The 72,089-nt window shown below is 30.5% G+C and overlaps 1 protein-coding gene across 1 annotated transcript; it reads left to right on the forward strand.

Moving 5' to 3' along the window:
• Positions 1-2,574: 2,574 nt before the first annotated feature.
• Positions 2,575-18,641, forward strand: LOC148306145 (uncharacterized; the record flags this gene model as incomplete). The annotated part of the gene is made up of 3 exons (XM_088265551.1): positions 2,575-2,752; positions 13,666-13,744; positions 17,147-18,641. Coding segments are annotated over 3 exons (328 nt in total), but the record flags the coding sequence as incomplete, so codon positions are not given.
• Between the last annotated feature and the right edge of the window lie 53,448 nt (positions 18,642-72,089).

Consider the following 72,089-nt stretch of genomic DNA (forward strand, 5'->3'; position numbering starts at 1 on the left):
GACGTAAAATGAATCGTAGTACAGACTATCAAACTGTGTGTCGCGATTTATTTCAATTAATAAACAAGATTTTTTTCCATTATTTGATGACATCCCAACATAGGTGAAGAAGAATATGGAAGTCTGGACATTTACAGGGCTTACGGCCGCCTTGGAGCGCTTGTGCACTACAAGGAATTTTACTGTCCGGCAGTCCGGTTAGCATGAAAAAACGGATGATTGGCTTGTGCACTTGTTCGTCTTTCTCCGGATTTTAAAAAGAGTTTACGCCATTATTTTGGCGATTTTCTTGATGAATGTATATTTATTGTTTATGTCGCCACTGCGGCGCCATCGGAGTTAGAACATTTTCTGTGACGGCGACAACGGAGTACAAAGGGTTAAGGGTTAACAAGTATTCTTAATTTTTGAAAATACTTTTAAGGACAAGCGCTATTAAATTAAATGCAGGTTTGATACCACTGGCGCTTCGGCTTAGAAAACCTGTATAATATCTGGCCACTGCGCAAAAGGGAATAGTAGGTACTTGGTACCTACATTTATATACTTTATATTGTATTGTGGTTTCTGGGAAAAATCAAGTTGAAGTAAATAATTATTTTTAATTAATACCACAAGATATGACCAAAGTTTTGATGGTTTAATTATAACTTTTGCGTTCTTTTTAAAAACCTAAAACAGAATTTTGATTGCATTAGAAAAAATACTTTAATTGTAACTTGCGTAAACGTTAAGAGCATTCTTTCTTTACTTACACAAAATATAAAGACACACGAAAGACATTCAATAAATTCTCGGTATGGGTATAAAGGAGAAGTCTAACAATATATTTTGAGGAAACTCATGGGGATGACAGAGCTAGCAGAAAATGATAAAAAGCTTCATAAATGAATACTAAGAGCATCCATAATAAGAGATATTAAAAGATAATTAATTTAATATTTTTTTAGAATAAAAAACGAAAAAAAGCGAAGAAAAAGAATAGCGTGCGGATAGTGGTATAATGCACTCTGCATACAAAGGCCCAACATTCGTTAAGTCGCATTCATTCCACCGGAGACCACCAGAGAGGTCACATGTCTGTACACGACCGATTTTTTTGATCTACATTGTTTTTTTTTGTTTTACAAAAATATACATAAAAAATGTATTTTTCAATTCCTCAACTTTCAATAACTCTCTTTTCTTTTCAAAACCATAAAATTAATTCGCAGAAAAACTTCAATCACTTAAAATGTTACCTGGATTCAGAGAAAATTAAGTTGCGACTTAAAGAATGCTCGGCCTTAATAAATCAACATTTACTAATTGTACCAACTAACTTTTAAAATAAAAATGTGAACGCAATGAAGTATTTTTATTAGTATGACGCATTTCTCGTCGGTTTTCTGTCAAAGGCAAAAAAGTGTGTCGAAATTGCCTTTTAATCAATGGGTGGTTGAACCTAAGTTGACTTAGGGTCAAAGTAGACGCCGTTTTTCAGAATTTTACTTTTGCTTATTAAAGTATGATTAAAGCATTAGCTTCAATCATGCTGAACTGATAAAATTCTTTATAGGTTTGTACATATATATAGGACTGCTGAAAAAGGTCGAGGTAAGACGCCTTATGAAGAAAAATACTGATTTTATTAAGAGTTTAAACTTATGATTGCCTCACAATATTTGTGATTTTCTCATTTTAGAAAAATGAGTTTCTTTATCCGTACTTATTGGTCCCATCAGTTATAAGCATTTTAAGGTAGTGAGTATGTTATAAAAATATATTCTACTAGGAGAACCTACTTACGCGCAATTCGTATGGAATTTTGTATGGTATAACCAAAAGCCGCCTCAAGCGGAGCTGATAAAACCAATAAACTTAGTTATAAAACCGACTTATATAACTTGTTTCATGATATTTATTGAAATTGTTGGGCGTATTAATTCCTCGTATCTTGTGTTGAGAATTTTTTTATTTTATTGTATTTATGTTTTGTATTTTCGTAGAAAAATAATTGGCTTATTTGGAACTACATATCGCTCACTCCTTTCAAGAACGTCATTTATCAAAAATCGTCAGTTTTAAGTTGTGCATGTTTTCGGAATGCCCAGATAATTTACTGTATCTAAGCAAAAGCGGCATATTTTTAACTAAATATTTACCCGCTACAGGGCAGAAAGTGTTGTTTTTGCATTTTGAAGAAAATGTATTGTTTAATGATTTTTTTTAAATATACTAAATATTTTTCAAATGGAGAAAAAACCTTCAGGTTTTATCTAAAAAGATCTGTTACACAGTAAATAGTTCAATAAGTGGCTTAGTATTTATTTTCATTACATTTTATTATATTTTTAAACTTTAAAAACGATCTCCCGAAAATCAAGTTTTTTGATATATGACGCTGATGAAAGGATTAAGTGATATGTGCACTGATTCAGGTACCACAAATTATTATTCATGTTAGAAAAGCAACAATCCGTCAGCTGGCATCCTTTTTGCGAAGCTAGTACCGAAACTAGTCGTCATAATAATATAAACTCAAGTGGTAAAAAGCAAGTGTTTTCTTTTACAAAAATAAATGTGTTATTGCAGCGAGAGATTTCCGTACTTCAAGCCGCAGGATGATCGATGGAAGAACTCGGTGCGGCACAATCTGTCCATCAACCCTCACTTCAGGAAGGGGGCCAAGGCGGCGCGGGGGGCGGGGCACCTCTGGACCATCGCAGCCTCCAGCGCCACCCTGGACAGAGTATTAGCCTCTTGCGAAGCGGTGAGAATGACAAATTTTAATTTAAAATTTTAACATTTTGGGTGTCCAAATACTTGTTCATAAATCTGGATTATCTCCAATTAGGAATAATTTTTTACATTATTTTGACATCTCAACATAGTTGAAAAGAATACGAAATTTGTAAATCATTATTGGAGATAATCCAGATTAGTGAACAAGTGTTTGGACCCACTCAAAATGTTGTTAACAACACAATTTTTATTATTATTTTTTATTATTTATATATATTTTTTTAAATTAAGAGAATATGTGGACACGTTTTGAAATCAACGATTTTTATAACAAATTAAATCGTTTAGCTATTTTCTTCTTCTGTGTAAATTTTAAGTTACCCTCTGATTAAACGTTAATTAAGCATGACTTTTGACAAACTAGTGACTATTTTTTTAAATTTTATTACGTATAAATATATTTTGAAATATGTCTTCGTTACGGGAAATCTCAGAAAAGAAACGTTCTTGCAAATTTGAATTCTGAATACAAGTATGATTGCCATAAATAAATATAATAACGGAGCAATTTGTCATTTTTTTTAAAATTGCTAATTCACTAAACTCTCTATAATATCGTCGTTCGGCATGCAACACCGCGTATGTGACAAAAAACAAAATTTTCAGGGAAGCGAAAAAAGTTATTGACATACCATATTTGCAGTGCGGACGACATACGCAGTGTTACATTTTGCCCTTAAACATGACGATTCATACAAAATTAGGATATTCTGAGTATACACAATTACGGAGAAAAGGATAACAAATCGAACGGCATTAAAAGGTCACTTTTGAAAAAAAATTAGAATTCGCGGTATAGCATGCCGAACGACGATATGATTTGTAAAGATTTCGTAAGAAGTTATTGTAGTTACAGGTATTTGTTAATTAACAAAATAATAAGAAATATTTGAACTTCGACCGCAAACATTCATCCAACAAGAGAAAAGTTATCAGAAGCTGTGTAAAAATATTAATATATTTGGAGAGATGCGATAAAGCTCCCAAAGCTCATTGCTCCGAGGCAACCCGACTGTGATGTATATGTACCGTATAAGTCATGCACATAATATTGTATATTTTAGTTTGTTTACGTCGCAGTATTCTCAGAACCTCTGATAAACATTCCACAGACATTTACCAACTTATGCGAGTTCGTTGCAGATAAGATACTTACCGACGGTTACACTGTTTATTTTATTTTACGAAAATTTGGTCTCTAAGGCAGTGTTCCGCAAACTTTTTTTGTTCAAGGTACACCTGCCAAATCAATACATTTTAGAGGTACACCAAAGATAAAAACAAAGTTTATTTAATATTGATTAATTATTAAAATTAATAATATGCGAAAACATATCGTAGTCGTACAGGAGAAAGTTACCAACTAACAAAACATAAAATGTTCAGGAGGGTCATTTAAGTCACTTTTATTTATTGTTTCGGCATTAACTTTGTGGTAAGACATGTTATAATGATTAAAGAAAACACTTGTTTTTTACCACTTGAGTTTCATTAAAGACTATATGTTTCAGAAGTTAAACTTCCATCATTCAGGTCTAATATAACTAAAATATAAAATATAAAATTGTTCTATAAATAAGGAAAGGGGAAAGTAATATGAAAAATATACTTTCCCCTCTCCTTATTTATAGAACAATTTTATATTTTATATTTTAGTTATATTAGACGATGATGGAAGTTTAACTTCTGAAACATGTAGTCTATAATAAAACTCAAGTGGTAAAAAACAAGTGTTTTTTTTTAATCATTGTAAGTCACTTTTGCTTGACAAGAAAAAAACATCAATGCAGTTTTTCATTTTTAACAAATCAATATATTATACTTCCAAGTTCAAAATCGCTTTGGGATTTTTTCAGGGTAATATTAAGGCTAGTAAGATATCAAATAGTCAATGATCACGTTTTTGTAAACAAGTGCACTCGGTCACTTTGTCTTGTATGACTACGATATATTAATAAATATACTTAACTAATTAAATTTTGGAGCAAGTGTTGATAAGGCTGCTCTCATCTCTTCGTTGATCGTCCACAGGCGTTCTCTTTAAAAAAATAGCAACTAGAGTCGAAAATCCCGATCCGCACCAGTAAGAATAGTGGCAAATGGTAAAATAATTGCAATAGATCGCTTTGAAAGCAGTGGATATGATTTTTTTTATGCAACCAAAAATGTGAAAGCTGTGTTTCGGAAAATTTGAGTTTTAAAGTCCGATCAGTTTTTAGTTCCATGAATTCATCTTGCTCGTTTATCGGTAAGTGACGTTTTTCCGCGGCACACCAACTAATCACCACGGTACACCAGTGTGCCACGGCACACACTTTGCGGAACACTGCTCTAAGGGTTACGAATATAAATGGGTACTAAATAATAGCGCTGATCGAAAAAAGGTAGGTTTATCTGTTTTTGAAAATTTATACGCGGTATCTTAAAATATATAGAGGTGTGTTTAATCCGAGCCTAGTAATATGTATAATGAATCTATTTTCTTCCTCTTCTTTGATCCTCATCTACGCCCAGATGGTACACAGGACACAGGATGGAAGCAGTGTCAAGTTGATCAATAACTTTACAACATTTTGAGTGTGTCCAAATACTTGTTCATAAAATCTGGATTATCTCCAATCACAGGAGTTATTTTCATATTATTTTTGACATCTCATCAAAGATGAAGAAGAATATGGAAGTCTGGGCATTTACGTAATTTACGTAATCAGCCCCGTAAATGCACAGACTTCCATATTCTTCTTCATCTTTGATGAGATGTCAAAAAATAAAATGATCAAAACTATTTGAGGGCAAGGTAAATCAGTCTTGCTCTGGCAGTGGAATATGTTTGATGGATACAGATGGTGTAATTGAAGAAGTTCAGAATAAAAATACATTATTACTGTCTTATGGAAAATGTAATACAGGAAAATAGCAGAAATTAGTATGGCATTCGGGGTTGCTTACTCAAAGTCGCACAAGCTTGTGAATGTTGGCATTACAAGGTACTGCGAATACGTACGAGCTTCCTGAGAAAAACAATAAATTATAAATTGCAAATTTTGATGTCGATCAGTGTTAATGAAATGAAGCAACCAAATGCTTAGTCATGCGTACCTTAATAAAAGTCAACGCAACACACTTCACGCAAAGCTCTCGTACATTGATGTGAAGTATTTCGGAAAACTCATAAAAGAGCGGTGATTTTATTCCTGTGCGGATAAGTGGGCAATTTGGTTTGATTTTATGTTAGTTCCTTAGTCCTTTATCTATCCCATTGCTCCCGATGTACTTAATTAAGTATCCCTAATCGAATCGAAAGCCCTCTCTTTGTTTTGCCAATTACCGGCTTAGGGCAGGTGATTTGAACTTACGAGAATGACTAAATAATTTAGATAGACTAAATCAAGTGAGAAAGTTCAAAAATACCAAAAGTGTATTTAAAAAAAAATTCTTCGCATGGTATTTTTAAAGATTTATTGGATCGTGAAAGTTCTCCGAAATGTACGATAAAATGAACAAATTATTTCTGATTGAATTTGCGATGTCACATGTCGCTCACTCCTTTCAAGAACGTCATAAATCAAAAACATGATTTTTCAGGAGATCGTTTTTAAAGTTTAAAAATATAATACAATGTATTAAAAATAAATATCAAGCCACTTACTGAACTTTTTAGCTAAAACATGAAGGTTTTTTTCTCCATTTGAAAAATATTTAGTATTTAAAAAAAAACCGATATGTTTTCTTCAAAATACAAAAACAACACTTTCTGCCCTGTAGCGGGTAAATATTAAGTTAAAAATATGCCTCTTTTGCTGGGATTAAGTAAATTTTCTGGGCATTTCGAAAACATGCACAACTGAAAATTAACGATTTTTGATTTATGACGTTCTTGAAAGGAGTGAGCGATGTGTCCTACTTGGTATCTATACCAAGTGAAAATGTCTTCCGAAAAAGGGAACACTTTAAGTATCGGTCATAAAAACTATTTTTTAAGGAAAAGTTCCCTTTTGATATAATTGACTCAAATAACTTAATATTAGTTTTTAGTTATGCGGACGTTGTACGCATTTTCATGTTAAGTTCCGCAGTAAAAAAAACTTTAATACGCACCTAAAAATATTTTTTAGTTATTAAGATAGTCTATTAACAAGCAAACAAAAACGCTTAACTTCTTCATTGCGTTATAAACTGAATTCTATTTTCTTGATATTCCGAAATAAAATTAGCAACATTTTGGAGTAAAAACGTTTACCAGGATCACATCCCCACTACAGTACCATAAAGGCATAGTTTTCCTGTCTTGCAGAATACTCAAGCTGCTTTTTATTGAATATTTTAAGAATATTAGTTTGTTCATTGCTTTGAAATTGTTACATTTTCTCGGTGATGCTATAAGTTCTCAAATAAGTATCTTAAAAAAAATTGTGGTTGAAAAAGTTTTGTAAAATTATTAATTCGTTAAATTGTAGATTTTACAGTATACAGAGATTTTAGAAAACAAAATGTCGGTTTCTGTATCTGCAAATGACAACAGATTGAAAACTTTTTTTGTAAATGTAAAAATTGAATACCATTTTTATGATTAGTTAATGATCTTAGCCATTCTTGCAATCGTATAACAATCATGTAGGTTACTTGTATCAAATCCTAGAGTTAGATTTACTCGTGCAGAAAACAGTACATATCGTATGGATACATGTAAAATGGAGATGGTTAGAAACTAGAAAGATTGTGTCATTTGGCCACGTCATCCATTATTGGATGACTTATGACAGGAAAGAAGCTAATAAAGATTTTGTTTTAAAATGTTGTTAAATATGTCCTCGGCACAAACAAAACTCAGTGAGGATATATTTTTGTACACACACACACACACATACACACACTCACACACACACACACACACACACACACACACACACACACACACACACACACACACACACACACACACACATATATATATATATATATATATATATATATATATATATATATATATATATATAAATATATATATATATATATATATTCCCAATGATAAAATAAAATAAGTAAAATAATAGTGGATTCAAATCGAGAAACATGAAAAGGATGATAAATTTCCGAGTTGTTCGCTTTATATATTAAAAAAAAAAAGAGGTTGAATCAGACTATTATAGACGATTTGTGGATTGAGTCATTTTAGGTGGGTTTTATGCAAAATGTGTTTTTTTTGTTTGTGAAAATAACTCTGGATATTTTTGTATTCTTATTGACGTTTCCAGATTACTAAACAATGTTTTCATTTTATTACGGTTTATCAAGTTTACTTCGTTTAGGTTAATAAATGTCGCATTTAGGTCCAGTTTGAGTGAGCCCCAATGCCGTAAAGCGTGTAAAAACATTTACAAAATTAGATACGACTTGGAGGCAGTTTTACGGTTCCTCATTAGCCGGGGCTGTATTCTTGTACGGAGGCTACATACTTTACTTAATTTGAAATAAACTTGACCGCAATTTATTTGTATTAGATACCTAGAGCCGTACTCCATTATTCGGCAGTTCTTACGAGTGGTGTTCAGAAAGCAACGACCGTTCCTCTTTAAAAAGTTAACTTAAATGATTAATTATTTTATTCTGAATTTTAATGTAAAACAATCAGGGTAAAGACACTGTTAGGGCGTTTGTCCACTACGCGGGATTTCACCGTCCGGCAGTCCGGTTTTAAAAAATGAAAACGACTACTTTAGCGTGATCGAATTTACGCGCAACGTACTCACGCACCGATCAAGAGCAACGATCCGAAGAAATATGGACAAAAGCACAAGCCAATCCAAGCCAATCGTCGTTTTAAAACGCTAACTGACGTACCGGACGGTAAAATTCCGTGTAATTCCGGGTAGTGGACATGCCTCTTTATTCGCACTTTGGTTCCATAAATAATGATTGGAGACTAAACTATTCATTATATAATACATAATAATTGCTGTTTTTTGGACAAAGTTCAGTTCATTCATTATACTTTTTATTTTGAACGTCATATTTACTATTAAGATAAAATATAATTATAAGAAACAATTTATAAAAAAAAAAACAACTTTATTTTTAACCACTTTTTTATTTGTACATTTTTTCTCCAACCGGTTTCGACATGAACCTTGTCATCATCAGGGTTAAACATGTACTAATTTTAAAGACATTGAAATACTCATAGTAAGGTGAGTGGGAGGGTGTAAGGAATGGGTAATTAAGTTAGGTTTGGAGTTAGAGGGGTAGGGGGTGTGGAGTTTTTATTGCTGTTTTTACAATAAATAGGAATATAAAGATGCATTCAAGAGAATAAAGAAGACTTTTCGTACTAGTTATTGACTCTTTACATATAAGTGAAATCTCGACTTCGAACCTCCGCCTCCGAGATGAAGACTCTCCGATCTATTACCGGAAACACATTGCGAGACCGAGTAAGAAACACCAACATCCGGAGCATGTGTAAGACGGAGGATATCGTGAGGTGGGGACGACAACGAAGTAGATACTGGAATGAGTATATAAACAGAATGTCAGAAGACAGACTTCCAAGTATCGCCCTTCAAAGAAAACCCTGAAGGAAGCAAACCCCCAGGCAGGCCTCCGGAAAGGTGGAAGGACAGCTGGGAGTCAACATCCCAAGAGCGACAGGCGGAGGCACAGATCCTTAGGATATACAAAAATAATAAGAAGAAGAAAACATATAAGTGTAAAAAAAATAAACATTTAAAATGGTGATACATACAATAAATATATATAAATATGTAATACAACCAGTGTAAATGTATTAACTAGCCGAAATACTTCGATGAAATTATCTGTGACATAGAAATGGGATTTTTATTAGATTTATCCACAAGATTTTCAATTTCGCTGTTGTCGATCGAAGATATTGTCGAATGCAAGTTGCAATTCGTTATATCTATCGTATCTGCTCAGGAAATTTGTGAAATCAGTGAAAATTTTCCTGCATAAAAGGCGAAAATCCTTAATTGGATGCAAACAAGGCTTTCATGCGCAATTATTGTTCTTTACTTGGCTCCGTGTTATTGCTCAGCTTAGTGTGAAAGCTTTGAGAAAGGATTTTTATTTGTGCAATTAACATCACATTTTTTTGTAGATTATAGTTTATGACGATTAGACAGTATAAGGTAAGGTTCTATTTTATATTTATAGTTTTATGTTATATAAAGATTTAGAGCTCCAAAGAAGATTTTAAAAAAAATGTAAGCTGGGATTATTTAGACAATGAATAATAGATTTCAATACATTATGAAAGTACATTTTTTTCTAGAGAACTGAAAGTTCTCTAGAAAAATACGTCAAATGTGGTCAGAATTCGCCATCTCACATTTCATTATTTTTCGTTTTCACGCAAAAATATTTTTTTACTACTTCCTCGTATTAACAGTGGCAATGTTATATTAACTGTATATATATTTTCTATGTTTAGTAATATTTTTAATCCATCTTTTTTCACTAGTAAAATTTGTTTGTTTTCACTATAAATACAAATAAAAAAATTAATTGGTTATTTTGTTTTGAAAAAAAAAATCTTCATTACTCTCTAGATTGTCTCCGTGCGCAAAAATTTCGCATCAATATTCTTTTACTACAGCGTGTGTCCAAATACTTGTTCAGAGATCTGGATTATCTCCAATTATAGGAGTTATTGACATCTCAACAAAGGTGAAGAAAAATATAGAAATTCGGGCATTTACGGGTCTTACGACCGTCATATGCTGGTTTAAGTGATCACTTTACACACGTGTAACATTCACCAATTCTACTCATTATGACAACCACACTACTCTATTCTACTAAATTCTTGGAAGTTCTATATATGTATACATGATCCAATTTCGAAACATTGTGCTTGAATCACTAGAACTTCACTAGAGACTGAAGAATGAAGCCTTTTACTAAGCAGAAACTCTTTTAATAGATTTTAATCACATGAGAAACGCAATATTTAATATTCTATTCATTACATGCATAACGATCGCTTGTCATAAATTCAAAGTTATTAAGTAATCAGCAATCAGCCGTCGGCGGAATGAGACCAGTATCGGCGAATTGAGGCAATCAGTATGTATTGTAATCAAAGTACGACATATTAATGTTTAATCTGTCTATGATCGATATGGCGGTTGGTGTGTAACGGATTCGGTTCGATAAGTCGGCAAATCGCCCCTAAATGGTTTGCAAGGTTGAGTGCGCGCCCTATCAAGTGCCCGCTGATCGGTATACACGAGTAAATATGTAGCTACCAATATTTAGGAGTTGAGTTTCCATCAACACGCATTTCAACTCACTTTTTCAAAGATTGGAAAATTCAAATGCTACCGCTATTTCAATATATATATATATATATATATATATATATATATATATATATATATATATATATATATATATATATATATATATATATATATATATATATTTATATATATATATATATATATATATATATATATATATATATATAAATATATATATATATATATATATATATATATATATATATATATATATATATATATATATATATATATATATATATATATATATATATATATATAAATAAAGATATATATATATATATATATATATATATATATATATATATATACACACACACACACACACACACACACACACACACACACACACACACACACACACACACACACACACACACACACACACACACATGTATTTAAAAACATAATTGGCCACAACAGCTCCCTTAGCTATCGCCAATATGCGACATATCTAGATGTCTCGTCTTGTTTTGTTTGTTTTTGTTATTTTATTTTATTTTTTATTTTTTTCATATTTTCAACAATATTATTTTTAGGTTATGTGTTTATATTAAATGTAAAAACTTTTATTCTACGCGATATTTTTCCTTCGGATATTTTTTAAGTCCTTGAAAGTAATGTTGGTTTGATGATCTAACTTTAATTCTTTTGAATAAGCGCATATTTTGTCGGGAAGGCCATTGTACCCTCGAAGATATGTGATTTTGTCTTATGTGTTCATTATTCTGAATCCATTTATCGGATGTGTTACGTACTTATCTTGACAATTCCCTTTCCCGAGTAGGCGCTTTGTTGAGTAATCGTTTTGATACCATGAACGATAAGGACTGTGAAGGTGGGATAATGATACAGAAAACCGAGAGATTTAACTGCTTTTGAACGCTTTAGGCGAGAAGATTCATTTTCAATTTCATTACGTACATCCACAACAGTGCAGAGTTCAACGACATGTGCTTTTACAAAATCTACTAATTTAGACATAATTATACTGGAGGTATTTTAAAAATATGTTTTGAAAATCAATTTTTAACAACAACAAAAACTCCTGAAATGTATTTAGCAAATGTTATCCAATCTCTAATTTTTCGCATTGCATACCATTTAATATTTATTTATTTAAACTTTATGTACAGAAAAGAAATAAGTACATTGGCGAGTGTTTATTGCTAAAAAGTCATATCTTCCAACCAAAACAAAAACAGACTAGTGATATTAGTCAAAATGTTTGATACCATATATAGCTGTTTGTATTCAGAGGGTAGACAGTACTTGAACATTAAAAAAAACACAAGTTACAAATTGATGATAATAAGGAAGGCAAAAGAAAAAGGGAGTTTAGGGAAGGAGGTAGAGGGAAAAACTAAGGGAGGAGGATTGATGGATAGTAAGGATTCTAATGATAGATACATATTGGTCAGAATCATATTGAAAGATATTAAAGTTTTCGGCTTTCGTTAATAAAAAAAGATTTTACATTTTGAAGATCCTTTAGCCTACATTTACAACTCGTGGGTATAAATTTTGATCTGACTATGAACGTCCTAAGTTCAATAAATGGGTAGTTTTTTCATGGTAATGGCTACTGCGTTAGAAAAATGATAAAAATAAGAGTTCGGAATTGGAAAAGACAGGGTGATAAAATAAAGACATATATTTTTCTTCCCTATCTACAATGAAATACGACGTTTCGTGATAGTTCACGTGAGTTCGGGCAGCGATTTGACGCCAGACAGGTACCTACATTAAATAAGATGAAGCGACTTCCCACTCATCTCTTTTGGGAAATGTTCTTACTTTTCGGTGATCTTTAAACGACTGGTCACCTTACTGTTACCCCAATTTGACCCAGGCCAGGAAATGTGAAGAGAGACATTTACTACAATAAGTTTTTCACGTAGGGGTCGAAATGGAAAATCGAATCGGAGCTAAATTTTAAGTACTAGATTTTACTTATATTCGAATAATCTTGTAAATTGAATGTCCCCAAACACATTTTAAAATTACAAAATAGTTTCATTGATTAATTCGGCAGTCACTTTGTTGTAAAATCTATCCATTTTTAATTTAAGTTTTCCGTAGTAGTAAGTTATACAGTGTTTGAAAATGATGCGGAATACATCAAAATACGTGTCATAATAGATTTTAAGAAAAAGTGGTATTTAGTAAGTAACACATAACAGTTATTAGATATTTATTTAATACGTTTAATTATGTCTAAACATAATTGTTGTTATACGGTCATAAAAAAATATTTAAATTTAAAATACTTTTGTTACATTAAAAAAAACATTAAACGAATATGAAAACAACAAATATTTGTTTTCTTTTGAGTGTATTATCAATTGAGTATACCTACTGTTAAAAAAATGAATGAAACAAAGCTGTGGCAGAGCGAGTATCGAACAAAAGATTTTAAGATCGTTAAGCCGCTACACTACCACGGGATCACAACTGACTAACACTGATAATTTTCTTCCCATATTATCGGAAAAATAACAAAAAACAATTTGAAACAAATTCATTGAAAAATAACAGTTGCATTTTTTTCATGTTTCAGAGAAGACTTCAGGCTTCACAGAATTTGGAGCAGGAAGTTGCTGCGGCAGCAGCCAGCATATTACAGCATCACTCTACAGGTTTGTATTTAATAGTTACATTTCAGTATTTATTTTTTTTATTTTTAGTATTTGGTGTCTATTTACGTATTTCGAAACGATATAATATAATATAACAACGTTGAAACCAAAATTAGAAGTTGAGGCCATATTCGCAATTAACAAATTTAGTTAGCTTCTGACAATGTATAGTGCTGGATGTCAGTTCACACCAATATTATATTTGGAATACATTTTGGATTTTTTGTTTTGTTTTTTAGAATATGCATTTTTTTACTAAATTAAAACCAGATATTAATTTTAAAAAACTTATCTTTTTAAATACAAATACTTACGATGTTTAAAAAAAACAAGTGCATTAAATGTTACCTGGGTTTAAAGAAAATTAAGTTGATATTTAACGAATACTAGGCCTTAAGTGCAAAAGTATACTGGCAGCTTGAAGCGGTCAGGGTCGCATTCAAACCTGACACCTCTAACATTCCGAACCTAATCTCATTAGATCATTTCAAGCTGTCGTTATATTGTCAGCTATTTTCATAGTCCGATACCAAGTAAACTGCTTCAAGAAATTACAATATTTTTCCCAGTGAACTCGAGACAGCTAGGAACTGTTGTGTATGCTGATGTTAATACAGATATTACCTTTTTTATTTATTGAAAATTGGATTTGATTTTAAATAATTAATCCGGTTAAAAATCAAAAATGAGGCAACCCTGCAGAAATATCACAAGTCTTAGAATCAAACATAGATGCAAATAAAATCTTAGAAAAACTATGGAAATGACTTAGTTTTTTTAAAGTACCGTTTTAGCCCATTTTGCTATTTTCGATGTTGAAAAATGGTTTGAAAATCACCAATTTATTTTAAGATCAAATATGTGGCAACCCTGCTCAAATAGCACAAGTTTTAGAATCAAATATATGATAAAATCTTCTAAAAACTATGCAAATGACGTAGTTTTTTTTAATTTTAAATGATCGTTTATTCCCATTTCTCCGTTTTTTATGCTGAAAAAAAGGTTTTGACATCAACACCAATTTACTTTATTCTCCTTTAGGATATTTAACATATACAAGCATAGAATTTCATAGAAAATATAATTTTCATCTTGACGAAACACGGGGAAATGATTACCAGTGTCTACATTTATACAGTGGTAGCTGAAATTCCGGCAAGACGTGCTCATGGCACGCGGCATAGTAACCCAGGAAAGCATTATTAGACAATTATTGTACCTATGGCGCGAGGTAATATATGTTGATCCTTTGCCACAAACGTGGTTTACCTACATATTGTCGAGTTGTCTTCAGAAACTAGTTTTCGCAAAACTATTGGTTTTCCCTGGGATTGTAAACCAGTGTTGAATTTTCAGTGGGGTCCGACATATGGCCAATAACAAGTGCGAACGACACACTAGATAATAACAGAGGAAAGCATTACCAGACAATTACCGTACTTATGGTATAATGTAAAATATTTTTGTGTCGTACGTGACATTGTTTCGTATGGCCGTGTTATTTTCTCAGCCTTGTATCTCCAAATTCACGAGTAGATATTCAGAGGAGACTTTAAAGTAATAAAAATAAAAATAAATTTATCTTTTGACATCTCATCAAAGATGAAGAAGAATATGGATGTTTGGGCATTTACGGGGCTGACGACCGTCATAGGCTGGTTTAGGTGATCACTTTACACACGTGTAACATTCACCAATTCCGCCCGTAATTGACAATCACACTACTCAAATTCTTGGAAGTTCTATATATATGAACCAATTTAAAAACCTTGTTCTTGAATCACTAGAACTTCACTAGAGACATCTATTGGTGAGATGTAAAAATAAATTGGACACACTCAAAATGTTGTAAAAATAAATTTGTTTAATTTACATAGTGCCATTTTTATAAAATACTACTTTAAGGGCAAAATGATATTGTTATGCAATGCTCGTAAAAAAAATGTAAGTTTATGAAATACGAGTAAATTTACATAATATTAAATACCTTTCAGCCTCACACCGATATCGAAATAAGAACTGCTTGGTTACCTATTGGTACTTACAAGATATAAAAAAATAATCGGATGTAGAGACAGTAAAAAGATACAGTGTAAATATAAAAGTTATAAATTATTTAAATTAATAAAATGATTTGAGCACAGACAATGATGCCATATTTGATTCAAAATGGAAAGGGACTTACGATAATTTATTTACTGATTTTTATATAAAGCTATTTTAGCTGGATTGGCGATTTTAAATTTATTCAGCTTGCTGTAGAGTTTATCAAATTATGTAATAATTTGTTTATTCACGAACGTCATAAATTACAGTGACGATGTTCATTTATTTACTTTACTATAATATTTTAAAAATAACAATTTATGAGAACTAATCAAGACAGCTGTTTTCAGAAAACATAAAAATTTGGGGGGAATTCACGAGACAAAACTAAATAAATAATAAACAGGTCAAGAGTAGCAGGTACCTTTGTTGTTTTCGTGTATCACGCACACACACGCGTATGTGTATCGACTATAAGAATTCATACTAAATATTCACATTATAAAATCCAACGGTAACCTGCGATAGAAATGACCCAGTTATTCAACTATGCGTTCTACTGAAATATTATTCCAATTATTTCAAATCAAAATAAAAAATCAAACCATTATCTGCACTCCAATGGTGCATAAGGCATTGCATCATATAAACGTAGTGTTATCTTGATCGTTTACATATAAAGGAAAGGTGATTAGCCCTCCGCTTCAGGTGCCAGTCCAGGGTAATATTGAATAAATAATTATTTATAGAACCACAATGTTTTTGTAAAACGCAAATACGTAATTTGAAAAAATGGACATGATTTTGTTTTGTACAAAAAAGCGCATACTTGTGATGCAGTTTATTTTAAAATATGTTATATTTAAAATATTTATTGTGTCGGGTTTTGGTCTCGTGGTTAGTGTCGCGGACTCTTAAGTCAGAGTTTCTCGGTTCGAACCCACTGTACCACAATTTGATACCCATTTCTAATAATGAGCCGCTTAGGCTCACAGAAATATGTAGTATGAAATTGAAATATTTGTGTAAATAATAAAAACGAAATTATTTTTTATTTTTTAATTTTTTAAATATTTTAATTAAATTTACCATTTCACATCATAAAGGCACTTTAATGTACTTGAAGTAATACATTACGATTTAAATATATAATGCATCCTATTTCAAATGCATACATATAGGTTAAACCTCACTGAATGTCCTTTTAAAGAATGTGTGTCACTATTTTTTAATTAAGACATTTACACAATCTCAGTTAACAACAATGTAAGGTCCTCTCCAAGCACTTTCTTCACATTGAAAGCTCCTAAATGTTTTTTTAAGCTCGTTTTATATTTTTGAAAATTCGTTTTTCAGAGTTCCTCAATCCTGTGTCGGCAGAACAAGTAGCAGTGGAATGCGGTCTCCTGGATGAAGATTTTTACTAACATAACATAACATAACATAACATAACATAAAATAACATTATAACTGTAAGTATTTTTACTAATATAACAGAAGTCAGCCAATAAGGTCACGATACATATTGCAATCGTTGAAAAACTTTTTTTTTAGAAAAAAAAGCCAAAGATATTTAGCATAGGACGGTTTTTTCTATGTGGTGTCTATGATAAGGATGTTAGTATTTATTGAACAAAATCACGAGAATTATGCAAACTAGTCATTAGAGTTTCTTTTATAAAATGTGACTCAAATTAGTATTTAAATTCGTAGTATTAACAACATTTTCATAAAAAAAGAATATGAAATACCTTACTGTTTTATTCAGTCATCACTAGATGACAAAAAAGACTTTCTGATTATATAAATAAAATTTCTTAGTTGAAAAAAAAAACTGTTATCTTGTATATATATATTGTTAAAAAACGAGAATAACTTAAGAATACAAATAAATACTTGAGATCAGCAATATTATTTCTTAAAAGTAGTAGTTAAGTAGTTATTTCAAATGACAAATGTAAAATATTAATGTAGATATACATATCACTCACTCCTTTCAACGACGTCATATATATCAAAAAACTTGAATTTTCAGGAGATCGTTTTTAAAGTTTAAAAATTTCATAAAATGTATTAAAAATAAATATCAAGCCACTTATTGAACTTTTACCGTGCAACAGATCTTTTTAGGTTAAACTCGTTTTTAATGTTTTTTTCTCTATTTGAAAAATATTTAGTATTTAAAAAAATAATTTAACAATACATTTTCTTCAAAATGCAAAAACAACACTTTCTGCCATGTAGCGGGTAAATATTAAGTTAAAAATATACCGCTTTTGCTGGGATATAGTACATTTTCTGGGCAATCCGAAAACATGCACAACTGAAAATTGACGATTTTTGATATATATTATGACGTTGTTGAAAGTAGTGAGCGATATGTGACAAAATGTCTTTGTTTTTTAGTGTTTTATCCAAAACATGAACAATGTACAACTTGTCTTAACGTATTGTTACATTACAAAATTATCGGTCATTTTAGTTTACCCCAGTTACAAATAGTTCTAACAAAAACATATAGCAAATCTAGTTTTCACTAGGAAAAACTATCATTAGTCAGATCATAATAACATTTATAGTAACATTTGTATTCAGGCCATCCGTTATTCAACTAAAACAAAATGAACAAAAAAATCTAGTCAATTTGTAAAGTGTATGTTGATAAGCGTACATAGAAACAAGTACATGTTTGTACCCTAGTGGAATAAATTCTGGACACTTATGTGCAAGTAATGATTTAGACACTAAACATTATAAAATGCCACACTTTTCCATTAGGACCTAACAAAATGATATCTAATGAAATTTAATCATATTTAAATTTTATATGATAAAAAAACTTTCGATGAAAATGTTTTTTTTTAATGGAATAATTCTATCATGTTTAATTTGTATTATTTGAAAATTTTTGATTATTTTAAAAATAATAAAATTATACTTCAATTCATTGATAATAAGTACATTTTTAATTATAGTGTACAAATTCATAAGACGACTTTTGAAATCGGCATTTGACAGACGCTCCTTACTTATTACGTTTTTTTACGTTTTTTTCAAACGTACCAATTAAGTTGTTGGGTAATATATCCAAAATAAAACAAGGTTTCAGTTGGATTCAATTCTACATTTATTTATGTATATTTTAATACGTGACGCGTTTCGTCTTCTTAGGACATTATTAAACATAGGTGTTTGATAATGTCCTAAGAAGACGAAACGCGTCACGTATTAAGATATACATAAATAAATGTAGAATTCAATCCAACAAAAACCTTGTTTTATTTTGGATATATTACCCAACAATTCAATTTGAAATTCTACCAACTGTCTGCAGTTACAATAAGTAAGTACAAATTAAGGGTTAAACATGATTTTGTTAAATGTGCGAAACATTAAAAAATAAAAATAAGTAATAAAATATTATATACCCATAACATCTCATTGAAAAGTACAATGTTAAAGGATTCAAAAATTTAATTTTGTTAATTTTCCCCAATCACCACAGTGAAACTATAATACCTGCTCCAGTTAATAGGGTTACCATTCATTACTGGCATATTTTCAGTATTTTTTTTAAAGAAAAGAGAAAACTGACAAAGAAACTCTTTACAGAGTTAGACTTTGAACAATTTTGTGGTATTTATTAAAAAAAGGCAATTAGCTTCATTAAATATTTTTGTTGGAATATCCCTAAAATTATGTTGTCCAATTTAATGTTAAATATTATAAAAGACAATTCTTTCATTTCTGATTAAAATATTTAATTACATATTATATTACTTCTTCTTCTTCCTGGCTCTATCCCAACTTATTTCGTAACGTCTTTGTAGATTGTTGGGGTCAGCTCTCCTTGTCGTCAGGTCCTTCTGTCATATACAACGTCACCTAGGCCATGCTTTCGAATCATGTTATCTTTCTGTAGCATCCTTGATTTTGTTGGTCTTAAACCTAGGCCATGCCTTTGATCATATTATCTTTCTGTAGTATCCGTGATTTTTTTGGTATTTTTTTAGATGTCTTTGTTTCATTATATTACTTTTGTATTACGTGTTATATTACGTGTAAAATTATCAATCGAACTAGGAATGCAAGATTCTAAAAGTGTTCAGAATACATTCCATTACTGCAGGTGCAAAAAATGTTGTATTGATAATATTTAATATCTAGTCACAATGTACGTAGTAGATATTTACCATCCAAATAATTATTAATTAGGTATGAATCAAAATAAAAATAATTTCATATAATTATGTGAAATCAAGTATTTTTTCATTATGAAATAGGATTAAAAAATGCTTTGTATAATGTGATCATTTTCAAATAAAAACATTGCTGTAATGCGAAAATGTTGTTTTATTTCATTGTAATATATTTTTTGTATGTATGTTCTTTTAACCCTTATCCGCACCCAATGGTGCATAGTGCACTGCATTATATAAACGCAGTGTCATATTGATCGATTAACACATGAAAAGATAGGTGATCAGCCCTCCGCTTAAGGTACCAGTCCAGGGATACATTGAATAAATATTAGAGTGAAAAGTCACTTATATTTATTTGACGCCCCCCCTGGGAATCGAAACCGGGACCTCCGGTACGGTAGCTGAGCGTGCTGACCATTACACTACGGAGGCGAACAAATGTAGAAATGTTATATTCCGAAACTAACCAACGGACTATCACGTCGCTTCTCCATAGGGGTAGACAAAGAGAAGAGAACGCCACACCAACCTGTCTTTAGAAACAATCTTCGCCTCCTTCACATTCATGAATCCCCTCATACATACCCGCCCATTATTCCGACCCCTAACTTGTTCAGTTTCAAGTATTTGAAATTCTTGATGATATCAACTTATATTCCTTTTGGGGTAATACTTTGCGCTAGTACATACATGAGATGAATTAATTTAAAATATGTAGATTCATTTCATTGGAATATTTATGTTGATTTTCAATCTATTGTTTCTTTTTCTAAAATACTGTAAAATATTCCAATTCAATGAACAAAAATATCATAAGTCAGAAGTATGGATAAAGTTGAAATAAGTTAACTGCTTTCTTTGCGGAAATAAATGCAAAAGATTTTTTCTCAAATCACGATTCGTCGAGCGGAAATCTTTAATTTCCACAAAATATGCCGGCGATACGACCTTATTGCCACCGTCGACCCCCCCAAAAGTTATTATTTTAAACTTTTTACTCCACCTGCCGGTAAAACTTTGAAACACCAGTTAGCAAATCACTAAACCATTTTCATAAATTTTCTCCAATAATAAAATTATCATTACACGGCGTAGCTTCTGAATAATGTCTCGAGAGGTTTGGGAATACATTAATACTGATTCATACCTACTTGATACTTTTTATTTATTTATTTTTAATATTATTTTTATTGGCAAAGCACCCAAAATTGATTGATACATGCCATACTAATGATTTTATTTAAACATTTATTTTTAATGATTTTACTTGAAGTTACTTGAACGTTTTTGACATACTTTTTTAAATGTTTTATGACCGCACTATTGACAATTTGGGAGTTCATTAATTAGAGGTGTTGGACATTCAGCGGGAAGGACAACTTGATACTTGTACCTGACATAAAAATGTTTATAAAATAACCAACCATCAAGTCACTTCTCCTCAGAGGTAGACAGACATATATATATATATATATATATATATATATATATATATATATATATATATATATATACAGTGGGTGGCCATATTATTAGGGACACTTCGAATTTCCTGTAATTTTCATTATTAAATGAATTTAATGAGCAAATAATTTGGTTTTTTGAATATTTTTTTATTGATTGGGGTGCTTTATTTAGAATTTAGAAACTTTATTATCATGCCTTTAATAATACTAATTTATTTTTATCATAAAAAGTGATTATTCAACAATTTCAAAAAAAATCTTAATTTTTAGTAATAACACCCTTTGCTCCGATTACAACCTCCAAACGTCAGGGCATACTTTTTAATGCAGATTTTTGCATTGTGCCAGAGATTAGGGTTATTATGCCATACTCTGTTAAGAGTTTCTATCATTTGCCGCTTGGTGATGATGACTTCTTTAGCAATCTCACGTTTCGTTAGTTCCCAAAGGTTTTCAATGGGGTTCATATTTAGCTAATTCCCCGAGTAAGGCAAAACACACCCGTTTTTTTCAGCCAGGAATGTGATAACACTCCTGGCTTTATGACACGATACGGAGTCATGCATTAAAACATACTCTTCATCGCCAGGGAACCGTTCTTGAGCCTCGGCTGGAATCGACTTTTCAGTACTCGCTGGTACTGGTCTTGCCTCATGGTCCCTTCCATGATAAAGAGGTATCCCATACCCTTAAATGAGATCACGGACCACAACATTATGCTAACAGGGTGTTTTTAACCTTCTTCACAAGGCAGTCTGGGTTGAATTTTTCTCCTGGGCCACGTCGGAAAAATGAAGTTTTTCCCACCAAAATTTTAAATGTTCACTCGTCCAAGAAGCAGACCTGTAATGTATTACCATAATTGCAAAAATATATATTTTTTTTTATCTTCTTAATTTATTATACGAATACAAGTCATAAATACTCGATTCCAGTCCGAAACAGTCACATTCCGGTGTTCTTTGGCCCATAGGAGTCGTTTTTTCTTCATGCCTCAGTCAAGCGTAGTTTTTTGGTTGGACGTCGACCCATTAGATTTACTTCAACTAACCGTCTCTGAACTATCCTTTTAGATACGTTGATTCCTTCATCGTTTATCAACAGACATCAACAACAATTAGACAATCAACAGACTTTTTACGATTTTGGAAATAGATGTCCCTGATTTTAAGGGCACCACGCGGAGTTGTGATGCTTTTTCTGCCTTTTTTCCGACGCGGGCTGATTCTAGACGCAGGTTTTTATCAATTTTTCTTTGTATCCGATGGACTCCTGACTTCGAAACATCTGTAAGTGCTGCTATTTCTCTCTAGAAATATGTGGAATGAAGTAGTAAGGTTATAACTTCCGTACATTTTCTCGGAGATATGTTTGAAGACTTGCCCATACTTAAATTGAGAATATTATGGTTCAGTTCAAACTAAATTGAATTTTATTTAAATATTAATTGAAATTTACTTATTGAATAAGCAAAACTAATAAATGATTAAACAACACTTACGTTTTTATGGTCTTGAACTCAAAAAACTTACACAAAAATGGTTTAAAAATATATTAACTGACTTCACACCAATATCATTTTTCACCAATCAACATCCAAATGAAAAAAAAACTTACTTTTTTGATATTTCACAGTATTGATACATCTTTGAAACAATAATTATGATACCAGCAACAAAAATACGTAAGAAAAAATAATTATAACTAATTAATTTGACCAAAAAATTAATTTAAACTTGAAAATTATAAAAAAGTACAAGTGTCCCTTATAATTTGGCCACCCACTGTACATATATATATATAAATATATATATATATATATATATATATATATATATATATATATATATATATATATATATATATATATATATAAAAATACATATGTATAAATATATATTTATATATATATATATATATATATATATATATATATATATATATATATATATATATATATATATATATAAAAATATATATACATATATATATATATATATATATATATATATATATATATATATATATATATATATATATATATATATATATATATATAATATATATATATATATATATATATATATATATATACATATGTATATATATATATATATATATATATATATGTATATATATATATATATATATATATATATATATATATATATATATATATTATATATATATATATATATATATATATATATATATATGTATATATATATATATATTTAAATATATATATATATATATATATATATATATATATATATATATATATATATATATATATATATATATATATATATATATATAAATGTGTGTATGTGTGTGAAAAATAAAACCATTTTATTCATGTTTAATACAAATCCATCATGCCATTGTTATTATTCAATTTCAGAATTTTTCACGACTTCCCCCCTTTTATTATCTGTGATACATTTTTACATATTACATACCGAGAGCAGCTTTACTGACTAAGTTACTTTCATCATATTTACAATATTCCTTATTACTCACAGCGGAGCGCATGCCAGGGGAAATCACGAATCCAGTTAATTCGTCTGGAAAATCGGATCCTAGCGGTGATAACCAACTTTTTCCAAATATCAATTAATTACTTAATGCATTACCAAAGAAATAGTTGCAATATTTTAAATATTCATTCAAACCCTAATCCGCACCCCATGGTGCATAGGGCACTGCATCATATAAACGCAGTGTTATCTTGATCATTAATATTTTTTTGACCCCCCCTGGGGTTCCATTTTAAATATGCGTTGAAATAATTGAGGATAAATATATCATTATAAATGTTTTTTAAGGAAAAACCCGCAAAGCCTTTTCTTTAAGAGGCTTGTATGCAAGTAGGATAGTAAGGATAGGGAAGGTTAATGTGAAAAATACATCACAAACACCCAGACCAATTTAAATAAAACTATCTTTAAATTATTTTACACTTGGCGGGAATCGAACCCGCGTCGCCAGTTTCGCAGTATCATCATTAAGGTATCGTAACAAATATATTTTTTCTACTAATATATTTTCTTCATCAAATTATGTTTTATTGATAAAATTAAGAAAGGGTTATTGAGATATATAAATATATCATGATCAATAAATCATCTTTTAGGTATCGTCATAGATATCTTTTTTCAAACAACTAATATATTTTCTTCATCAGATTACATTTTATCGATAAAATTAAGAAAGGTGTGTTGAGATGGTTTCGGCATGTGAATCAAATGGGTGAAGAAAGAATAGTAAAACAAATTCACGAGGCAAATTTGGTTGGTAATAGAAGCAGAGAAAAACCGAGGAAAACGTGGCATCAGCAAGTATTTGAAATACTTGAAATTAGTCAGGTCAGTCGTCGGAATAATCGGATTGTATGTATGAAGAGATCCATGAATGTTTAAGAAGCGAAGATTGTTTGTAAAGACAAAGTGGTATGGCATTCTATTCTCTGCCTACCCCTGTGGTGAAGCAGCATGATGGTTAGATAGAAAACATTTTTTTTTAATATACTCTTTTTGCCGTGGATACCAAACAAAGGCATTATGCGATGCTATGCCACAACTCATGTCCGCCTCCATAGTGTAATGGTCAGCACGCTCGGCTACCGTACTAGAGATCCCGGGTTTGATTCCCAGGAGTAAGGGGGGGTCAAATAAATATAAGTGATTTTTTCACTCTTATATTTATTTTACATTACTCTGGACTGGTATCTGAAGCAGAAGGCTGATCACCTTTCATTCATGTGTTAACGATCAAGATAACACTGTGTTTATATAATGCAGTGCTTCATGCACCATCAGGTGCGGATGAGGGTTTGTATGTGTATGCCATAACTACGGATCGAAAATATAGACGCTATGCGACTCTATCATACCACTTCCGAATCCGAACATAAACGATTAGAACACTATTTTCCTTGTAGTGAACTTTTACGCTAACATCAAACTTTCAAAATAACTTTAGATACATCCAACATTGTTAAAACACGTGTTATTATTTTGAGATAAACATTTAAATTCTGAAATCTACAAATTTTTACATGAAAAAAAAGACTTCTTAGTTAAATTTTCTTAATTAAAAATTTCGCGTTGTATAACGTAAAAATCTCTAATCTTGCCGTGAGTCTACGGACGTGTTGAACAGTTTGTAGGTACGTTTATACTCGTACTTAGGTGGGTATAAAGCTTGCCGCATCTGTCGCTCGTATAAATTAGTTATAATAAGTAGTAGCAAGAGGCTGCGTAATGTCACGCCGAGTCGTGTCGTAACTGTCGTATTGTACCATATGCGTTTAATGTACATATGCCCTTACGGAGGAAAAAGGAATTTTTTGTGGTTTTTTCTAGGACGTGTAACAGAAGGTACGAAAAATACTTAGGTAATCCTGTTTTTATGAGGTGATTAAATTTCACCAAACGCACGTGTATTACAGACATTCAAAAAAAGTTTTCAGCGATCTTCGGTTTATGAACGTGTCTGGCTATGAACAATTCCAGTGGTGAACAGTAATTCCAGTGCAATAAAACCTCGATATAATGGACCTCTATTTAGCAAAATTCGGAAATAACGACCAAAAAATCCGGTATGAGTATTTTTTTAAAACGTCCTGTCAATATTATACATGCTTAAATTCAAGTTTCGTTGCTTGTCAACGATTTTTAGTGGCCATGATAAATCCAAATTATGTCTCCAAACTTCAAAAGTGCAAAAAAAACAGAATCCTTTTTCAAAGCAGGATTACCGAAAGCAAGCAAGTCGATATTAAACAGCAACGTCACTTCACGACGAGTGTCCTAAGAAAATAAGTAGAATTTAGTTTCTGTTTTGAATTATTTGATTATATCTCAATGCAATGTTCATATTTTCAAAAAAAAAGTTTTTATATTTGTTTTAAATCTTTTTTTACATAACGGAAATTCGGCTTTAACGGACACCCCCTCTCGCCACTTAGTCAGTTATATCGGGGTTCTACTGTTATTCGGCTTGCGAACAGAATTTTGGGCGACGAACACACTTTACGTTTGCTGACAGGGAGTCACCCACTTCTCGGCTGAGATTTCAAGGAGATTCCCGCTATAGAAGTGGAAGAGTATAATGATGAGCAAAAACGGTAATGGAGAAAACACTTTAGAGACTTCAGTTACAGATTATGGAAGGGGGATGTTTATCGTTCCTTAATCAACGAAATGTGTGCGAAATGGAGTGAAGTGCAAAGTTTTGTGGAAAAATATCACACCGAGAAACTTTCTCGTTGTAGTATAGATCAATACAACAATAATGCCTGGTCTTACTTATACTTACATTTATATAGCAAACGTCGCGACGCCGACGTTTGTTTCACGCGTCATTAGAGAGCTTTTTTTTGTCAGAACCTTGATCAACCTCAAATTTCACACAAGTTTTAAATTTTTTTGTTGTTATTTTACACTTAACTATTTTTATTATTATTTAATACTACGAAATTTTACTGTGCTGTGAAGAATTCTGTCACGATGTACAATTATAAAGAAATATTTTTGGGTGTTTAGAACGGATATAATCCATTTTTCTTTTTTATATTGAAACAAAAAACATCGCATTAATGTTGGCTTTATATAACAAATGTGAAAAATACCATAATATATGACATAAAGTAGTTCAGATTCATTAAATTATTTACATTTTCTCGGTTGATATATCTTTCTAGATTAAGTTTTTTATGTCAAATTGTCAAACATATTAAGAGCTACTATTTTTTGACATCTCATCAAAGATGAAGAAGAATATGGAAAAGTCTGGGCATTTACGGGGCTGACGACCGTCATAGGCTGGTTTAAGTGATCATTTTACACACGTGTAACATTCACCAATTCTACCCATTATTGACAACCACACTATTCAAATTCTCGGAAGTTCTATTTATGTATATGCACCAATTTTGAAACATTGTTCTTGAATCACTAGAACTTCACTAGAGACATCTATTGGTGAACAAGTATTTGGGCACACTCAAAATGTTGTAAATTAAGAGCTACTGTCATAAACAGAGCCGTAGCGATTACAATATTACGCGATATGCAACCAAATTTGTATACTAATTAGCGTGATAAGCTTTAAATTATTGAAACCAAAAAGTAAATAAAGAAACAACTTCTTTAACGAGGTCATTATACGTTATTTGGTTTATTAATTCGATCGCACATGCATAATTTTTATACATATTTTGCAAATTTAGTTTTTAGTACTGATAGATATCGGTGACTTTTTTTATTTTATTTCCAGAGTGAACTCAGAGTGGAAGTTGTCAGATTGAAGTTGTCACCTAACACAGCTTTTTTGTCTTTATCATGTGTTTCATACAGTTATGTAAATTAAGGATAAAATAAATCAAACTAAATTAAGTTGAAGTGTTTTGACCATCTGCTGCCATGAACTGTGCTGGGTGGAATACTGTATCACCAAGTTAACAAGTAATTCATATCCCCTGAAGTGAGAGTTGTCTCATTAGCCCGATAAATCATTTCGTAAAAAAGTTTAAAAAGGAAACCGTTAAAAATGCATTAAATAAATTTATAAAAAGTACCATTCATTGGTAGGTTTTTATGTAAATGTTTTTGATAATATTATTGTTAAATCTAATATAAAATTATGTACAATAGTTAACATATTATAGTGATACGTTAAGGATCCCAGTTTTTGCAGCGAAAGAAAATATTCACAGCAATTTAAGTATTCTAAGCTTTCTTAAAAATCTGGGTTTCTTTCCTTAAAAGTTGTTTATTTAATTATATTATGTATATTTATATCGACATCTTAACGTAGATGAAGAAGAATATGGATGTTTGGGTTTTTAAAGATAAATCATTTACATCATAATTCATAATCTCTCTCATAGTATGTAAAATAATTCTGTCAGAATTTGACATGCATTTCAAAGGTTCTCTAAATAAAAAGCTTACTTATCTCAACCAAAGATGGTGCCAGGAACGATTTAAGGATATTATTTCCAAAATTTGAGTAGCGTATTTTTCACAATATTTTATGTGTGTCCAAAAACTTAAGAGTTATTTTTAAATGTTAACATCTCAACATAGATGAAGAAGAATATGGAAGTCTTAGTAATGACAGGGTTTACGATCTGTCATAGGCTGGTTATATGGTAAAGGGATCACTTTACACATGTGTAACATTCACATGATTGGCAACCACACTACACAAATTTTTGGATCTCATTCATTTATCATAAATCTCATGACGCTTCATGTTTGAATTTACTGGAGTCATCTGTCGATGGTTGGAGAAAGCTTTTGTTAAGCAGAGACCCTTTTAATTAGACGTATCTAGATTTCCATATTATTTTTCATATATGTTGAGATGTCAACTGTGGTTTTCATTCATGGGTAGAATGATGAATGTTACACTGTATACTTATGTAAGTGATCTTTTAAACCAGCCAATGACAGGTTTTACGTCCTGCAAATATCTAAACATCCATAATCTTCTTAATTTTTGTTGAGATATCAAATAATTTAAAACTTTTACTCAATGGCGAAGCAAAACAGGCACAAAATTACTAATTTGTTTTTCGTGACACCCCCCATTAAGGGTGAAAGAATAAATCATGACTACTGGAGCTTCCGGGTATTAACTGAAAAAGTGTAATAAAAAATTCATTAGTGCCCTTTCTGGAGTTTAACATTACTGTAATCGCGTAAGATAATGGATAATTAAAACTTTTTCTAGGCTATGGCCTAGATATGTCTAAGAATGCATTAAACGCAGAAAATGAATACGTAATAAACGAGTTAGTTAGTAGATGTATTATGTATATTTTGATACCATACGACGTCTTCGAAATGTTAAATACGCATTGAAAACGTTTTTTTGGCCATATTTTACAATCCATTTAATATAAAAATAAATACGTTATACATTAGGAGCTATTTTTTAATTATATTTTAAAACAAAGCAATGAGTTCGAATTGCTAAATAAAAAAAAGAGTATTGTATTTTATAATCCGTTTAACTCATTAAATTATACGTCTTAATGTAAAAGTAGTTGTTCTCCTTATATTTTTATAATACATGACGAGATAAAAATGCTTAATATTTTATAGAAAAAACTATTTCTTGGCCATATTTTAGAATTCTTTAAAAAAGGTCATAATTTATAACCGTATTTTTTTGTTTAGAATATTTTTCAATTTTAAATAATACAAAAAATATATTGTTTACATCTAAGAATCCATTTAAAAATATGTATATATATAACTCGTAATATGAAAGTAGTGGTTTTTCATATTTTATAACACGCAACGTGTTTGAAATGCTGAATATGTAATAAAAACTATTTCTTGGCCATATTTATGAATCCATTTAAAAAATATATAAATATTACGTCAAAATATATGTTAGTAGTTGTTTTTACTTTATTTCAATACAACAATATGAGTTTGAAATGCAATTAAAACTATTTCTTGGTCATAATTGAGAATTTTAAAAAACAAAAATTATAGTTAAAATAAATGTTAGCTGGTTTTCATTTATTTTGATACAACAAAACGAATTCGCAACACTATTATATTTAAGTAATAAAAACTATTTCTGCGCCATATTTGGAAATCCATTACATGTTGTAATTAATTAAATGGTACGTACTTGTAGTTTCAATATATTTTATTTGTGTTATGTAACGAGTCCGAAATGCCACGGAAAGATACAAATTTAGTTAGAATAAGTCGGATTTGATTAAATAAATGATAAAAATTCATTTCGGAATAAAGTTATAATGATGAGAGGAGCAGAGTGTAGGTACGGGCAGCTGTGAGCAATATTCAATATTATTGTCATTACAAACCCGTGAGGGATTCAAGTCATGTTCCGTGAATCCAACATGGTTTAGTAAGGTCAATATTGCTTGCGAAGCTAGTAACACGCATACTGAGGGAATTCGAAGGTAGTTGGATTTGTGTAAGATCATCAAAGTAATTTTGTATTACGCATTTAAACAAATAATTGATTAATATCAGGAAGGCTGTAGAGACTCAATTGTAAGAATATTGACAAGAAATTGGCCAAGTTCGTGATACAAATAATTTTGTCATATTTGAATTTTAAGATCCGACAGATATGATCTACGAGACGAAGCAAAAAGGGTAGGTAAAGCCGTGACTTATTAGCTGTTGAAAACATAATGTTGAAAGTATTGGAAAAGTGTCAAATTCATTTCATCGCGGAAAATTCTCAGTTCATCTGAAGTTTCTTTTCACCTTGGAAATCCATCAACTATATTGACTGTACCGGATCACAATTCTGGTAAAAATTCTAAATTTTCACAGTTTAGGATATTATCATTTCCGTTTTAAAAGGTTTAAAGCTTTTGTTACGAAGTTTTTGCATTTTTATTTGTAATATTTTTATCGACTTACCAAGTTTTAATGAAATGGAAAAGTTCAAGGAGAGGAATTTACTTACAACATTAGATACTAAGGTGTGATGAAAGTTGAAGCTCATTATGAAAAATATATCCTTTTTAAATTTTGCAGTAAAAATTGTTTTTAAATAGAACATTAAACACAATAATTTTCTTTCAATAATTGGCGCTATGCCGTGGCGTAGTTGGGTAATACACTCGACTATGAAATCAACGTCTTGGGATCGATTCTTGTTATTTGCAAATAAATTCAAGACTACAATATTTTCTAGGACATAATTTCATTTCAACCTACGAATACAACTTACGAATACCTACGATACTATACAACGTCATCCGTGTTTCGATGCACTGTACATAATTTTCAAATCATGGACAATGTTTCAAAATATTATACTTGTCACACATACAGTATAACAATTCTTTAGTAGTAACTGTAAATTAACTCTCGAGCCAATTGATGAAATACTTACTTTCATTTGTGCTGGGTACTTGTATTTCCCAAATCTTCATTTTCCATCCTCATGTCATCATCATCTTCTAAAGGCAGCGCCTTGTTGTGTCAGCCACTTGTCTCTGTCAGTCGCCATCCTCTTGAGCTGCGAATAGGAGGAGACGTCCATGAGCCGCTTCAAATCCTGGAAGTATGAAGTTCTTGGGCGGCCTCTTGTTCGTTTTCCCAAGATTCTTCCTTCGAAGATGTTGCTAAGAAAGGTGCTATGTCTAATTGAGTGCCCTATTAGCTTGGCCTTCCTCTTCAAAATATGATTTATAAGCTCTCTTCTTTCTTTAGAAATGAATCCATCCTCATGACCCAACTAGAATTCTTTCGTGTAATAATCGTATTATGTTTGTCTACCATCGTAGTAAAGTCAGCAATATTTGCCTACAGTTTTGGAGGTAGCGTGTATTGTTATTGATTGATTTTTTCACCCTAATACTGATATAATTTTATTAATATTAGAATAACACGCAGGACTGATGGACACTTTCCATGGGATGAATAATCAAGTAACACTGCATCGATTCGATTCTGTGTTATTTACCCTTTTCGCTATTGGTTGAGGATGAAGATTTAAAAACAAATCTAACACTGTTTAAATTGTTTATATAAATGCCTCAAGTTGAGATGAGACATCTATCGTTTATATGAAAGAAGATGGATGTCTGATCATCCCAGGACCAACGACCTGGCATTTGGCTGGCTTAAGTAATTACTTCATACACTTGTGTAACGTTCGCCATTCTGCATATTATCGAACATCCATATTGCAAAAATAAAAAAATGTTTAGTTCATATAAACGGTCAAAATTTAAAGTAATGACTTATTAAATAAAAAATGAAAAATCTTATTTATATTGTGATAGCAGTGTAATCACTCATTTATTTTGATTTAAAATGCTTTTTTTCCTGATCAATATTCGATAAAAACATGAAAACATAATTTTGTTCCTTAATATATCCAACCTTGACAGGCACTATACAACATATAAGAAATAACAGCTCCATAAATGTTGTCATCAGCTGACCATAGATTGAGATTCTGTGGAAACGTTTGAGAGAATTTTGTTTTATTAAAAACCAGTCATTTAAATTGATTCAAGAATTCAATCATAAAATAAATATTCAATCATACTTCAATCATGTGATAAAATTATCTGGACGTATCCATTTCGGAAAAAAAATCGTGTCTGAAAATTTTCCCCCATGATAGCAATCGTGGTCAAGGTAATGTCATAAAATACGTAAGTACCTTTTTTTCAGGATGTTCTAAAAAATGAAAAATTGAAGAATTTATTAATAAAGTTTAGAACCTTCGCTCGTAAAATGTTTTTATGCATTTTAATTAAATGAGAATCTTTTTGCTCTTCATAAAATCTAAGTTTTCTGTTTCAAAAGAAAGAGTTTTAGGTTAATTAGACGAGATTAATGCAAATAGGCTTAATTCTAAATCAAATTAATGAGACTTTTGCTAAAATTCAGTAGAAAATTAATACTTCCATGAGCTCTCCGTATTTTATCCTTTGTGATCTGATGAATTAATTTATTCCTTTAACGCCTTTTTGTGATACCGTAATAGCTTTTAAGAACTCTACATAGATATTAAATGAAAAAAATATATAATAAAAACGTCACGAACGGTGATTTTCAATGCCACCATACTGAGAGTGTCAGAGGGGGTTGATTGAACATTGAGAGATTTACATTTTGGGTGTTCCAAATCCCCAACAAAAAATCTAGTTTTTTCCACTTAGGAGTTATTTTTACATTTATATATCTCAACACAGATCTATAAGATAAATCATAAGTTTGGGTATTTACAGGGCATACGACCTACTATAGGTAGACTTAAGTGCACTTAAACCAGCCTTTGATAGGTCATAAACCCTATAAATATCCAGAATTCCATATTCTTCATATCTATGCTGAGATGTTAAGATGCAAATTGAGAGTTTTTACTTTTCAAAGAGAGCAAGCAGGCTGTATGCACTGTGGGAATTCTTAGATACTTTATTAGTAACATTTCATGGAAATGTTTGTATTTACATATTTTATTTTAGAAATGTTTAATATATGTACAGGGTGACACAAAATAGGTCACCCTATCGCAAGATGTTATAATTATTGCCAATGGCGTCATATTTAATATTTGTTAACTAGACAACAGCAGTATACAAACAGATTGATAAAACGGGCCCAAATATGTATCAATACTGGTGCCTGCCATTTGACGATATCACATTTTTTACTCAAAATTTTTTTTATGAAAAATCACATAAAAAAATTACATTAAGCAAAACTATTTTTTATATTTTGAAAAGAAAAGTGTTCAAAAACTAAATTGGATGATCTATTTTGCGCCTCTTTGAATCCGTTTGTATACTACAGCTGTCTAGTTCACAAATGTCAAATATGATGTCAAATATGACATACGACGCCATTTTCCGATAGTGTGATTAATTTGTGCCACCCTGTGTACATAGGGTTATTTTCCAAAAGAATTTGAATACAATATAATAAAAATGAAAATTTGTTAAAAATTATGACATAAATATCTTTAAATAATGACTTTGAACCGACATACATAAGTTGGAGCTCCAAAAATAATTGAAATTGGGAAGAAGAATGTGGAATTCATCTGTTGTTAGGCATTCTCAAAATTTTAACAATGACGCAATATGAAAGATAAAGAAAGCCTTAATGTACCGGCTATTCTTCTAACCCCTGTTTCACTCATAATGGTGTGTAGGGCACTGGGTTGTATAAAAGCGGTGATATCTCATTCGTAAAATATATGAAGGAAAGGTCCTGCGCTTATTGTACCAGTCCAGAAATATATAAAATAAATATTATTTTAATAAATCACTTACAAGTATTTTGACTCACCTTGGTAATCAAACCCGGACATCCAGCGCGTTGGCCGAACATGCTTACCACTACACTACGAAGACTGGAAAACATACCTAATAATGAATTTAAAAAATGTTGATATGAATAGTCAAATATGTTTTTTAATTAAATCAATTTGGTAATTTTAATTCTGTAAGGTCTTGATCTCAAGCTTTTCTCAAGCGTTCAAACAGAATGCGCTCAGCCTCATTTAAAAAAAGTTTTTAATTAATGTTTTACGTAGTAAATACCCATTTCTTAAAATCTACTGTGACACGTGTTTCGATGCATTCCGCATCATTTTCAAACACCGTATAAGTAAAACATTAATTAAAAATGGATAGATTTTACCACAAAGTGACTGCCGAACCAATTAATGAAATTAAAAAAAAGTTTATTGGATATTTTTGGTTTTATAGAATATGTGCAGGCAAAAATATTTTTATAAATTTTTTAAACTCCTTACCTTTCAATAACTGTTTTTTTTAAACCATGTAATTATTACTAATAATAACTATTTTTTTCAATGCCATAACGGTATTTTAAGAAAAAAATCAATTGCGTAAAATGGTACCTGGATTTAGAGAAATTATCTTGCGACTTGGCCTTTGGAAATTGAATTGACATGCAGTATGCCCATGTTGAGTCTGTTCAGTGATTATAAGAGGTCATTCACAATAGACGGGTGGATTAGTTGTTGCTTTTGTGTTGAACATTTCTGTTCGAAATTATTTGGTTCGTCTTGTTTGTCCCGTCGGGATTCAAAAATAGATTTCCCAAAAGGGAGGTCTGAAAAGTCTGGTTTCTCGGGATTTCGGGAATAAATATGAGGTCCGCGACTGCCCTCCAATTTTATAAATTGGAAGTTGGAGGTGAATATTTTTGTTACAATGTTTGTTGTCGTTATATTTTGTAAATTTATTTTGAAAATGATCAATATTGTTTAAGTAAATTTAGAGTTTTTTAGAGGTATAAAAATTCAATTTTTTCGCAATAAATTGATGGCGACACCCGCCGTGTAGCATGTTGCGCCATTTTGCTAAAATCATAGCTCTGTCACATCAATGCAATTCAACTGAGGTACGAAGAAGTCAGTAGTCATGGTTCCATTGACTGTAACATTCTGACCGGCATCATATTTAAAAAATATGGGCCAATGATTCCACCTGCCCATAAAGTACACCAAACAGTGACTTTTAATGGATGTAAGGGCGTCTCAACAAAGGCTTCTGAGTTTTCTCTACTCTAAACTTGGCAATTCTGCTTATTGACATAGCCATTTAACCAAAAATGTACCTCACCAGTGAACAAAATTTTACGCTGAAAAAGAAGATCAAGCTGAATAGTGTTTTCGGTCCATTTACCGACACTACGACGGGCATAGTAGTCATACAGTCTATTCATGGTGAAACGTGCAAAACGTACTGACAACAAATCAAGTGTCAACTGTCAAATTGACAGTCTGTAGAAACAATGTTGCTAGTTTAATAACTAAACCTCTAAGAAAACACCCTTTATAAAGGTTCCACCTTGTTGAGATGTGGTGTATAGACTAATGAGCAATAAACCATATTAGGTTTTGGGGTTCAGAAAAGGTGAATGTATTTTATTATTTCTAGAAAACCAAATTGCATAGTAAAGTAACATCTCATGAATACCTTCAAGGTATAATTTTTTATTTTATTTTATTTGGTTTCATTGTAGAAATGCCATAGAAATATTTTCTCAAATATGTACGTGAATGTACCGGCTGGAAAGTAATATGTATTTGATATTTGTGAACTAGACGGGTACGGTTTATTTATTTGTCAGTTCTTTATCAGACCATTTATTTTTTTTAATTCTCACATTATTTTTTATTATACGGTATAAAATAACGACAGCTCTCTTTATTGTAAAAAGAATAATATTTTTTTAAAAGTCAATTTGTTCAATATAATTGTATTGTTCACAACATTTAGGATATGTCCAGTCCAAATCCTAATAATGGTTGAGTGGTTATGCGATGACTAACCATTCTCAGTAAATGTTTTTGCACTATTCCGTGTCTGTCTTCTGTGCTGGTCGGGGATGTGGCCATCTGTGTACCGGCCAACATCGGGTCGGAATCGGATCTAGCTGACTAATTGAAGTTAATACTAATCCCTTTCATTGCCTACACCGGGGTACTTTTAGAACATTTGGTGACGGATTTACAAACTTGCATTATTTGGATTGGCAGTGACAGGTACATTGAAAGCTTTTAAATGTAAATTCACAGTAAAATCGGGATAACATTTTATATTATTACACATTTTCAATAAATTTCGCAAATTCATTAAAAAAAATTTGCTTCGCTAGTGCAGATCTATCAGGAAGCCTACATGCTTCTGTATCAGATCTGGGTATGCAGTGGGACAGCTTTCAATATAGTCCAAATCCTTATTAAAAAAATATGGGTTTTCTGCAATAAAGCGCTACTTTTATATGTTGCCATCTCAAGATAGAAGTTCTTTTATGTTGAGATTTAAAATGTAAAAATAACACGAGTAATCAAATTGAAATTATACATCCATCGTTATTTTTTCATATGAAAGAAGATGGATGTCTGACAGCAAATGCCAGGTCGTAAGCCCTGAGATGCTCAAACATTCATTTTCTTTCATACAAAAAAAGAACTATAGATGTTTTTCATATCAAGTTGACATATAATATTGATATAACATGCGTAGGGCGAATAATCCAGTGTTTGAAAAAACTAACTAACTAACTAACCATCACGCCGCTTCGCCGCAGGGGTAGGCAGAGAGAATAGAACGCCACACCACACTGTCTTTGCAAACATTCTTCGCCTCTTCCACGTTCATGCATCTCCTCATACATACCCGCCGATTGTTACGACTCCTAACCTGACCACTTTCAAGTATTTGGCATACCTGATCGTGCCATGTTTTTCTCGGTCTTCCTCTGCTCTTTTTTCCACTTACATTCGCCTCATAAATTAAATCCAGTGTTTGATATAAATAATAATCTATATATGGTAAAAATAATTCCTAAATGGAGAAACCCAGATTTTTAAAGAAAGATCTGGACAAACCAAATATATTGTGAATGTATACTATGATTTGATTTGAGTGTCGGGTTGTGGTCCCGTGGTTAGTGTCGGGGACTCTTAAGTCACAGTTTCTTGGTGCGAATCCATTCTACCACAATTTGACACCTATTTCTAATAATGGGCCGCTTAGGCTCACAGAAATTGAAATATTTGTGTAAATAATAAAAACACAAATATTTATCTTTTAAAAAAAAATATATTTTTTTTTTTACAAACTAAATATTTTTTTTGGATAACATTGAAATTTGTTAATATTATTGTTTCATTGAATAATTTCTGTATAGTAGCATTAAAAACATTTTTAATTCTTCGTTACAATACTTTTATTTGACTTGTATATGAGTGGTACCATGTGGAGCACATGTACATAAAATAAAGGTTCTTTTATGAAATACAAGTTCGTTTATTCTGCCTTTTCAAATCATGTAACATTACATATGTTACGTATCGATAAACATATTTGTGTACATTTACATATAAAAACAGAACAAAACTACTGGAAAGTTTATATATATATCCAGACAAAGAAACCAGTATGAATACTAACAATGAGACACGTGCCATGTATGGACAAGGGATAAGGGTGTGTTATTTTTGTAAACATATGAATTTGGAAACTAAAGGGGTTTCAAAAGTCAGCCGGCAAAAAAATATACAAATAAAAATATTTAAGTTCGTTAATTCAAAATCTTAAATCTCCTATACTTATACACCTATAGATTTGAAATTTAATCATAATATGCGATTCGAATAATTTATCCATATATGTAAATGAAATATATTTGCGAAAAGGTGTTTTTACCTGTGACAAGTGTTTTTTTAAAAAAAAACTGTTGTTTTGGAAAAAAACCGCAATGACAGCGCTATTTGTTAAGCGTAAGATAAGGGTAGTAATAAACAATGGTTATATCGAATAGAGTAGTTCTTGGCAACTTCTAAAATATATTATACCACAAGCATTATGAAAATAAACATATTACATAGAAATGTGTGCTTTTTATTTTCTATATATTTCATTCAACCGGATTGACTCACAGCAACGCGTAACCGGGTATGGTTGGTAACTAACATTAAATTTAGAATAACGAAAAACAGAACATGTATCTTTTATTTGAAACCTTCGTCGATTTGTTTGTATTTATTTTAAGTGTTTTTTTTTACCCATGTAAAATCCAATTTTTGTTTATTTTGTGTTTCTCTAATTAACCATAAACATATCGTAGTAGTACAGGAGAAAGAGACCAACTAACATAACGTAGAATGTTCAGGAGGGCCTTTTAAATCACTTTTGCTTGGTAAAAAAATTAACATCAAAGTGGTTAGTCATTTTAAACAAGTCAATATATTATACTTCCAAGTTTAAAATCCTTTGGCATTTTTTTAAGGGCAATATTAAGCAAGTAAGATATCAAATAGTCAATGATCACGTTTTTGTAAACAAATGCACTTGGTCACTTTCTCCTGTTACTACAAAATATCAATTAAATCCGGGTCTGGGTTCCATGTGACATTTTTTACATTCGTGTTTATCATGTCAATAAGTAAAGGGAAAAACTTATACGCTGGCAAACGGTTTGAATATAATTATCACACAGTCAATACTCAAACGCTTTTAGAAAGAAAAAAACATTTAAAAGCTGTAAAAGTTTTTCGAAAACACATTTCGTGCTACTTTCCACCCCTTGAAATCTTTGTTATTCTAATTTTCGTGCATACGTTTTACGTCTCTCTTGGAAAGATGGTTACTTGCTAAGTGTGTTAGTGGAGAGGGGCTTGTTGTTGATTCATGAATAATAAACCCTTCACTAAATTTGATTTTTCTTATATAATCCAAATTATTAGGTAAAAATGTATGTAAATCATGAAGTTTGTATTTATAATATATATTTTTAAATTTTTAAAAATTAAACACTTGTAATAAGCCAATTAATGAGTTTTGTTTTATTAAACACGACAAGTTTCGAAAACTAACAGATGTTTTCATCTACATGTGAAAATTAAAACTAATGAGCAAAAAATATTTGAGTAATAATATATATATATATTAATATAGAGGTTGATAGGGTTATAAATAGGTAACAATTTTTCACTGGGACAGATAGACAATACGATTTATTCCTTATCCATATTAATACACTTCACAGTAATGTAAAATTTACTATGGAAAAATAAAATAACAAAAACGGATCAAATTATAAACCTACATAAAAAAATTAACATCATGTTTTCAGGCAAGAATGAAGTGTGTGAATATAATCTTTGCTTCTGACCTCGTATACAAATAAAAAGAGTCTCTGGTTGATAAAAGCTTTCATCATTCCAAAATAGATGGCTACTATGAACTCACTCGTACTATGTCACTAGATTGTTTAATATATTTAAGAATTCCAAAAATTTCGTATTGTGATTGTCAATAATGGATAGAATTGGTGAATGTAACGCGTGTGTGAAGTGATCATTTAACCAGCCTATAACATGTCGTAAGCCCTATAAATGTCTTGACTTCCATATTCTTTTTCATTTTTGTCGAGATGTCAAAATAAAAATAAAAATAATAAACATCAATTCGATATAGTGCCCAATGTTATCATATTGAGATCGTTATGATTTTGTGTTAATAAAATCAAATATTACTCATATTATGGTAAATGATGTGTAAGTTATCTATCAATCATTAAAAAAAAAAAACAAAATGAATTTTAATATTGTAAAATAATTTTAAAAAATAAAACGTTTTCCGTACGCACAACCCTTATTTTTACAATTTTGTCATATTGGGAGCGGATAAGGATCTGAAGAACATATTTTTGTGTCAATAAAATCAAATACTAACATTATGGTGAACGATGTGTAAATAATCTATCAATCATGAAAAAAAAAACACAAAATGGATTTTAATATAGGAAACAAAACGTTTTCCGTAACCCTTACTTTTTCAAAACTTATCACTTTCCGACAAGTTTGGCATCTGAAGAGAGCTTTCCAATAAATTCAGCGATTCAATATGAAAATAGCGTTCTGCGTCGGATCATACGTGTCCGACGCCTGCTACATAACGTTTATATAAACACATTTGTTATTATTTTTCCATATGCAGGATGGAGGCGGATTCACATCTTTTGTTCGACGAAGTATAGTAAACCAAATGGCGTAATAACGATTCCACCAGAGAATGAACTTTTAAATAAAACACTTTTATTATTTAATGAAACCGGAGAGAAACGAAAAACAAAATTTTACTATTTTCCCTAGAAATAAAACACAATTCATTTGAATGATGGGAGAGTCATTTGTACTGAACAATTTTATGCATTTAAAAGAATTACTTGTGGTTAACTTTAAAGCAAAATTTTAAGAAAAAAAATCTGCTTATTAGCCGGTCTAGCGGTCTAGTGAAATTTTTCTTTTGAAATATTTTAATATCTATTTTTAAATGTTAAAATAAAGGTTATAGCAATTTCACGTAATGTTTGAATCATCTGACAGTATATTAGCGGAAAATATACAATCAGTCTTCGTAACGTAATGGTTAGCACGCACCGTACTGAAGGTCCCGAGTTCGATTCCCAGAGGGAGGTCAAGTAAATATAAGTGATTTTTTCACTCAAAAATTTATTCAATATAACCTTGGAATGGTACCTGAAGCGGAGGGCTGATCACCTTTCCTTAGCGTATTAACGATCAAGATAATACTACGTCGTATATGATGCAGTGCCCTATGCACCATTGGGTGCGGATCTTTGTTTGAAGAATAAATATATTATAAGGAGTAAGGTTGAATTTGTGAAGAAGAAAATGAATGAATGAAAAAAAACGAATGAATTTATTCAATTATGACATATAAATACATGAAAAATTCATATATTCTTGATAAACATAAAAGTTACGTCTCTTCATCTTTTCATCTTCTTCTTTTTCTAAATATGTATTGAATTGGTGTTGTGTTATCATGATCGTAAATGTAAATAGAAATCACATTTCTGTGCAGATATACTTCAATGAAAACGATGATGATGTTACTGGTGGTTTTTTGTTGATATTTCTTGATGCTACTTCATTAAGTCCAATACATGAAAGAAACTATCAGTTTCATGATATTTATCTACGATTATTTTTTTTACATTTTTTTACATTTACAACGAAAAAATTTAATATACACAAAACTGTTTCTCATTCGTCTTCATCGCCAATTCAATTTTCAGAATAGGTATCATATGTGTTTGACATTTTCAGCCATTGAATAACAAATATTTTATGACACAATGTATTTGATTTAATATCGATTTAAATGTTGCGACCGAATAACGAATTCCGAAAAAATAATACAGTAAATAAAATAAAGATTTAAATTAATTTATTGTTTCAATATATCAAAAGTATTTTTGATAACTCTCAGGTGTATAAATCATTTCAAGAAGATGAATCCCTTCAGATATGTATTCAAGAACAAATAAATGTATTCTATAAATACTTATCTTCGACCAGTACAAAAAATAAACATGAAAATAATAAAGACAAAACAAAATTGTAAACGAAGTGAGATTTATTTTAGATACAAGTAGTGGAATATAGGGGAGATGTAATGCTTTTGTAATTTAAGACGCGGTTATCATATTATTTTCCATCGATTTTCGGTGTGATATGAAATCATATATCACGTTTCGGAGCAATTTTATGATCGGGGTATGATAAAACCTTCCAAGTTAAGAAGAAAAATTGGAAACCCTTTGAGCAATAAAATATATTTCGTACAATTTACTGCTTATTTTACACGATACGTTGTTGGTGTTTGATGTGGACATAAAGCACACATGTGTGTTGAGAAAAATAACGGAATTATGAGAGTAAAAATGTTAAAGAATAGGCTACTGTGAAAATGTTATAAATATAATTTGATTTCATGACCGAGGAAAGATTCTACACATTAAAAACAAGTGCTATAATCTAGACTATTATTTGATCCTGAATATTCAAATATTAATATTATGTTTTTTGAGGCTGTAAAAAACTTTCATGGCCGCCTCCATAGTGTAATGGTCAGCACGCTTGGCTACCATTCTAGAGGTCCCGGGTTCAATTTCCAGGGGGGGATCAAATAAATATAAGTGATTTTTCACTGTAATATTTATTCAATATCACCCTGGACTGGTACCTGAAGCGGAGGGCTGATCACCTTTCCTTCATGTGTTAACGATCAAGATAACACTGCGTTTATATGCAGTGCCCTATGCACCATTGTGCGGATAAGGGTTTGAAGAAGAAGAATAAAAAACTTTCAGTCTTATACTCTTTCAGTAAAATATGTCGCGGACTCTCGGTCAAATTTTCTGAGTTCGAACACACTCCACCACAATTTGATACCTTTTTTATAATTATCTATGAATAAAATTTATGCTCACAAAAATAGCATAAAACTGAAATATTTGAGTATATATATATTTTCTTAATATATATTCTTCTAAATATTTACATATATAAATATATATACATATATATATATATATATATATATATATATATATATATATATATATATATATATATATATATATATATATATATATATATATATATATATATATATATATATATATATATATATATATATATATATATATATATATATATATAAACATACACATTTCATTAAGTTATTTCCTTAACACGTGAGGTGAAATTGGCCACTTGGAAGTTGTCGAGTTGGAAATATACATAGAAGTTCGCGGTATTTAAGCAATTAAGACTAGGATACATATGGCTGGCCAAGGATGCAGGTTTATTTCGAAATTTAAATAAAAAAATTAACTTTAAGCGCATCCCCAACTCATACTTAAAAATCATAACATATATATAAATGTTGTAATATAAATTAAGCATAACCTCTTTTTATTGACTGTGCTGCAAAAGTTTCAGAAATACCATGTGCATACTTTTTTCATACATATTAAACAGATTTACTTTCCTTCTCTCAACGTTTACCTCGTCTATTTACCTGACAGATTTTCATTTGCATTCTTGTTTGTTCTCCCACACGAGTTAGAAATTAATTGAATTCCAGCAGCGAGCATAACGACTGCATAATATTCCTCAAAATTTAATTCTCGACGTTGAAATGTGTGAAATGCTCCATGAACTCATTTGTCATTCTCAAAATTATCTTGTGAATTATGTAAGATCATAAAAAATATCTGTAAATCATTTGTTTATAAACATGCAATAAATTCCATTAGTTATTCATGTATTCTGATATATACGTACATTACACAAAATTTATATGATAATTTTAACCACTTTGTATGGTTTTTATATCATTTTCCCACCATTTTCAGTTTCATTATGAGTATGTCAGCGTATAAAATTATATATTTTTATATTAAAAGCATTGTTAACTTTGCGGTATGGTAAGGAGAGTATTATAAAATTACAACTTAAACGCACCAATGTTGAAACATAAAAAATCGTGTTTTATATTTTTAAAATTTAAGGACTAGGCAAAATTCTTAAAGGTAGAATTAATTTCATTGAACTGCATCAGATACTGAAGTGTCACAACTTGAGATGACATGTCTATCGTTTTTATATTCAAGAAGATGGAAATTTGAACATTCCAGGGCTTATGGCGTTTGGTTGGCTGAAGTAATCGCTTTATATACTCATGTATATATCGTAGTCGTACAGGAGAAAGTGACCAACTAACAAATCGTAAAATGCTCAGCAGGGCCATTTAAGTCACTTTTGCTTGGCAAGAAAATAAACAACAATGCAGTTAGTCATATTTAACAAGTCAATATATTATATTTATATTTTAAAATCACTTTTTTTCAGGCCAATATTAAGCTAGTAAGATATCAAATAATCTATGATCACGTTTTTGTTAAAAATGCACTTGGTCACTTTCTCCTGTATGACTACGATATATATAATATATATATATATATATATATATATATATATATATATATATATATATATATATATATATATATATATATATATATATATATATATATATATATATATATATATATATATATATATATATATATATATATATATATATATATATATATATATATATATATATGCTTGTAATAAATAAACGAAGTTTTCAAGACAGCGTGGTATGTAAATAATTAAAATAGCTATGGTAGTACCGATATGCCGATATATATGGGCTAGACATAGTGGTAAGAGTTAGCAGACACCTTTTAGATTCTACTATCCATTTGGTTAATCGGGTGAATCAATTCGGTTCGAGAATAGTACATTATTACAAAAACTTGATGAGAAAAACGGGTAAGTTTAATAAACGCTCTTTCGTAGTGAGAATGATCGCACAGCAAAAAGAGCAGTATCTACAGTGTATTTTTATTTTATTTATTTATTATGATTTTAATATTTGATCAGTCCTGTACTCCAGATTTTTGAAACTGAGTGGAATACATTTGATAGGATAAAGATGACGTAAGTGCTGACAGTGGTTTGTACAGATAATTTATAAGGGTAGGTAGTAGAAATAGGAAGTAAGGTATGCTAGGTACTACTTAGTAGGGTAGACAGTAGAGGTGAGTAGTAAGGTAAGCAAGGTGCAACTTAATAAGGTAGGGAAGGTACTGGTTGCGTTTTTATATGTCACGCATGTAAGAAAGGATAAGCACTGCTTTTCTGACTGTGTGAAATGCACGCCCCTTAGCGTAGGAGCTCATGATAAAGAATAATACGTCTGTTTGTCAAAATTCACCGGGAAATATAAGAAGTTACCGTTCATTGAGATAATAAATAGGAAATTAGTACCAATGGGGCACAAAGGATTGTATATCCGTAATCGTACAACGTAATTATAACCTGTGTAAGTTGGACAAGCTACGTATAATGTGTACGAGTCCTTTGAAGTTTGACAAACGTAATAGTACGTCTAAAGATCGAATAAGTATATTACTTATTTTTCTGAATTAGGAAATATATTTGAGCTCTACTTTATGCAATGTTAAACATTAAAATTGAAGAAATATGTATACATATATATATATATTTATATAAATAAATAATATATATATATATATATATATATATATATATATATATATATATATATATATATATATATATATATATATATATATATATATATATATATATATATATATATATATATATATATATATAAATATATATATAAATATATATTTTACTTTTATAAATACATATAAATCTACATAAATATTAAAATAAGTTATGTAAATAGTCGACATAATAATGTTATTAGGAAAGATTTATTTGACAATTTTTTTATAAATCTACGTAAAAGAGTATTCTCACTATCCTTTTTTTATAAAAGCTTTGTGGTTAAACTGAAAGGGTATTTATAAAGTGGGATTTAAATATTTTAATGGAATTAATGAACACTAATTTTCAAATAATGGAGGCTATTTTCAGAGCTCTAGAGGGAAATGGCCAAAATCCATGTTAATAATGAAGGTAAAACAAATTGATTATAATTAAGTTTTCCCTGAAAACTTACGAAACTGTTATTCAATAGTACTACATTAATTTTGTATAGATTTAAGATTTTTTACAAAAGTTTTTATAGGCTGATTTAAATTTTATTGTAGAATTTCTATTTGAAGCATTAACTTTGTGATTTCCCATTTTATAATTAAAATGTAACTTTGTTTTAAATTTTAATCACTGTAAATATTTTATTATAACAAAATTATAATGTCTACCGGTTTCAAAGCTAACCGCTTCTTTATCAAGACAAGTATTAATCAGTCTTGATAAAGAAGCGGTTAGCTTTGAGACCAGTAGACATTATAATTATGTTATAATAAAATATTTATAGTGATTTTAAAAGAAAGTTACATTTTAATTATAAAATTTTATTTACTTGATCTGTAAACATGTTTAATTTTCCGATGAGTTTTGCGTAACGAGTATATCTTCGAGTAACTTATAAACTATAATATGGTATGTGTAAGTTATATTGCGTATAGTACATGCCTTCAAATTAACAATCATAAATTTTAAATAATAATAATTTGACTCACCGAAATCGCGGGGTGAGCTGGACTGAACTCGGTGACTGACTTCTCACTAAATTAGTTCAAGAGTCATAAATGACCGACTCCTGAAGTTGGATTAATCAACCGTCAGTCATAGATGACTGACTTTTGATTGAGATGTTAAGTTAGAACAGATAGAGATCACTTAAGAGATCCTGTATTTATCACTTTTGATATGTATTAATTAAAGGTCTTTTATTTATAAAAAAAAAAAAACTTCATTATTTTATCCGTCTATTTTAATGCCAACAAAATAGCAAAACTCTTTTGAAATTAATTTGTCTCCTACATTACCGAAAAAAACTGAAAAAAATCTGGATAGACTGGTCGAACTTAATCTCTCCTTTGTACTCTTGAGTTTTATAACACTGCCATCGGGGCAAGGATTTCAATATCACGTACCATTAAACACACCTAATACTTATTCACAATAATCATGGGATCAAAATTAAATAACAGATTAACTAAACATCAGGAACTATTAATGAGGGTTGAATCGAATAAAGCGGTTAGAGATGCCTATCACTTTGTAGAAAAAACTAGAGTAATATATTACGTTAGTTGTTAAAAATAATGACCGAGCGATTAACTTCCCAGTGTTAAGCCATTAACCCGAACAATTATGTAGTTTATTACGACTTTCGCTAAAACTAGCTAGGAGGTGGATTATCGAAAAACCTTGAAAATCACCTGGCTTTTTTGCTCTGATATAATTACATATAGAAGGGAAATTTTAGTGTCGAATCAATGGTTTTCATCTGTTTAAGGAGTACAGTTTGTGCAAAATATTACATTTATAAATTGTTTTAACGATGACTCCTTAACCTTCTATTACCTATTCGCCAATATTCATCACTTTATTTTCAACTTTGTTTGTAATTAACCATAAGTTTTTGTAATTGGGATTAAAAGCTTAATATTATTGAATTAAAATGATAAATATTTTTTTGACATTTTTTAATTTTTTTCTGAAATCTAGTAAGTTCAAGTAAATTAGTGTTAAAAATAAGTTTTTTTTTTATCAAAATGTAAATAATAATTAAAGGTATGACCTACATTTTTTAATGACCTAATGAATATTTTATTGTAATGTATTGTATCAATTTACATAGAATATGATTTTTTTTAAATAATAATGAAATTCTTTTTTAATTTCAATTTCACGTGTTGAATACTATACCTAAACTTAACTTAACTTTAAATTAAAAAAAATTATAGTTGACAAAACAAAGTGATAAAATGAAAAAGATTTATTTTTAAGAAATAATCATTTGTAGACAATTGCTTTCTGTTTTTAGGGATAAAAAAAATAGAATGAGATGCCAGGAAAAATGAAAGTACTACCATGTATATTGTGTATATTATTGTAATGCGATTAAATTAAGATAAAAATGTGTATTACTGAGTAATAACAAAATTTGTTCATAATATTAATCGATAAGTAAACAAATTAAATTGTGATTGGTTTTGGTTGAATTTCCCTACTTTGGGTATGTAGATTGTGCCCTTAAGCAGATGGTTAGTATTCAATTTAACAATAACATAGAATTATGAATTTCAAATTTCTCTAGTAGACTTTTTAAAAATAATTTTATGCATATGTATATCAAATTATAAGCTACATAAAAATAATAATATCGTGTTTTCCGGCGGATATGTGTGACTACAATCCGTGGTTTAGATCTCGCATACAAATAAAAAAGTCTTTGCTTAATAAGCTTTCCTCAATCCAACATAGATGACTTGTGAACTCATGTGTACTTTGTCACGAGATTGAACAATATATGTAGGGGTTCCAAAAATTTGAGTTCTGATGTTCTCAATCATAGGTAGGATTGGTGAATATTGTACACGTGTAAGTGATCACTTAAACAGTCTATGACAGGCCGTAAGCCCTGTAAATACCCAGAACTTCATATTCTTCATATTGTATGTTGAGATGTCATCAAAAATTAAAAAAAAGACGTTTGAAATTAATTTGTTCATAAAAATTATATTTACATACTGTAATTTTAAATATCAATATTTGGCTTAGTAGATTGGGCACTTATGCAGGTGTGTAGTTTTCAATTTTACAATTACATCGCGAATTTTAAATACCTCCAATAAACCGGAGAATAGACATTTCAAAAAATTGTAAATAAAATATTCAGTGATCCCTACAAGATAAAAAAAAATTTGGTCTTTGTAATGGAATGACGAGGCTCTAGGGAGGAATGAGATTGATGTCAAATAAATGAAAGTTTATATACTTATTGAAGATAATTTCCTTATTCAGTAGAAGGTTTCCACTTTGTTATACTCACTAAGCTGCCTCTTGTACTGAGATTTCTATGAATTCAAAAAAAACCTTTTCTATCCATTAGTACATTAGAGACTTAACGTAAAGTAACATTGTGTGCATGTTATTTGTAGTGAGGTTTGTCGGCATAACTTTTATTTGATTTTATTTGATACCATATTAAAGTGATTTTTTTTAAAAATTTCATTATGTGATGGTTTAATTGATACCTTTTGATGTGATACATATATTTGCTTCAAATAACTAATAATTAATTTACAACATTTTGAGTGTGTCCAAATACTAAATTTGGATTATCTCCAATCACAGGAGTTATTTTCATATAATTTTTTGACATCTCATCAAAGATGAAGAAGAAAATGGATGTCTGGGCATTTACGTTGCTGACGATCGTTATAGGCTGGTTTAAGTGATCACTTTACACATGTGTAACATTCACCAACTGTACCCATTATTGACAACCACACTGCTATATTCCATATTCTTCTTCATCATTAATGAGATGTCAAAAAATAATAATTAAGCTAACGCCGAGTCGATTCTATGCTTCGTTAGGTGCCGATAATAGTTAGATGAGATGAGAAATTTAATACAGAGTGGCGCATAATTGATCACTCTATCGGAAGACGATATAATTTTTGTAAATGGCATCGTACGTAACTAATATTTGGTGTGAACTAGGCAGATACAGTACACAAACAAATTTAAACTATCTCAAAAAGTCATCCAATTTAGTTTTTTAATACATTTTTTACTAAATAAAAGCAAAATAATTTTGAGAAATAGATATCTTTATTTAGACCTTTACAAAAAAATAAATAAAGTTGAAAAGATGATATGCGTTAAATGGCTGCCGCCACTGTTGATACGCATTTGTGCCCGTATTATCAATCTGTTTGTATACTGCAGCTGACTGGCTCCCAAAAGTCAAATATGATTGACGTACAACGTCATTTAGGGTGACTAAATTTGCGACACCAAAAAAGCATAGAGGCAGAACATGTTACAGGAAGGGTCAACTAAATGATGAAAATAATACACAAGTAAGTATTTTTTTAAATGAGAATCATATTTTATTAAATGGGAATTAGAATTTCAATTTTATATCTTTATTGATATATAATTTAAAGTCTTGGACGTTTATCAAAAATATTTGTCTACGAGTTAAACAATATTTTTTTATATTGTGACTATTCTTATCAAGTTTATATTTGCTTATGTAATTAATGGTTTTTTTATTAATCATCATTGAAACATTAAATATTTTTCTTTAATAAAAATAATATATTTATACATACAAAAATATTTGTATATATATATATATATATATATATATATATATATATATATATATATATATATATATATATATATATATATATATATATATATATATATATATATATATATATATATATATATATATATATATATATATATATATATATATATATATACATATATATATATATATATATATATATATATATATATATATATATACATATATGTATATATATATATATATATATATATATATATATATATATATATATATACATATATATATATATATATAAAATGAATGTATATGTAAATATGTGTGTATTTTTTTGGCCAGAAAAGTGATAATGTTCACAATACAGTATTAGGCTTTGTTAGAAATACAAAAATGAGGTGATATTAAATACATCGCTTGAATAAAAATGTAGCCCAGTGATTCTCAATCGGCATTTCCCGATAAAAAGATATTTGGTTTAAAAAAATATATTTCCACTGTCATATCATATTTATCCTGATAAAAATAACTCCATGCTCCAAACAAATATGTAATAAAAATGTGTTAAAATATGTATTTGATGCTTTCGTGATATGTTGCGTATCCTACACAAACGGGAGATCTATAAAATATTCAAGAATGTTCAGGTGTTGTAATTACAAAAAGTTAAACTCTGATACTATGTGATTTGGATTAAGACATCTCTGAGGCATAGTTTTTAGATCTACGTAAGCTCTGCTCAGGGAAAAAAAAGCTTCCTTTAATTTGCCTTGAAAGTTATTCTCGTTATGTACATAAATAAAGATTACAATTCTTGTTAACCCAGAGACCCAAAAGAATTATATCATTTTCGGAGTATTTTTCTGCCGCAACACAACACAATTCGTGCAAGACAAAGTATGTAAGTTAATTAAGTCTTAGGTTCTAGGCGTAGTTTACCCACTTTGTGGTTCATTGCAACAGTGTTAATAACAGCGTTCAATGTTGGGGATGAAATGCAAGGGTTTGTCCGTCGGAAGCAATTTGTTTAAGAGAGCGCTTCGTGTTGAATAAACCTATTATCACTTTGTTTTGTATGTTTGGTAAGGTTTAGTTTCTATGGCATGTTCGCTTACTGAAAACATTTGTTTAGCCTACGAAATCAATGACGAAATTCATTTATGAAGCAATTTGTTTAAGAGAACGCTTCGTGTTGAATAAACGTATAATCACTGTGTTTTGTAAATATTTGTGTTAAGGTAAAGTTTCAATTGGCTAAAAAAATGTGTTCATTTGCAAACTGAACAAATTTGTTTAGCCTACGAAATCAATGACGAAATTTATTTATAAAGTGTCGGGTTGTAGTCCCGTGGTTAGTGTCGCGGACTCTTGAGTCAGAGTTTCTCGATTCGAACCCACTCTACCACAATTTGATACTTATTTCTAACAATGAACTGCTTAGGCTCACAGAATAAATACCCATCGATTATTCCGACCCTGTACAATTTTTCTTAAATTATAAAATTGTCATTACATGGAGTAGCTTCTACATGATGTCTCGAGAGGTTTTTTAGTACAGGGATGCTGAAATATACCTACTTGATATTTGTACCTGATGGGAAAATATATAAACCAACTAACCATTACAGTTAGGCAAAGAGAAAAAACGCTACATCAATATGTCTTCACAAATTATCTTGCCCTCTTCCGCATTAATGCATCTCCTCATACATACACTCCGATTATTACAACTTCTAACCTCAAGTATTTTTCACTTTCAAGTATTTGAAATATTTGACCATGCCAAGTTTTTCATGGTATTTTTCTGCTTCTATTACCAACTACATTTTCGTCATAAATGTGTTTTACTGTCCTTTCTTACCTTATATATTTTGAATGGTAATCGTTATTCTATTTCAGTTTATATTTATTTCCAGCTTAATTTTTAAAAGTAAAATAAATCAATTATATAATGAGCAAGAAAAACAAATTAGGCGAGATTAGCTTTAAATGATTACATCTAAAAACTAAATTAAGGGAGTCTTTTGAATATTTCGTTTTTTTATTCGGTTTTAATTTGACCGCCCATCACTGGTATATCCCAATTCAAAGACAAATAAGTTCAAAACAAAATCTGATCCTTCTCTTTAAATAAAGGAATAATTAGAAGCACTTCAAAAATTTTCTGGTTTACTCTTTTGTTTTTCTATCTTGTAAGCAAAACTCGAAACTGAACTTACAAGTTAAAGATTTCATTATTTTCTCGAATAACCTGGAGTAAATTATTTGGATGTTTTATTATGTAAAATTTATTCACCTCAACTCTTTAATTCAGAGTGAAAGTTGTTCGATTTAATTTTATTTGTAATAAGTTGATTGTGTTTTATTTTATTTAATTACCAACACTTATTTTCACACAATGACGGTCAGAAAAAAAATTCAAAGGAATAACCAATAATAATAGGAATATCAATATTAAAAAAATAATTAGAGGCTTGTCTGCAAGTAGGATAGTAAGGATAGGGAAAGTAAATATTAAAAATACACATTCACTCACACCAATGAAAAATGAATCTTACTTGAAATCATCTTGCGATTTACGGAAATCAAACCCGCTACCCCAGTTTGTCAGTCGAGCGTTTACCCATCTATGCCACGGCGATTTTTCATATGAAATATTATTTTACATTTGTGAACTAGACAGCTGCAGTAGTATTTTATTTAAAATAACAAATAATTGCTAGTTTTCCACTGAAAGTTCCTGGAAATAATGCAGACGACAGAGTTTCAAGATATTAAAAAAGCTCGTATCCTAAAAGTAAAGCTGAGAGAACTTCAGTTATATGGATAAACTTTTTCAATTCAGAGGGTAAAGTGCTTATTCGTTGGTCTGGATGTATTTAGGAGGTTTGAGATATAAACCAATTACTCAATAGTTTAGCAGAGTATTGTTACTACCATGAAAGTAGAAATAACGGTATTTTCATAGATTTTTACCACTCAAAGGCATATTTTCGATAAAATAAATAAAGTGTAATTTACGTATTTACAAATAAAAATAAAATATAAATTTGTTAAAGATTTAAAATTTCAATCACGTTTTTTTGTACCTTTGACAGGTGTTTTTACCTGTGACAGAAAAAAATATGCTTTTTTGAAAAGCCACTTTTTTAACCGCAATGGCAGGACCATTTATTGAAAGTAACAGCATCACAAGCAAAACTAAATATTACTTATGGCGGATAGCATGAATCTTGCTGTTTATTTTATCGCATACCTACAAGCATTGTGATATTTAACATATTAGAATGAGTGGTATTTTTTTATTATATTCCACTAAATTGACACTGAAACTGGACCTCAAGTATATTTTAAATATTCTTTTTTGAAGGTGTTGCAATGTGATATGAAACATTTACCATTCTTTCCTTTTCTATGAAAGAAGATAGAATTCTGGATAGGCCCTGGGACGCTCAGGTTTTTATCTTCTTTCATTAGAAAGAGAAGAATGATCCATGTTTCATATCATCATCTTTAAAATTGACATCTCATCCGTAGGGTGAATATAATAAAACTTTTAATTTTGTTATATAATAAAAAAAAAACTATGTTTACAGTTTATTTTACATACAGTTGTTATTTAAAAAAAATATCCACCAAGAAATGTCAGTACAAAACATAAAACTAATTAATTTTGTTACGCTTAGAAATAATGATTAAATTCTAGTTTATGCTTATCTAATACTAAAAGTGTGATATATTATTTCATTTAGTTTTTTTTTGCCATCTCGAAATTAGATGGAAGTAGGATAAGGTATATTAAAAACGTAAGGGCTGAAAAAAGGGCTGAAATTCTTCATGAAAAGAGATCAAAAACATATTAATTTGGCGATTTAAAGGTACAGAGCTTAAAAATTCTTCCAGAAAAGTTTGTTATTTGAGAGATGGAAAGTAGGGAAACCTTTAGTAAACTTCCATTACACAAATCACGTGAAGCAAATAAAAAGTCAGATAAGGGATGACTTGTAGTCAAAAGCTTAGTGAGGCGAACTACACATACAACTGGCGCCACTCCCCCGTTTTCCATTTATTTAAATATTTTCAATATTTACCCCGATGAATTAGTTATAATAATTTTAATTACTAGTGACATATATATTTAAAAAAAAACTTTAATAACCAACTTACTAATAAACACGACGTTTTTGCGCAATAGTAGGCAGAGATAATATAACGCCATACCACTCTGTCTTTGCAAACATTCTTCGCCTCTTCTACATTCGTGCATCTCCTCATACATACCTGCTGATTATTTCGGCTTCTGACTCAGTCGATTTCAAATATATGACGTATCTGATCTGAAGTTTTCCTTATTGTTTATCTGTTTTTCCATATAAATTTTCCTCATAAATTGGTTTTACCGTTCTTTCCTCACTAATACGTTCCACGTGTTCAAACCATCTCAACACACCTTTCTTAATTTTATCGATAATGCTTTTCTGAGTTTTGCATTCTTACTTCATTTCACGTTAAATAATCTTGTACATTTAAAAAAAAATACAGTAGAAAAAAAGTTCATCTTCGTTTTTACTGTGACAATTTACATACATGATGTTTTCAATAATTGTTGTTAAATAAATAAATAAAAAAAAAAAAAAAAAAATTGAAAACAAACAAACATTGAATAAATCCCCCTTAGAGAAAATATCCATATATTAAATATTATGGATATCACAATAGAAAATACGTAGTCTATTACCGAATGAATGTTGTCGAAGAGAAACGTTAAGGAAATCGAGGCAATTTAGATGATCAAAATGGTCAGATTAATGAACGTTACGCACGTGTGATCACTTGAGACAGCCAATAATGATAGAATAAGAAGTCGTTAACAGATTCATGCTTAGACTTCCATATTCCCTTCGTATGAATAGATGTCTCGCCTCTGTTGGCACACTTTACTATTAGTTTAGGAAAATTAAGAATATTTTAGGTCAAATCTCAATAAAATAAAATAATAAAATAAATGTTTTAAATGATTAAAATAACAATTTTCATTTAACTCCACTAGTTTGTAAAAAAAATACCAACGGTGACACAGTTTTGGGGGTGAGGAGGGAGAACGAATACCCGAGGGGTGAGAACTTTGAGGGGATGCCTCTAAGGGTTCTAAGGAACACTTGTGCCAAAAATCAAAACTAATAAAAAAGGCTTTGATGTCTATTTTGCCTGGACTATGCTTGTAAATCGTAAATCAAATTAAATTCGAGTTTCAATAAATTTATATGTTTTTTCGTTTACAATTTAGAACATATATTTTTTTAATAAATATATGATTAGATATTATTTGTTAAAAAAAAACAGGTTTGAGATCGAATTAGACATTTATAAGTCAAAATCGAAAAATGTTTTACAAAGTAAATATAATTGGGAATCGAACCAAACGTGGAACCTAAAAAGGTGAGTTGGATGAAACCGTTGAGTTATAATTTTTTTTTTTGAGAAATATTTTCCTTGTTTAGTATTCATAAAAATATTAAAAATTCATATTATTTCTATCAGTTTAAGAAGCTCCGTATTATAAATAGGTTTCAAATTATCATACAGTGGGTTGGAACCCAGTAACTCTGACTCAAGAGTTCGCGACACTAACCACGGAACAACAACCCAACCCTTTTCAAATTCACTATTTATATTCTTTTATATTTACTATTTATTCATAATTCACTTTTTAAAGATCATATCATATTGAGTTAAAAATAAAACCAGTTATCGAAAAAAGAATGTTATGATGCAGAAAAAAAAGTTTTTACTGATTGTTATGACTTTTTTTCTTATTATTTAAAAGCATTCTGAACTATACGATTATATTTTTTGTTTGTTTGTTTAATACGTTGTTAAATAAATTTATTTATATGAAAAAAAAAACAGAACTAAATCGTACAGATAATGAAAAAAACTATATTTTTGTTTGGATATATCACTACTTGAATAACATTTCTTATTTTATAATTATAATTAAATATTTGTCATCATACACGTGTCATTACGTGTGATTAGTTCGGTTAGAAGATACCCTGAAAACGATTTTCAGCATCATTCTAAGAGTGAATCTGTAACGCTTGCGAACATCATGAAAGCGGCCTCGGCATTGAAAACGGCAGGCGTCAGTCTCTATCGAACTCTCGTGCAGTGAGCGTCGACGGTGCGACGTTGCGACGCTCAATTCAAGTGTTTAATACTTACGATATGATAATTTTTCTGTAAGTTTGATGCATTGTGGTGTCTGATTTAAAAAGTTCATTATTTAAATCTCTACAATGGTTACAAACCCCTATTAATGGTTGTTAGTCGTAGTAAATAGTCGGGTGAACATTTCAAATTTGGGAAAAGTTTTGAAAGTTTTGTACCACTGAAAAAATTGGAAAAACTTTAAACGTAAGTATGCAATAATAATTTCTAATTTAACATTAATAACGAATTTGTTGGTTGTTCGTTTTTTTAAATTTAATATTGAAACGTGTGTAAATATAACTGAATATACTAAAATGCATAAAAGAAATAATCATCAAAAAATATAATTAAAAAATCTTAAATAATTGAATTTTTTTTAAAGTTCTTCATTCAAAAATACATCGAGTATATATTTTTATTTTATCGCCAATAAAATATGGAACCATATTTTAATGTATTCAAATAGATAAAAGGTGTTTTTATACCTGGTGCACGAATACTCTTAGAGTCAGTTTATTGTTAAACTTAATTATTTATTTGACTGATTTCAACATATTTCAATTAAATTTTCCTTTTTTTTAAGATTATAATGCATCGTTTAAATATTTGGGATACGTATTTTTAAAGAATCCTCAAAAATACTGAAAATATGATGCTCGTATTAACCTATTTAACATAACGTAAATACATAGATTACCGATTTTAAATGTTTTATTACAGGTTGTTTAAGAACGTTAGTGGAAACGAACATTACGAACATTATAAAAACATTTTATATGAATATATTTCAAATACACAATGAAATTAGATAGTAGTTACAAAATAACTTAGGGAAGAATTTATTATTCTTTAACGATAAGGCTGATGTTATGAAAGTATGAGAATAAATGACCCCTGTAAAAACAACATAATGAGTAGCTATTCTAGCAGTTAAGTGGATTTTTGCTTTTGTGTTTTATTCGTACATTATTAAAAATTAATAAAATTAATATGTACATATAGTCCTAGAAGATAAAATTAGAGTTAAAACCAAAATCTTTGTTTTTGATATTGAAATAAGGTAACACAATGTGAAGAATTATATTATAAATGCGTTTCGTTTAATGAATTGAAAACGGAGATTTGATATAAAATAAAACAGATTAATTTCGTTGATAATTTAAGTGATTTGAAGTTAATTTGCCGGTAAATTATAATTTAGCAACTGTTACATAATAAATTTGTATTTTTTTATTGAGGTATCTAAGACACTATTCAATATGGAAGGTTTTAAGTTTGTTTTAAGGCTCGATGTTATATAATTATATTTTTTAGTAAAATTGGGGTGTTGTCTAGTCGTGTCGTCAAGTTTAAGTCAGAGATATGGGATTGATTTACAAACTAGTGTAATGAAATTGCTATCTTTAAACACAAACCACTAAGAATTTATTTACTTTACAAATATTGAGAGAATAATGTTTTGTGGTTACTTGAAGAATGTTCAAATGAATGGAATCAGTAAGTTATTGGAAATTTTCAGGGTTATGGTATTACACATTGGTATTACATATATCTCTCCGTTTATTTATTTTTTCAATATTTTAGTGACTATTTACATACGAGTGCACATATCTTAAAGTGACCTCCAGCAATCTCAAGGGGGAAAAAATCCGTATTTGATTACTGACCAATAAAAAAAAGATATAAAAAATGATTTTTTAGTTGACTTTATACTACCATATTCTAATCACTTTGTGTATTTTAAACCAGAAATTATTTTTTAATTACTGTATCTTAAAAGATTAATGTTTTTTACTGACATTTCTTGGTGGAACTGTGCATTAAATAAGAAAGAAACAACAAGTAAACAGACTTTTTTATTTTAATTTTAATATACCAGCGATCAAGTTTCGTGGTTTTCGTCATCATCTATCTGATGAAAAAAAAAGTTAATCAAATAAGATTTTTAATTTTTCATCATATAATCTATTCCACCTCCATATTGTAGTAGTTAGAGCGGTTGGCTACGATGCTGGAGATCTCGGGTATAATTTCCTTCTCCTTCTTCTTCTTCTAACTCTTATTCACACCAAATGGTGCATAGGGCACAAAATCGTATCGATGAAATACTGCAACACTGTATAACACTATCATGATCATTACTTTTATGAAGTCAAAGTGATCACTCCTACGCTTCAGGGACCAGTCCAGAGTAATATAAAATAAATATTAGAGTGTAAAATCACTAATATTTATTTTCAACCCCCTCTAGGAATCGAACCCGGGACCTCCAGTACGGTAGCTAAACACGCTAACCATTACACCACAGAGGCGAACAGATAATTTCCAAGGGGGGCAAAATAAAAAAAATAAAATTTTTGTAACCTAATATTCATTAAATTGGATTGGTACATGAAGTACAAAATTGATCCTACACCTTGTCTTCATGTAATAAAAAAATAATTAAGTATGGTGCAATGCTCTATGCACCATGCCTGAGTGTCAAAAGAATGAAAAAAGCTAGTGAAATTTCATCAGCCGTAGCCTCGAGGTCGACGCTTCGGTTCGTTAGGAAATCGATTGAAAAGAATATGGAATAATCTGTGGGGAGAGAAGGATGGGCAAGGAAAGCATACAATATATTATGCATGACAACATCCAAGCTGGTATCAATCATTCAACTTGCTTTCTGAAATGTTGATAATCGAATTCGTGATCCTTGGTTTCGCGATCTAGTGTCTAGCTTACCACACCACAGCACCTGCCAAAATAAGAATTTATATGAATAAAAAAATTATAAAACTTCAGTCTAACCGAGGTAGCAAACATGCTTTAAAGCCCATTTTAATACAAATTTTATAACTATGTATACTTTTTCCCAATATTTACGATTTGCTTGGAATGTGTGGAAAATCTTTGCGTGCCAGATTTTAATTTTTTTATTATTTCATTTTATTTTAAAGGAATAACCCACGAAGCGTCTATTTTAGAAGCTTATCTGCATGTAGGGTAGTAAGGATAGGGAAGCTAATGTAAAAAAAATACATCACAAACACCCAGACCAATTGAAAATAAATCTTTCTTGAATTGAATTCATTTTGATCGAACCCGCAACGCCAGTTTCGCAGCCGAGCGTCAACCCAACTACGCTACGGTGCCTGTCTTTAAAATCGTATTTAAAAACGAAGATATAAGAAAGGAATGTAAGGCTATACTAGGGATAGTTGAAAATATTAAGAAGAGTTCTTTAAGGTGGTATAGACTGTAATGACTTAAAAATGTACGTGGCGAATGTGAGCGGGAAAACAGAACTAGGACGGCCGAAAAAGACTTCAATCAGAGTTTTAAATCTGGGGGTGTCAAAAGTCTGCGTAATCGGAGGGCATGTATGACTAAATGTATGGAAGTGAGGGAAGCGAGGAGTGTATGTCAGGATATCCTCTCTGCATACCCCTGTGGGGAAACCGCGTGATGGTAGTAGTAGTAGTAGCTTGTAATGTTATAAGTTAGCTATTTTATGTAACACAATCCAAAAATGAGTGATTTACACTAACATTTGAGAAAATTAAGTATTTGTTTTTATGTACATGACGCGTTTTTTCGACCATTCTTCCTTCTATTTCAATTACCATACGTTTTTAAATCAAAATAAGTTTAGCAATTTAATTTCACTACTGATAAAAATACTTTCATTCATATTTTTTGATAAACACCGTTGATTGCGTGATGCAATCTTGAATCTACTCACCGTCAAAATAAATTAAACTTTGTTTATTCAGGTTTATATTGGCATGAAAATATTGAATATTTTCTCTTAATTCAGTTGAGGTTTTTTTTTTACACAGACCATTTTTTTTGTTGAAAAAGCAATTTAAATAAAAATACTTCACTTCTTCAACTCAGAGTCAGATAAATTTAGGCTTCAAGTCCATTTAATGCTCAGACATTTATTTTCCTTTTCCAAAAAACACTTACGAAAAAAAATGCTTTTGTTTTTTTTGTGCTTTCTATATTTATTCGTTAAGTACCCAAAATTATATTTCGATTAAAAGAAAACATATGAATTGTTATCGTTTAATAAAAATACTCGACTCAATAAAGCTTTGCGCTTTAATCATATTAACTTTATTGCTTTGCAACGACTCACCTTAATTTCATTTTATTAATAGATTATATTGGTTCGAAAACTTTTGGTAATTCATATTTATTTTCTTGAAATGTTTAATAAATAAGTATTGTATTTGTAAAACTCCAGGTTGACTGACCATTTCAAAGAAAGCTGTGCTCTAGGATAATGAAGTGATCACTAATAAAAGATCGATTTGAAATTTGACTCTACTTTGGAATTATTTCGATTAAAATTTAATTGATATCACATATTATTTTACTGCGATGGGGACATAAAAGTTAGGGATTAATTAAACCGGTCAATGAAATGTCTTAAACTTTGTATGGTAAAAAACAAAAACGTGGCCACCAAAGAGATTGATTTCAAATTTGGTCATTATTTTTATAAAGATTTAATTGATATCACAACATAGACGATTATTTTGTTGCAATGGGAACATGGAAGTAAGGGATCATTAAACCTGTCAATAACTGGTCTTAACTTTGTATGTTAAAAACTTATATACAGGGTGTCCCATAATCCGACGTTTTCCTTTTCAGGGGTGCTAGGCCAGCTTATGACTCACCAAAAAATGAAAATATGACCTCAGTAAAAGTGCCTTAGTTTTCCAGATATTTCCACTTCTATATTATATTTTATTTCCAATTTTCCGAACGTCTATGCCTTAGATAAGTTTTTTGAGTGCCACTTCTTCAAATTTTCATATTTTCACGTTTTGTGAACAAATTTGGACACAATCAAAATTATAATAAAAAAACACCCTTCTAATCTGACCGGGATGGGAATCCAATACGAGATCTCCAGCATACCAGACAAGCACCCTAACTACTACACTATTGAAGCGGACATTATGTATGGACAGTATGAACGTTATCTCTCCCTTTTTTAAAAAAGGAAGTATGGTATTTATTTATTTATTTTTATGTATTTCTAAGCGGCGGGCGCCTCAAATGTGCCGTCAGATCGTTAAGTGGTAGGTTGATTCATAGGGTGGGTTTCTGTTAATCCAAAGCTTAGTTATAATAAAAAAAAACGTTTCGACATCATAAAACGTTCGTGATAAAAGTAAATTCGTCGAATATTTGTCAAAAAACGGCGATGATAATGTAAAACTCGGCATATTTGAGTATGTTCAAACATGCGTGGGCACGAATATTCTTTGTGAACGCATTTATCCAAATGGAGCTCATTTGGAAATAATGAAATTCATTATAGAAGCGAAAAACCTTGGAGATTGGTTCTACACCCTTAGACATTTACATAATTTATACGATTGCTGACCATTAAATGGTGCGTAGGGCACTGCATCGAATTAACGAAATTTTTATTCGATCGTTTATTTTACGAAGACTGGATGATCAGTTCTGCACTTCGGGTTCAAGATCTATACAATATGAAATAAATATTAGAGTGTAAAAAATATTCATTTTGACCCCCCTGGAAATCGAACCCGGGACTTCCAATATAGTAGACATATGTGCTAACCACTTCACTAAAGGTGGACTTTAAGTGAAATTTAAAGAAACGCCAAAATAAATCTACCAATTAAAAATACCCTTGCTCGACGAAATAGGTCTCATATTATTGTTTAAAGGGGTGTTTTTTCCAAAGAAAGATAATATGTTTCCTACAAAGAAAAGGTTAACTAAACTTTACATAAATTCGTTTTTTTTCTTCAATTACATAAACTTAAAAATATAGATCGAAAGCAGTCTAAAATTTCCATAGTCATTCGATGAGAAATTCCAAAAGGAATGATAAACTTATCTACATACGTATTGCAATATATTGTAACCATTAAGAATTCCAAAAGTGATAATGTTTTTAAGAATAGTGTCCGTCGATGTTTGCTCCTCGTTGGTAGAGACAAGGTGAACTAAGTAGAGTCAAGGCTTAATATTTGTAAATATTTTAACGTAAAACCTTTCTACTGTAAATTGTTATTGTATCTATTGTATGTAATGTATAAAATCTAGTAATTTAATAAAAAAATGTATTAACATGCAAGTATTTCGGCTCAACACAGGCATAATAAATATAATTTTTAAAAAATTAAAAAAAATGTATCTCATAAAATAAAACAATAAAAAATATGTGTTTTGGAATAGATTCCTTCCTAAAGGAAGAAAATCTGTTGATCAAATCAACATTGAAAATATATTCAGGTTAAGAGCTTGGTTAATATTTAAAATGAAGTAATTGCTCGTTTTAGTGGAGAAATAATTCAGCAATATTAACGGTTTACATGAATGACTAAATTGAGACTCATTTGTAAATTAATCAGAATTATACGAGATACTAGAGATTTTTTTCAAATTCTCAATAAAACTTCAAAGTTCAAACGTAAAATACAATCTAGTATATTGACCCAATCAAATATAAGTACCGCAAAGAAAAAAGTCTCCATATATCTTTTGTTTAACGGATCGAATCACGCACGGAAAACGACAATGGTTTTTTATGTTAGCTCTAGATAATCGATTCTCAACGTTTGAAGCGTTAACACCCCTAAATAGAAAAATAATAAAAAAAGCTTACGATCCTTTAATTACGCTTTTCATCACTTTCATTTTACCCGGATTTCACATTGCTAACTAACTAACGTGAGTTTAAGTGTTTTGTTTTCTTAACCTGCATAAATTTATTTTATTCACTCATTTGTTCCACGTGTCCAGACCATCTCAACATTCCTTAATTATTTTTTATCGATAATCCTTATATCAGTCTTGCATTTATTCCTTATATCGTATATTGAGGAATAAATTAAATAAAGATACTGCAGAACTTATTTATAAAACTATCGTTATTCTACATGTAGATTACTGCTCAACAATATTATATTTAGCAAATGAAGGAAATTTAAATAAATTAGAAATTTTACAAAATAAAGCGATGAGAATAGTTCTAAAGAAAAATAAATATAATCATGTAGAAAAAATGAGAGAAGAACCAAACTGGTTATCTATAAAAAAGAGATTCAAATTCATTTTGCTGATATTTATACATAAATTTTTTGACGATAAATTACCAAAATATTGTAAGGATAAAATAGTTTTAAACAAAAATAATAATAATAATAAAACCCTTATCCGCACCCCAATGGTGCATAGAGCACTGCTTCATATAAACGCAGTGTTATCTTGATCGTTTACACATGAAGGAAAGGTGATCAGCCCTCCGCTTCAGGTATCAGTCCAGGGTAATATTGAATAAATATTACAGTGAAAAAATCACTTATATTTATTTGACCCCCCCCCCTGGGAATCGAACCCGGGACCTCCAGAACGGTAGCCGAGCGTGCTGACCATTACACTACGGAGGCGGACAAAAAATTAAACAAAAATTGTCATGAATATTTAACTAGAAAAAAAGATAAAATTAGACTGCCAGTTATGAAAAAAACAGAGTCGCAAAATTGTTTATTGTATAAAGGTTTGAAAATGAATAATGAGATGCCAGAATGTATGAAGAATGAAAAGAGTCTACTGTAAGGAAATGTAAATATATAAATGTAGTTGTACTAAATTAAAAATAGTTTATATTATGTAACTTAAGAAATAATAAAAAAAAATCACCATTTCAAAGCCTATACTTCATCGTTTTTTTCGTCTAAAAAATTGCATTTTGACTAGATTCAGTCTACTTTCTGCCTTCTTTTACCATCTTCATACTTCACTTCCAAACGTTATGTTTTATCTATCACTATCACGCCGCTTTCCCGCAGGGGTTGGCAGAGACAACAGAATGCCACAGAAACCTGTTTTTGCAAGCAATCTTCGCCTCTTTCATATTCATGCATCTTCTTATACATACTCGCCGACTCCTAACCTGACCATTTTGGTATTTGAAGTAATAATCAAATGCCTAATGCATTCCGAAGACACATTCCTGATATCTTGTATTGCGTAGATAATATAAAGTTGAATCTAATAAGTCAGGGATGTATTATAAACGCATTATCTATATAGCGTAGATAAATTTGATTTATTTTCCCGCCATGGTCTTATTTCTAATGGCATTTTGAATCCAATCATCGGTTGAAGGGACGTTTTAGATTTTTTTCTTCTAAATATAAGTTACGTAAAATAAGTAATTAATATTTTTATTTATTATCGTATCGTAGTTTTAAACCCTCATCCTCACCAATGGTGCATAGGGCACTGCATAATATAAACGCAGTATCTTGATAGTTAACACACGAAGGAAAGGTGATCAGCTCTCTGCTTCAGGTACCAGTCCAGGGTGATATTGAATAAATATTACTGTGAAAATATAACCCTTATATTTATTCCATATTATAGTGATTTAATAAAAAAATAAACAGACAAACTTGGGGGGTCTATTCTAGTCGGATGTTAGATGTTCAATTGTAGCATAGATACCTGTAACTTTACATTTTTTTCTTTCTGTAACATGAATCCCCCGAGAATATCGGTCAAAATGCCATTAGAACAAAATTCTTTATGCAAAGTAAAAGTCATTTATATTCGGTTGTTATCGTAATATCTTTCTGTAGGAATAGAAGCATTCAAACAACCATTTGTTTATTTAGATATTAAGCATAATTTATTGGATGTTTATTTAACATATATATTACAGGTATAACATTTGTCATATTATTTTTCCATTAGCCAGATTTACTCCTATTTATGTATGTACTTATGAGTAGTTTGTAGTACGGTGATACCTCGCATTAAGTACTTAATTCGTTCCGGGAGCAAGTTCGTTATGCGAAAAGTTCGTTTTGTGAAACGAGGTTTCTCAAAATAAAACATCGAAAACGGTTTATAGCATCAAATATGGCTTTGTAACATAAAAAATACTCGCGCTTTCTATGTTTTAGTCAAACTCAGATTTAGGAGTTTTTACAGAGGCTTTCAGGGTCGAATCCTTTTGCTCCATACAGTGCTTCATTGCTGCTGGCTTCTTGAAAAATCTTTTCGAGCTTGTCTGTTTTTCTCTCTTCTTCATCATCTGCCAGAAATAACGGACAAGTCGTTCACTCCTTTCAAGAACGTCATAAATCAAAAAACTTGATTTTTCAGGAGAACGTTTTTAAAGTTTAAAAATATAAAACAATGTTTTAAAAATAAATATGAAGCCACTTGTTCAACTTTTTATTATGCAACTGATCTTTAAAGGTAAAACCTGAAGGTTTTTTCTCCATTTGAAAAATATTTAGTTTATCTAAAAAAATAATTAAACAATACCTTTTCTACAAAATGCAAAAACAACACTTTCTGCCCGGGTACATATTAAGTTAAAAATATGCCTCTTTTGCTGGGATATAGTACATTTTACGGGCGTTCCGAAAACATGCACAACTGAAAATTGACGATTTTTGATTTATGACGTTCTTAAAAGGAGTGAGCGAAGTGTGTCATTGTAGAGATAGATGATCATGTTTACTTCAGTTGAGTTTGGATAGTGAGGGCTGGTTAACTCCTGAACCTCTCCCCATTTGACCAGGATGTCCTTGATGGCAACAGTTGAGATAGGTTGATTTGATTGGTCCTTCTCGTTATTAGATGAAGCTCCTCTTTAGTTTCATCATGTTGCTGCACTAGAGGTGCTTGGAGCTTTTCAGTTATCAGCTCCACATGGTGTTCTCCAATGAGCTCCTCGTAAAAGTGTATTAACTGGGTGTGACCTTGGAGCGTACGAAATACGAAACAGTCCGTCGTGTGAGGTGAATTTCGTTGTGCGAGTAGCGTAATGGACGAACAGAAAGTTTGTTGTACGCAGTGTTTGTTATGCCAAACATCACTGTATATCAATTATTTCCAACGACTCTAGGTAAGGTAATTTAAAAAAAAAGTTAAAATAAGTCATTATTAAAAAAATACACCTTCGCTAAGGGTGTCCAGGATTTACCAATATTATAGTTTAAATGGCAAAAGCATAAACACAAAAATGTTATACTTTTTAGTACTGTCGAGTTGTATTATTAGTGATTTAAAACTTATGTAATAACACAACTCGACTTAAACTAGTGCTTGGGTACACCCAAGTGGTGAATAAAGCACCTCATAACAATGTCAACTCAATCATTGATTACATAAAGACAGGGTAGATAGTACTCGTATGTCTGGCGTTACAGAGTTTAAGATAGAGTGGAATTTATATGATATAATCGTTATAGAAATAGCGTAAGCGCTTTCAATACTGAAGCCTCCGGTAGCGTCTTTGTTTGCTTAATCGGTATTGCCTCATGCTAAACTGGATCCTTATTTCCATGAGAAAACATTCTCAGTGACGTGGGGCATATTGATTGAACGATTTGACGCCAGGGGACTTTTTTTGTAGAACTTTGTGAAACCAAGGCAACATTCTCATTAATGAACCTTTGCATATAAAACGTGAAATGCAACATATCATTCTATAATTTTTGTAATTGTACATAATATATACTACCTTACAAAATTTCATCGCATTCATTAAGTTCAGCTAAAATATGATTTTTTGACATCTCATCAAAGATGAAGAAGAATAAGGAAGTCTGGGCATTTACGGGGCTGACGACCGTCATAGGCTGGTTTAAGTGATCACTTTACACACGTGTAAAATTCTTAAGAATTTGAGTAGTGTGGTTGTCAATAATGGATAGAATTGGTGAATGTTACACGTGTGTAAAGTGATCACTTAAACCAGCCTATGAAGGTCCGTAAATTCCCAGACTTCCTTATTCTTCATCATCTTTGATGAGATGTCAAATAATAATTTGAAAATAACTCCTGTAATTGGAGATAATCTAGATTTTGTGAACAAGTGTTTGGACACACTCAAAATTTTGTAAATCAGCTAAAATAACTGCAGAGGCCATGTAGCCAATGTTGTACAATACAATAAGCAAAATTATGTGAGTTTAATCCCTTATATTCACATTTTGTTTGACATCTCAACATGGATGAAGAAGAATATGGAAGCCGGGTATTAACAGGGCTTATGAACTGTCATAGGCTGGTTAAGTGATGAGTTGTGTTATTACATAAGTTTTAAATCACTAATAATACAACTCGACAGTACTATTGTAAAAAGTATAACATTTTTGTGTTTATGCTTTTGCCATTTTAACTATAATATTGGTAAATCCTGGACACCCTTAGCGAAGGTGTATTTTTTTTAATAATGACTTATTTTAACTTTTTTTGTAAATTACCTTACCTAGAGTCGTTGGAAATAATTGATATACAGTGATGTTTGGCATAACAAACACTGCGCACAACAAACTTTCTGTTCGTCCATTACGCGACTCGCACAACGAAATTCACCTCACACGACGGACTGTATCGTATTTCGTACTTTATACAACGTTACAACATTCACCATTCTACCCATGATTGAAAACCACACTGCTCAAATTTATGGAACTCCTAAAATATCATAAATCTCATGAAACAGTAAATGGACAACTTTCATGTATAACCTTCGTAAAACTTTAGAAAACTTTCCAAATTTTTCACGGTCTTCCTCTGCTCCTATTTTCAACTTTACATTACCGTCCTTTCAATACACATTCGTTCCACAAGTCCAAAGCATCTCAAGATACCTTTATTAATCGATAATGTTTCTCAGCCTTGTATTCTCTATTTTTTTCACTATTCGAACATCTATCATACAACGTTTTGCCACACATGCGTCCGTATTTAGTGTACTTTCATCTTTCTTTTATCAATTCCAAGTTTCACTTACATTCATGTTATTTATACACATACTTACATTATGTTATAAAGTCTTGGTACGAACCAAGACTCCGTTTATATATAGAGATTCTTAGTTATATGATTAAGACAATGAACTTTCAATGATGAATATCGTCAAATAGAAATTTTATGAGGGATATTCATATGTAAAAGGGTTGCATAAGTTATAAGAAGTAAACAAAATAAAAATTATTATCGCCATTACAGTCGGGTATTTTGATTACAAATTGATAGATAGGGGTAGATTCTGTTAAGTAAAGATACCACCCAGTTATGAAATTCACGGTATTTACTCGTTAAATATTAATTGATCGAGTTGATGTTTACTTTATATGTTCAGCAACGCAAATGTGCTCCAAAGAGTAAGAGCAGGGAGACAGTTGCTGATCAAGGACCCGAAGGTGTTCCATTTGGGGCATGTGCTTAGAGAAGAGAGGAGTACGAGCTATTGCACTTAATCATAAAAGGTAAAATAGAGGATCAATGAGGTGTAGACAGATAGCAGGTCTTTTCATTAATTGATTCTGCAGTCACTCTGTGGTAATAACTAGCCATTTTTAATTAAAGTTTTACTTAAAAAGTCAGTCTCGTAAATCCCCAGACTTCCATATTCTTCTTTATCTTTGATGAGATGTCAAAAAAAATATATAAAAGTTTTACTTAGTAAATACTACCATTTCTTAAAATCTACTGTAACAGGTGTTTCGATGCATCCGCATCATTTTCAAACACCGTGTTTTTAAATGATGCGGAATGCATAGAAACACGTGTCACAGTAGATTTTAAGAAATAGTGGTATTTACTAAGTAAAACTTTAATTAAAAATGGAAAGGAGGCAGATCTCCTGGCTCCGGAACATACGATATAGGATGGGGATCAGAGCTGTCGAGGCGCTATTTAGAGCTGCCCAAGATAAGAAAAATTACTCTTAAGTAATAGTCGACGTCAAGGGGACCTGACATGATACGCACAGAAGAAGTAAATACTAGTCGAAGTTTAAACCTTATACAGCTGTTTGAAACTAAAGGGCAGATGATAGTATTTGTGCATACAAACGATTTTTTTTGCAACTAACCACATCTTAAATGAAAAACATAATTATTTTCTTCTCCAAAATACTGCATAAAGCACTGCATTGTATATAAGTAGTATAATCTTGAGCATCAAAAATACGAAAGAAAGGCGATCAGCCCTATGCAGCTAGGGTGATAATCCTAAATAAATATACTTAAGAGTGAAAAAGCACTCATTTATTTTGATGCTCCTGGGAATTGAACCCGGAGACTCCAGCACGGTACCTTAACCCAGTAACTACATAACTATAGAGAAGGACAAATAATTACAACATTATTGATTATAAATCATGAATTGATGTGATTTTGTTTAAAAGTATGGTTATTTAAAAATAAATGTTGTGTTACTTTGAACTAGAGGGTTTATATATTCGGGCTATATATAAATATATCAACTTATCAGAATTTAAAAGCTGAAAGCTTTGTAAGCTATTAAGATTTACGAGAAAAGGGTGTTTCTTTTTTGCACGACCACGGTTTACGTACTATTTTTGACCAGCCTTGTTTTAGGTTAATCTTTAGGACATGAAACCACCAAATTACGGTTAAAGCAATCAATTTTTATTACGGCACCACCACGTGTTTCCGCTCACCCCAAAAACGCCGTGATTGGTTGTTTCAACGATGGAATACGGAAATGAAGTCATTTTATGGCGAATGCGCCAGATTCCGACTAAGTACCATCCTTGACGAGGTAATTAATCACCGGAACTTGAAATACTTAGCACATCTTATTCAATAGCCATGTATTGCTCGTATTATGTATAACCATTAGTTAATTTTAACCTACACAGGTGAATATAAGTTATATCGTTGAAATATCTTTAGGTGGAATAACGTTGAAAAAAAAACAGATATGGAATACGTATGAATACGTACATACGTTCAAAGTACGTATGGTTATCTAATTATAAAATCAGTTGGTTAGTTGTTCGAAGACAGAACAATTCAAACAAAAAAGTTAATATCAATTTGTCAAAAATCTCAAACCTCCTTAACCCTTTGAACCCGTTAAGCAAAAAATTAAAAGTTGATTTGAAAAATGCAAATTTTTGACAAAAAAAATGTATTTTATAAAATTCCTTTTATTTCTTTACTTTAGGCCGTGATTTGTACAAGCCATGGATTATAGTCGATTTACGCGTCCAAAGGGTTAAGTTACTCACCGATTGCTTTAAAACTTTGTCAAAACGTTGCATTAAAAAATGCGCGTGTTTCAAAATCTTCTACATAAATAAAAATGTTAATAAGTCTTCGTTAGTTCAAAATCTTATATAAGTTATTCAATGATAGCTTTAAAATTTTCTCAAAACGTTGTATTAAAAAATGCGCATGCTTAAATATGCATTTTTCTTTCTTTTAAATTTAACCAGATTGTGTCACAGTAATGTGTTGCGTCCGCCTCCGTAGTGTAATGGTCAGCGCTCTGGGCTACCATTCTGGAGGTCCTGGGTTCGATTCCCAGGGGGTCAAATAAATATAAGTGTTTTTTTCACTCTAATATTTATTCAATATTATCCTGGACTGGTATCTGAAGCGAAAGGCTGATCACCTTTCCTTCATGTGTTACCGATTGAGATAACACTGCGTTTATATGATATGCAGTGCCCTATGCACCATTGGGGTGCGGATAAGGGTTTAAAGAATGTGTGGAGCTCGTATTAAATATTGTAACATGGCGATCCCTTGTTTCCTTACTTTTAGCGCTTCTTGCCAAAAATAATTGTTTTCTAAGGGTAATTTAATAGAATAATAATTTTCCCAAAGGATCCCAGATTTCCACTCCAATTTGCTAAGATGGGTCAGATGAGTAGTAAAGTTTTTCGTCATTAATTTTAACCTTTCCATTTTCTGAAGCCTTTCTCTCGGATACCATATGAGAAATAACGTTTCGTTAATATCTTTATTCGGAGAACACATCAGCAAGAACGTGTTTAATATTTACAATGTTTATTACCGTATGATGAGAGACTGAGATTATTAATATTACTACATACGTATTCGATTTGTTCCGAGTACAATTTTCACGTAGTAATAAATTAATCGTGCAGAAGTCACGTCCATTTTTGGATTTTTACAGGGTGGCGCAAAATTAATAACCCTTTCGGAAGATTTTATAATTTTAGCAAATGGCATTGCATGTCAATCATATTTGATATTAGTAAACTAGACGAAGTCTGTCCGCCTCCGTAGTGTAATGTTCAGCACGCTCGCCTACCGTTCTGGAGGTCCTGGGTTCGATTCCCAGGGGGGGTAAAATAAATATAAGTGATTTTTTCACTGTAATATTTATTTACTATTACCTGGTACCTGAAGCGGAGGGCTGATCTCCTTTCCTTCATGTGTAAACGATCAAGATAACACTGCGTTTATATGAAGCAGTTCCCTATGCACCATTTGGTGAGGATAAGGGTTTTTTAAAACTAGACAGGTTCAGTGCTATAAATAAATAAATTTCAAAATTGATCATACAATTTTGTATTTGAATAACTAACTTACTTACTTAATAAAAATAAATAAATTTGAGTGAATTTTTTTTTTGGACTTTTAATTTTTTTCTGTTAACTAGATAATATGATATCCGTCAAGTGGCTGCCGCCAGTGTTGATACAATTTTATGTCCGTTTTATGAATCTGTTTGTATATTGCAGCTGTAAAGTTCACAAATATCAAATATGATTGATGTACGACGCCATTTTCAAAAATTATAATATTTTTCGAAAGGGTTATTAATCTTGTGCCACCCTGTGTATAAAATATTTAAAAGTTGTATTCAGTCCAAAGCTAAAGTTTGAAAGAATTTAAAGAAGTGTCATAAATTTTTCGTTCATGTAGAAACACTATAGAAGAAATTGTTGAGATGAGAATAAAGAATGCTATTTCTTAAAATCTACTGTGACACGTGTTTCGATGCATTCCGCATCATTTTCAAACACCATATGTGGAGCTAATTCTAAATTTTAGAGTTGGTTC

Source organism: Brachycentrus maculatus, unplaced genomic scaffold (genome assembly GCF_059751285.1).
Source record: "Brachycentrus maculatus isolate JH-2025_06_01 unplaced genomic scaffold, ASM5975128v1 h1tg000249l, whole genome shotgun sequence".
NCBI lineage: Eukaryota > Metazoa > Arthropoda > Insecta > Trichoptera > Brachycentridae > Brachycentrus > Brachycentrus maculatus.